Source organism: Hyperolius riggenbachi, chromosome 1, assembly GCF_040937935.1.
Source record: "Hyperolius riggenbachi isolate aHypRig1 chromosome 1, aHypRig1.pri, whole genome shotgun sequence".
In the NCBI taxonomy this organism is placed as follows: Eukaryota; Metazoa; Chordata; class Amphibia; order Anura; family Hyperoliidae; genus Hyperolius; species Hyperolius riggenbachi.
In genome coordinates this window covers 290,463,863-290,535,951 of record NC_090646.1, presented here as the reverse complement: position 1 = coordinate 290,535,951, position 72,089 = coordinate 290,463,863, and the positions used below count along the sequence as shown (strand labels likewise).

The window sequence follows — 72,089 nt, the reverse complement described above, 5'->3', positions numbered from 1 at the left end:
GGGGATGGGCTAGTTCAAAATCTGTTGGTTCTGTCAGATTTCTACTACTTGCTGTAAGTGACAGCAACATAGGAGAAAAGCAATTTATGGCTCATTTTACTCTGTAAGAAATGTACTTCTTATCTGTATATGCTTACATACAGTATATTTTAAATTTTAAGATCTTTGCGACATCGGTCCTTCAGGTTTAGAAATGAGAAGTACCATTTTATTGAATGCTTTATATATTCATTATAGTGGGTTGTTATATTTCTAGCCCATATTTTTTTTTCCTGAGGATTGCAATACCAAAATATACCCATGACTTTTATTTTCAGACTTGACCAAAGTGGTGCCTATCCATATTTCCCTGGTGCTTCCATGGCAGCATACTATGGGTTCTGGCCTCGCCCCTGAACCCTATTGGACACCATAACTATAAATTTGTTGAGTGTATCACCCACCAGTATTCTTTTTCCTTTGTCCTCCCCTTTGGACACTATTTCTATTTTCTTTCCTTCTCTTTATTTCTTTTTTTTTCAGCCCCCTTTCTACCCCAGGGTTTATCCCTTTCCCTGAGAAGTCTCTGCATAGGTACTAAATGTACCTCACATAGAGAGCCCGGTCTTCTGGTCCCGGAGATATACATATGTGCTAAATGCATCTGAATGAGCAATGCCTGCATCAGTATCCTGTGCTAAATGCATACAGGTGAGCAATGGCTGTATTACTTTCATGTGCTAAATGCATAGAAATGAACATCGGCTGCAGTACATTCATGTGCTAGATGCATAGACATGAACACTGGCTGCATTACCTTCATGTGCTAGAGGCATACAGGTGAGCAATGGCTGTATTACATTCAAGTGCTAAATGCATACTAATGACCTTGGCTGCATTACCTTCATGTGCTACATGCATACTAATGAACTTTGGCTGCATTACCTTCATGTGCTACATGCATACTAATGAACTTTGGCTGCATTACCTTCATGTGCTACATGCATACTAATGAACTTTGGCTGCATTACCTTCATGTGCTACATGCATACTAATGAACTTTGGCTGCATTACCTTCATGTGCTACAGGCATACTAATGAACTTTGGCTGCATTACCTTCATGTGCTACATGCATACTAATGAATTTTGGCTGCATTACCTTAACCTTCCTGGCGGTAAGCCCGAGCTGAGCTCGGGCTATGCCGCGCAGGAGGATATCTCTGCCCCTGGTGGGGCGATTTGCCCTATTTAAAGTGCTGTGCGCGCAGCTAGCACTTTGCTAGCCGCGCGCACAGCTAAATCGCCGCCGATCTGCGGAGATCGCCCGCAAGCAGCGGCGGAAGAGGGCCCCCCTGCCAGAGCCTTGCGCTGCTCGGACCAATGAGTTCCAGCCAGCGCTATGGACTGGATCGGAGGCGCCTGACGTCAGGACGTTGGCTGACGTCCATGACGTCATTCCGATCATCGCCATGGCGACAGGAGAAGCCAAACAGGGGAACGCATTGTATACGCGTTCCCCTGTTTGCTATTGATGCCGGCGATGATCACACTAGAGGGACACATGCGCCCTCTAGTGGTATTTCATGTAGCTACCACTCTGGTAGCTTTCCATGAAACAAAAAAAAACAAAAAAAAAATGGATTTCTGCCTATTTGGCAGAAAAAATTAACCGCCAGGAGGGTTAATGTGCTACATGCATACTAATGAACTTTGGCTGCATTACCTAATGTGCTACATGCATACTAATGAACTTTGGCTGCATTACCTTAATGTGCTACATGCATACTAATGAACTTTGGCTGCATTACCTTAATGTGCTACATGCATACTAATGAACTTTGGCTGCTTCATGTGCTACATCCATACTAATTAATTTTAGGTGCGTTACTTTCACATGCAAAATGCTTACAAATGAACTATGGTTGCATTACTTTCATGTGCAAGATGCATACAAATGAACTATAGCTGCATTACTTGAACTATGGCTGCATTAGTTCCTGTGCTAAATGCATACAGATGTGCAATGGCTGCATGAGTTACCTCTGTCTGTCTGTCCTTTTCTTCCCTGCTTTCTATCTGGTTCTATCTCCTTCCATCCTTTCTCCCTCGCAGGCTGCTTCCAGCATCTCCTGGCTGGAGTAATCTCTTGGTTTTGTAAATGCCGGTTCTCTGCTTTCTGCAGTGGCAGGACAGGATGTATTGGTGAGCAGTGTTCACGAGGGTGCGGGTGTGTGTATAGCACGCACGCGAGTGTGCACTTCCTTATATAGGCCAGTAGCTTTTTCCTGTCTGCCCATACTTGGGTGATGTTGCAACCATCTTGGTTGTGGGCAGCTTGCTTCTGAGCATGCTCACAGCCTCATGGATTTTTTTTTTAAGGAGTGTATTGCTTAGAGAAATGTTGCTATTGCTGGGACACTGCTAATACTCCTGTGAGAAGTCATTTTCTCCCAAGGGATTAATTTACTCTTCTTAAAGGTATCTTACAATAATATCCTAAAACCTATCTTTTTTTTTATATAACTTACTCTTACTATTTAACTCTTGCAGCCTATTCCTGCTGGAAATATGGCACACAGCTCTAAAGACCAGACAAAAGCCCATAGAAAGGGGACTCTAGGGCGAACTTTAAAAAAAAAAAAAAGGAGGGTCATTGGGTGTTACAAATACGAAATTGTATTCCATTACAGCCCCTCTTGACCTAATAACACTGAAGATTGACGTTCTCAAGAAAGTTCATGACATCGTCAGCATTCGCACTCTTCATGAAGATATTCTGATCACAGGAGTAATTGTCTAAATAAAGAGAATTCTAGAAGATCTCCATCCTCAAGATCGAATTGTCATTCTAGATCCTGGTTGACTTGCCACACTCCGCCTCCACTCTTCTCCAACCACTCAGCAGGAAAATCGGCTTACTGGAGGTGTGGAAGAATGGCGATGCCGGATAAGAATATTTGTGAATTGTTCAACTGAAAATTCTGAAGACAAATCTGAAGATTCCTTCAGAATATCACATCTTTATGAAGCAAGCAGTAAGACGGGAAATACGTTCTCAAGCACCAGTTGCAGTTCCGTCAACTTCACAGAGTGATAGATCTTTCTAAGTTGATTCTAAACAAGAGGTTGGTTCTGAAACAGAAGGTAATGGTATTTTCCACTAAAGAACCTTTTACAGTGAAAAGAACCAGAAGATCCTTACATAGAAGTAGGTAAATATTATCCAAATCTTACCGAGGTTGGACTTGCCTTTCCTTTATTGAAAGAAATCAGAAGAGTGATTCCTGAAGAAAGAAGCAAAGTCGATAATAAACAGGAGGAAAATCTGGAGATATTCCTCAAGATAGAAGACTCAAAGATTTGTACAGAGAAATCCGTTCCAGCAAAGATTCAGGAATTTCTGTTCCTATAACCCAGATAAGAATTAAAAAAAAAAAAATGGCAAATTTCTCAGTCAGCCCTCTCTCTAAGGCAGTCAAGATTGGTCCAGCTAATTGACAAGCCCAAAGTAGGTTCTTTTGGGTCCCCATCCATCCACGCTTCTGGGGGCAGGGTTTCAGGACATCTCAAGGGTTATCGGTGGAGATTTAAATCACTCTGCAAGATATTTTTATGCCTACCTGTATACCATCATCCAGAGAGAAAAGTCTGTCGTCTTCAATATGCCAAACAATTAATAGTGCAAGATGCGGTACTGGAGGTACCTCGCTCACAGAGAGGCAAAGGGATGTACTCTCCTCTGTTCGTCAAGAAAACAGGAGTTTGGCAACCTGTCATAGATCTGGAATCATTTTAAACAAGTACACACTGCTTCCAAAATATAAGATTGAATCTCTTCAATCCATTATCCTGACAGACCAATAAAACCATTTTCTAGTTCCAGTAAACTTAAAAGATGGCATTTCCGTAATCCCATAGATCCTCAGTACCAACAGTTTCTTTGGTTGCAATTCATTGGATTCATCTTGCAGCAAGGGAATGTCTTCAAGTCTTGGGAATGTTAGCAGCTACAAAAATGGTGAAGTGGCCACACTGGCACATGATGCATTTTCAACTCCCTTTCTTACATTAGTGTGGCAGAGTGTTTCTACAACAGAAAATGGTGATTTTCCACATCAATGAAGAATTTCCTTTTTTAGTGTTGCAATCAGGATTATTTACTCGATGGATTCTCCGATTCTGTCTCAATTGACTTTTGTTTCTGGGATGCTGGTCTATTGGGATGGGGAGCATGGTGCCAAGACCAGTTGGTTCAGTCCAGATGGCCATGTCACCCCTTAACAATGATTCAAATCCTTTGGAATTAAGATCTGCTTGTTTAGCCCTTCAAGCTTTTGCACATCTTCTAGTAGGGAAAACCGAGTGCAACAAGACAGTCAATTCTACCACAATTTTTCTCCCAGAACCTTTGTCAAGCAGCAGTGGGAATAGATGCTCTATCACAGTCTTGGTCTCCTCTGCTTCTGTATGCTTTTCCTCCAGTACCAATAATCTTTCAGTTCCTGAAGAAACTGGAGGAGAAATCAACAGTTCTTTCGATAATTCTATATCGGTTGCACAGACCATGGTTCCCACTTCTTATCCAATTATTTGAGACGGAGCCACTGATTCTCTCGGTCTCTACGAAACTGTTGTCTCAACCAGCACCTCACAAATTTTGTCTGGTGGCCTTTATATTTAAAGGGAGAAGTTAACTAAGTTGGGATGTTCCAAGACAGCAAAGAAAGTATGAACAAATGTGGTATGCCAGAAAGTCTGAAAAAGGTTTCAAGACTTTTTTTCTAGAGACAATTTTGATCCATTCTCCCCATCAGTAAATAATAATTTTCAGGTGGAATTTGACCTTGGTTTTAGCTACAATACCTCGAAGATCCAGGTGACGCCACTGTTCTCATTTTCTGGAGACAAGTCGGCCTTAAATCCTTTGCAGCAATTCTTTAAGGCAGCTTTTAAAATGAAACCTCCTAGAAAAAATGTATATCCCAAATGGGATTTAATGTTGCTGTTGGCTTTCCTTCATTTTCCTCCTTTTCATCCTCTGGAAGACTGTCTGTGCTGAACTTGACATATAAAGTAGCGTTTCTCATGTCAATAATATCTGCTAGAAGAGTGTCAGAATGGCATGCTCTAGATTGCAAATATCTAAGCTTTCATCATGATCATATTACCCTAACACCAGTGATGAACTTTTTACCCAAAGTGGTATCAGTGTTCTACCTAGATAATGATTGTCTTTATCAAAGAAAAAAGGTAAAACCAATCTGTGTCTAATACATCCTCTGGACGGGTCATGCTCTTTAAAAAGATTTCTGCAGATCACAGAATCTTTCAGTCAAACCATCTCCTGTTAGTTCCTTCTGGTTACAGAAAAGGTTAAGAAGCACCTTACAGGATGTTAGCTGCTTGGATTTTGAAATTCATCTGCTGTGTGTGTGTATAAGGCTAAGGCCTGCCTGGTCAGACATTAGCTCACTTAACCAGAAGTATAACTTCATTGTGGGCATTTCTTGCCGGTGTGTCTGCGGCCACAATCTTTAAAGCTACAGGATGGTCCTCGACATATACTTTTGTTGAACATTAGAGTTGACCCTTCAGTCCTTAGCTCTTCAAATGTGGGAAAATCAATAATTTCTTATCCCACTAATGTTAAAAAATAGTGTTACTTTACCCTCCCTGTTTGTTCTTGCTAGTTAAATCCCATAGTATGCTGCCATGGAAGCACCAGGGAAACAGGAAAATTAATACTTACCTATCGGAAATTTTCCTTTCCTGGTGCATTTCCATGGCAGCATACGAACCCACCCTCAAAACGGGGAGGACTATAGTTACTAGAATACTGGTGGGTGATACACTCAACAAATTTATAGTTATGGTGTCCAATAGGGTTCAGGGGCGGGGCCAGACCCATAGTATGCTGCCATGGAAATGCACCAGGAAAGGAAAATTTCCCATAGGTAAGTATTAATTTACCTGTATAGTAGAGTCTCAGTTATCCGGCACCAGCGTGGATCGGCTGATGCTGGATAAGTGTGCTTTCTGGCCTACCTAATACAATACAATACTCCACTCTATAGATATATCATGAACTCCTTATTAAATGTTAAAATACAGTAACTGAAAGCATATTAAAGAACAAGCGACACCCATGCTAACCTAGAAATAAAAACACATATATAAGTAGATAAGTAATACTTCTACTTACATAACAGATGTATTGTGTTATCCACATAATGAGTCCTGCAAATTTTATCAAGGAGAATCAGAAAATCCTATTCTAGGCAGTGGCCGTTTTGCCAAGCTAATGCTGACATTATATCCTCCATGACTCTTGTTTTCCCCCCTCCCTTCTCTTGCTCATTGTGTATTCATTAGCTGCCCTCCTCCCAGAGTCTTCAGACACTCCCACTGAGGTGTATACTAGGAACTGCACTGTCTATTTTTTCTTTTCTCCTCAAATCGCTGAGCCACCTCAGCCTTGCTTGTAATCACAAGTGAGCAGAGGTGTTTCAGATAAGAAGCTAGGCAGGGAAATAAATGGAATAGGAGGAATATATTATAGATAAAAAGAACACCCAGCATTCAACTGTTTGGCACTGACTACTAAAGGGCCAGTGCTCCTAAAGTATGTGATAACTGCAAACCATAACAGCAGAAAAAGTTTTGCAAGTTTTGAATGCAGGATTAGCATCTTTATCATTTAAAGGGAACCAGAGATGAATGTTTCACACAAATAAACATATCAGTCGATAGCTTGTAAAGAATAAATGCTCTACCTGATAATTTCGCCGCTCTGGTGTGCCCTTTTTAGTGTTTTTTATCCATTATTGCTCCAGGAAAAATCAAATATGGCCGCCGGCTCATATCCCTTCTGCTTCCGGGTTATGAGTTGTTCTGGATGTGCTGTCTAGGCTAAATGCAGCCTTTCATTTTAGTATGATGTGCAGCTGCCTGTAGGAAGTGTCTCTCATAGGAATGAAACTGCAGTCATCATCAGTATCTATGCCAGGGATGTCAAACCGGCCCTTCGAGGGCCGAGGTCCTCACACATCTTTGATACAGCTCAAATTAATTGATGGGTTTGAATCAGGAAAGGTGTGATCCATCAGGTAGGACACATTTCTCCATTTCTCAGTCCATCCTAAACACTGGCATGGATCTTGCCCTCCAGGCCTGGAGTTCGACACCTGTGATCTATGCAGACAGAGTGCACACAGAGCACACAAATCATATTGCCACACTTGTCTGTTTCAGAGCTTCTCTCTCAGCAGCAGCAGCAGCCCCTCCTATGTCATCACAGCTCTCAGTATGCAAAACAGGAAAGCTGAGCCAGGAGGTGGCAGGCTTGGGCTTGAAAAGACTCCACAGAAGAGTGACTCAGCTATAATGATTCCAGGTCAAACCTAGACTGAGCCAGTAGGTGGATTCTTATCACAGCTGCTAATAGACTAATTAAGCAGATAACAATGAAACTAAAAGCAGGGTAGGTGTTTACTGTCATGTTCCCACTGATAAATGTAATAAAATACATGACGGTGCTTCATCTCTGGTTCTCTTTAACCACTTGAGGACCCACGCTTTACCCCCCCTTAAGGACCAGCGCTATATTCTGTGATCTGTGCTGGGTGGGCTCTGCAGCCCCCAGCACAGATCAGGTAGCAGGCAGAGCGACCAGATCGCCCCCCTTTTTTCCCCCCTATGGGGATGATGTGCAGGGGGGGTCTGATCGCTCCTGCCTGAGGTTTGCGGGGGGGGGGGTGGGCACCTCAAAGCCCCCCTCCGCGGCGACATTCACCCCCTCCCTCTCCTACCTCCCTTCCCCGGAGATCAGAGGCTGCACAGGAACGGATCTGTCCTGTGCAGCCTCTAACAGGCTCCTGCCTGTCATGTGACAGCGATCCCCGGCCGCTGATTGGCCGGGGATCGCTGATCTGGTACAACGCTGCTACTGTTAGCAGCGTTGTACGAATGTAAACAAAGCGGATTATTTCCGCTTGTGTTTACATTTAGCCTGCGAGCCGCGATCGGCGGCCCACAGGCTATTCACGGAACCCCCCGCCGTGAATTGACAGGAAGCAGCCGCTCGCGCGAGCGGCTGCTTCCTGATTAATTAGCATGCAGCCGGCGACGCAGAACTGCGTCGCTGGTCCTGCAGCTGCCACTTTGCCGACGCGCGTTATGAGTGCGCGGTCGGCAAGTGGTTAATACACTCAGACCAGTTGCTGTTGAAATCGGATTTTTATGGTGACAATACCGCTTTAACCTTGGGAGAGCCATGGAACCCAGTATTTAAACACAGCGAGCTTTCAGACAGTCTAAGAACTGTGGGTACTTCTGGCAATTTGTTCTGGTTGGTTGGGTTCTGGATAACTGGGACTCTTCTGTACATGTTTATATAAGGAACCCCAGTTACAAAGGGCTCCCCAGTAATGAGCATCTATTTGGCTGTATACCAGTTTAGCTGCTGTCACCTGTCCCCTCACTTATTTATCCTCCTGCTGTCCTAGTTTCACCATGCGGATACACACTGACATCACTGCTAATTTGCTGAGACATCAGCAGCAGCAGACACACTCCTGAGATCAGATCACATTACACAGCTCCAGACAATCATGCAGAGATCTGGTTTCACTTCCTGATGGTTCCCTCATCCCTTCTGTTCCTTTATCCTTTTGAAGTGGTTCACAAGCAAAAGGCAGAGTTTGTTTCTTTTTTTTTTTTTTTTCTTCTTCTTTCAATAAGAAGGTTCTTTCCTGTGATGTAATTGGAAGTATTTCACTTGCTATGTGAGATTGCATAATAAAACAACAATCAAAACTTACTTGGTGCTTTTCAGCCCTGTACACGTTTTTGCAATTTTACAAAATTTGTGGGTACTTGTGTATTAGCCCATCAGCCTGGCAGCACAGTGGTGTAGTGGTTAGCTCTCTCCCCATGCAGTGCTGGGTCTCCACTTTGAATCCTATCTACACAGTTTGTACGTTCTCCCTGTGTCTGGATGGGTTTCCTCTGGGCACTCCGGTATCCTCCCACATCCCCAAAACATACAGATAAATTATTTATCTTTAGGGTTGCCAGGTCGGCTGATGGAGAAAACCGGACAGGGGGTGGAGTTAGGGGTGGAGTTAGGGGCGGAGTCAGAAGCGCACTTTTATGTAGAGTGGGGCTAAGCAATGGACTTTTAAAAAATTTTTTTTATAGTATTTATATCGCACTGACATCTTCTGCAGCACATTACAGAGTACATAGCCATGTCACTAACTGTCCTCACCAGTAGTACTGGTCCAGTGCACATAAGAGACAGATTTTCACCAGTAACTGCACATAAGAGACAGCTTTTCACCAGTAAATGCACATTATAAGAGACACCTTTTCGCCAGTAAATGCACATAATAAGAGACAGCTTTTCACCAGTAAATGCACAAGAGACAGCTTTTCACCAGTAAATGCACATAATAAGACACAGCTTTTCACCAGTAAATGCACATAATAAGAGACAGCTTTTCACCAGTAAATGCACAAAAGAGACAGCTTTTCACCACTAAATGCACATAATGACAAACAGCCAGTGTTCCCAGTATATGTAGCCAGGGATATATGTGCCCAGTATATGTAGCCAGGGGGTATATATGTCCCAGTATATGTAGGCAGGGGTGTAAATGTCCCAGTATACGTAGGCAGGGATATATATGTCCCAGTATATGTAGCCAGGGGGTATATGTGCCCAGAATAGGTAGCCAGGGGGTATATGTGCCCAGAATAGGTAGCCAGGGGCTATATGTGCCCAGAATAGGTAGCCAGGGGCTATATGTGCCCAAAATAGGTAGCCAGGGGCTATATGTGCCTGGAATAGGTAGCCAGGGGCTATATGTGCCCAGAATAGGTAGCCAGGGGCTATATGTGCCCAGAATAGGTAGCCAGGGGCTATATGTGCCCGGAATAGGTAGCCAGGGGCTATATGTGCCCGGAATAGGTAGCCAGGGGGTATATGTGCCCGGAATAGGTAGCCAGGGGGTATATGTGCCCAGAATAGGTAGCCAGGGGGTATATGTGCCCAGAATAGGTAGCCAGGGGGTATATGTGCCCGGAATAGGTAGCCAGGGGCTATATGTGCCCGGAATAGGTAGCCAGGGGCTATATGTGCCCGGAATAGGTAGCCAGGGGGTATATGTGCCCAGAATAGGTAGCCAGGGGGTATATGTGCCCGGAATAGGTAGCCAGGGGCTATATGTGCCCGGAATAGGTAGCCAGGGGGTATATGTGCCCAGAATAGGTAGCCAGGGGCTATATGTGCCCAGAATAGGTAGCCAGGTGCCCCCCCCCGCAGGAGGAGAACAGTGCAGAGAGAGAGCTGGGAGCAGCGGTGGAGAAGGGGGGCAATCTCCCCCCCCTTGCCTTCCCTCACCTTAGGGTGCTGTCTCTCTCCCCTGCTGTCTCCTCCAATATGATGTGCAGCAGGCTGGCGGGCGGAACTTACCTCTGTCGCAGGCGCCGGAAGTTCGGGTCCCGCAGCCGCTGAGCCTGAGATTCCACTCAAAAAAGATCCGGATCAAAGATCCGAATCATTCATGAGCCGGACAACACTATTCAGACTGATAGTGTTGTCCGGCTCATGAATGAGATTCTCAGCGGCAGCGGCTGCGGGACCCGAACTTCCGGCGCTGGAGCGACACAGAGGTAAGTTCCGCCTGCAGTCACTCGCCAGCCTGGACATCATATTGGAGGAGACAGCGGGGGAGAGAGAGCACCCTAAGGTGAGGGATGGGGGGGGAGATTGCCCCCCTTCTCCACCGCTGCTCCCAGCTCTCTCTCTCCTGCGCTGTTCTCCTCCTGCGCTGCGGGGGGGGTTCTAAAACCGGACAACTTAATTGTCCGGTTTAGCATGTTTTTTTACACCGGACACAGGGGCCAAAAACCGGACTGTCAGGTGTAAAACCGGACACCTGGCAACCCTATTTATCTTCCTCCTCCTAAATTGGCCTTAGGCCACATACACACATCCGACTATTGTCTTTGGAAAATGAAAGATCACAGACCAATCTTACCACCCTTCATGTAGTATGAGAGCCATACTCTACACAGTCTATTCTATGGAGCTGAACTCCACATCAGAGAAAAATCTTTGCAAGATGCTGCACACACAGATGCTGTACAGACACAAAAGATCAATATCTGCAAAAGATCTGTTCCTGCCAAAAATCCATTCCTGCAAATTGCAATGATAGTCTATGAGATCTGCAGATCATCATACACACATGATTTAACTGACATTCATCTGCAGATCAGATCCACCAGGATGGATTTTCAGATCTGCAGATGATTGTCTGATCTGCAGATGAATGTCAGTTAAACAAGGTGTGTATGATGATCTGCAGATCTCATAGACTATGAATGCAATTTGCAGGAACGGATCTTTGGCAGGAACAGATCTTTTGCAGATACTGATCTTTTGTGTCTGTACAGCATCTTTGTGTGCAGCATCTAGCAAAGATTTTTTTCTGATGGGGAGTGCAGCTCCATAGAATAGACTGTGTAGGTATGGCTCTCATACTACATGGAAGGGGGTAAAATTGGTCTGTGATCTTTCATTTTCCAAAGACTATAGTCTGATGTGTGTATGAGCCTTTAGAGTGTGATGCATACACTGCATGATATAGACAGGACTATGGTAATTATTAGATTGTGAGCCCCTCTGAGGGACAGTTAAGTGACAAGACAATATACTCTGTACAGCGCTGTGGAAGATGTCAGCGCTATACAAATACTAAATAATAATAACAGCTGATTTGATACAGCAGTGAGAGAATTTCTTCAGAAGAGCACTAACTTCTCATATCTGCCTAAAGATGCCCTCTAATAATACAATCTTAATTGCACAATTTTAACAAATCTATGTAGTAGAAGGGTAAACTTAGTGAATATATAGTTCTTTGCATCGCTATTTTATTTCCATACTAATGGTAAAATTGTACAATCAACATTGTATCACTATTGGGCACCTAAACCCTATATCCCTCTGCTCTCCTCTGCCTAAAGGTGGCCACACACGATACAATAAAATGATCCGATTTGACGTTAATTCGATAAAAACGATCGGATCTCCTGAAAAAATCGAAAGCTTTTTTTCATTCGACTGAAAAATCCGATCGGATTTCCAGTTTTCTTCGATTTTAATCGATCTGGAATGCCAGATATTTTTCTTCAATCTTTCTAAAGATTGTATGGTGTGTGTTGGATTGTCAATTTATTAATATACATATCCTAGCAATTTTGTCAGAGTTTCCAATCATTTTTATCATAATTGGGGAAAAATTTAACATAGGTGTGTGGTACATTGGTCATATTTTTGAAATGTTACAATCAGTCAGAAAAATGTATTGCAATTCTTAAACTGCACAGATATTTAAAAAATTGTATGGTGTGTGGCCACCTTAAGGCCTCTTTTCCACGGACTGTTGATCGGCAGTGAAATGCCTCTCAAACTCTCACAACTGCTCACTGCTGCTTGATAGCTGCTTGCTGAGCACACAGCTCAACAGTCCGTGCAAAAAGTGATCTAATTTATTTTCTTAACTTCTTTTACCTGTAACTTTCCAAAATGTGTCAAGCAAGGGTCTAGTATGCAGTGCAGGAGAGAATGAATGTGTATGCACGTCAATACTGTTCACAGCATATTTTGTATTAACGTGTATATCCGTCAGTACCACCAGGGTTTAACCACTTGCCGACCAGGGCTTCCTGCAATGATCGGTGCTGCTTGGGCTCTCCAGCCCGCAGCACCGATCAGGAGTGAGCCAGGGCGATCAGACTACCCCCCTTTTTTTCCCACTAGGGGGATGTCCTGCTGGGGGGGTCTGATCGCCGCCGGCTCTGTTCGTTCGGCGGGGGGGCTCCTCAAATCCCCCCTCCGCAGCCATTTTCCGCCTCCGTCCCCCTCCGGCGTTTCCCTTCCTCCTATGGGCAGCGCAGGACGGAGATCCGTCCTGCGCCGCCTACAACAGATGCCGGCGAATGAGAATGCAGCGATCCCCGGACAATCAGAGGCCGGGGATCGCCGATCTGCCTTACGGCGCTGCTGCGCAGCAGCGCCGTATGATGTAAACAGCGGGGATTTCTTCCCCGCCTGTTTACATATTGCCGGCGAGCCGCGAGCGGCGGCTCTCCGGCTGTTCACGGAGACACCCTCCGTGAACTGACATGGAAAGGCCGCTCGATCGAGCGGCCGTTTCCATGGTAACCCGCAGACGACCAGTTTACGCCAATCGGCGTTAGCTGGTCGTCAAGAGGTTAAAGGGACTCCGAGCAGTGCAGAAACTATGGAAAGATGCATAACATTTTAAAGCTCTCTTTCTCCTCTTTCCAATGATATATAAACCGCCGCCCTACGCCTTTTAGTTTTCGCTATTTTCGCGATTGAAAGTGTCGCGGCCGCAATTTCAATCGCGAAAACTAAAAGGCGTAGGGCGACGATTTAGGGGTCGCTAGAAAGAGGAGAAAGAGAGCTTTAAAATGATATCCATCTTTCTATAGTTACATTGTATTACACAGGGCAACTTTTTCCTAAAGTCAGCAGCTCCATTCTGCTGAATGGAGCTGCTGACACTGGGGAAAGTGTCGTCCTCTGTAATACAAGTAACTATAGAAAGATGGGTATCATTTTAAAGCTCTCTTTCTCCTCTTTCTGGCGACACCTAAATCGTTGCCCTATGCCTTTTAGTTTTCTCTATAATTGAAGTTGCAGCCGCGGCAATTTCAATCGCGAAAATAGCAAAAACGGTTTATATATCATTGGAAAGAGGAGAAAGAGAGCTTTAAAATGATATGCATCTTACCATAGTTCCTGCACTGCTCGGAGTCCCTTTAAGTAGTTAATGAACAATTCAAGCTGAAACATGAAGAACCAAATGTGTAAGTTAGCTGTACATGAAAAATGCATGTGAAAATTAATTTTAGTGGAAACGGGGCCTTGGAAGCTAATTTACCAATGCTGAATATGCAAATCGTGCCTAAAAGCTAAACACAACTCCATATTCATATTCAGCAGTGATGCCTTGTGGGAGACCTCATATGCTCACTCCAACCTAAATAATTGCAAATACCTTCTGTTTTAGGAAGGCACATTTCTGTTTTGCATAGCGTTTTAGTAAGAGGGTTTTTTGGTCCTTTTTTAGCCCCTTACACACCATGAGCTTGCTGGGTAATCTGTAACTTCTGTACTGAGTGAGTCACCGACATATGATTAGAGTATTTCAACAGCCATCAGCAAATGTTCCTTCTGTATTCCTAGCTTCAGGTCTCTGTGAGGCTGGGAGCACACTTGGGTTGACTGCATAAATGCATTTAAAACATCTGGAAATGCTCACTAACATGTTAATCAATGGGCTTGCTGACATTGAAAAGCACACCTGAAGTGAGAGGGATATGATGGCTGAAATATGCATTTTCTTTTTTAGAGTAGGAACACATTAGGAAGAATTGCATAAGTTTTCCCCATAGCACATAGTAGAAAACGCATATGTGATTCAGCCTAGTGTGTTCTTACCCAATGCAAATTGCCTAGCTGTCCAGCTTATTCTCTGCCTCTTAAAGTGAACCCGAGGGGAGTTATATGGAGGCTGCCATATTTATTTCCTTTGAACAATACCAGTTGTCTGGCAGCCCTGCTGATCTATTTGGCAGCAGTAATGTCTGAATAACACCAGAAACAAGCATGCAGCCAATCTTGTTAGATCTGACATTGTCAGAAACACCTGATCTGCTGCATGCTTGTTCAGGGTCTATGGCTAAAAGTATAAAGGCCTGGTGCACACCAGGAGTTTTTCTGAGCGTTTTGAGTTTTTAAATCTGCTGCTAATGTTATCCTATGTGTCTGTGCACACTGGAGCAATAAGGTTTTGTAAAAAAAAACCCATAGCATTACATTGGGAAGAGCTTTTAGAGGTTTCAAAAGCTCTTCCCAATGTAATGCTATGGGTTTTTTTTTTACAAAACCGTATTGCTCCAGTGTGCACAGACACATAGGATAACATTAGCAGCAGATTTAAAAACTCAAAACGCTCAGAAAAACTCCTCTGGTGTGCACCAGGCCTAACAGAGGATCAGAAGATAGCCAGGCAACTGGTATTGTTTAAAAGGAAATAAATATGGCAGCCTCCATATCCCATTTGCTCCTTTAAAGTGAGTCTGAAATGAACTTAAAAAAAAAAAAAGTAAATCAGATACTCACCTAAGGAGAGGGGAGGCTCTGGGTCTTATAGAGCCTTCCCGTTCCTCTCCAGGTCCCCGCATTCCAGTGCTGGCTCCCCGTGGGCAGGCTGACCAATGGGTTGGAAACTGCTCTCTTCCGCTGTGGGAGGCTTTGGAAATCTTCGGGAGCCTGAGTGCTGCACATGCGCAAGCATGCTCTCTAACATGCGCAGTACGGAGCAGCCCGTCTTCAGGAGCAATCAGGCTCCAGAAAACATCCACAGCCTCCCGCAGCAGGAGTTTTAAACGGAGGTGCCTGCGGAGTAACGGGAAAGGCTCTATAGGACCCAGAGCCATCCCTCTCCTTAGGCGAGTATGTGATTATTTTTTTTGTAGTTTTGCTTCAGACTTAAGGCCACATACACACATCAGACTATAGTCTTTTGAAAATGAAAGATCACAGACCAATTTTACCCCCTTCTATGTAGTATGAGAGCCATACCTACACAGTCTATTCTATTGAGCTGCACTCCCCGTCAGACAGAAATCTTTGCAAGATGCTGCACACACAGATGCTGTAGACATTCAAAAGATCATTATCTGCAAAAGATCTGTTCCTGCATAAGATCTGTTCCTGCAAAATGCATTCATAGTCTATGATATCTGCAGATCATCATACACACCTTGTTTAACAGACATTCATCTGCAGATCAGATCCACCAGGATGGATTTTCAGATCTGCAGATGATTGTCTGATCTGCAGATGAATGTCAGTTAAACAAGGTGTGTATGATGATCTGCAGATCTCATAGACTATGAATGCAATTTGCAGGAACGGATCTTTGGCAGGAACAGATCTTTTGCAGATACTGATCTTTTGTGTCTGTACAGCATCTGTGTGTGCAGCATCTTGCAAAGATTTTTTTCTGATGGGGAGTGCAGCTCCATAGAATAGACTGTGTAGAGTATGGCTCTCATACTACATGGAATGGGGTAAAATTGATCTGTGATCTTTCATTTTCAAAAGACTATGGTCTGATGTGTGCATGTGGCCTTACTTCAAGTGTGGTACCTACCTTTAATTTTGATTGGCCAATTTTACACCTTCGGGATACTACATGGAGGGTTACACTGAGGGTCAAGAGATTTTGAATATTGCAAACAGATTGTGTAGGTAAACTATTATACTACATGGGGGTTGTAAAATTGATCAATGATTGGCCAATCAAAATTGAATAATCCGAACATTTGTATAGCACTTTTCTCCTGTCGGACTCAAAGCGATCAAGAGCTGCAGCCACTAAGGACGTGCTCAAGATGCCACCCTGCAGTGTTAGGGAGTCTTGCCTTGAACTCCTTACTGAATAGGTACAGACCCTAGCCAGGATTCGAACCCTGGTCTCCCATGTCAAAGGTGGTGCCCTTAACCAATACACTATTGAAGGCTTTATATTTTTAGACAGATCCTGAAAAAGCTTGCAGTTCAGATGCTATTTGAAGTCTGACTAAATTAGCTATATGCTTGTTTCAGACACTGCTGCGGCCAGAAAGATCAGGATGGCTAAGCAATTGGTACTTTTAAAGAAAAACTATGGCAGCCTCCATATGCCTTTCACTTCCGGTGCTTTTTGGCCTCCTGAGCTTTCTGAGGCCTGGTGCACACCAAACGTTTTTGGTAGTGTTTTCAAACCGCTGCCGCCAGTGAAAATGCTTGGCTACTGTATCTCAATGGGATGGTGCACACCAGCGGTTTGAGGTTTTTAGCAAACCGCAAACGTGGCTCCTGCAGCAAAACGCTAGATCAGAGCAGTTTTCCAGGCATTTTGTTACAGAAGCTGTTCAGTAACAGCTGTACTGTAACAATATATGAAATCTGCTACACAAAAACGCTCCAAAAACGCTAGGCATGTTTAGAAAACCTCTCTGAACATGCCTAGAATCGCTCTGAAATCAGCTCCAAAAATCTCTAGCGTTTTGCAGATCTGCTACAGGTTTTTGGTATGCAATGGGCCTGAGACTTGCGTTAAAACCGCAGTAAAATTGTGCGATTTTATCACGATCTTACCGCGATTTTAATGTAAGTCAATGGGAGTGTTAAATCACTTGAGGACCACGGTGTTAAACACCCCTAGTGACCAGGCCATTTTTAGTTATTTAAACCCTCAGTGCTGTACTATCTGGACCAATCCAAAGAATCCAGAGTCACCTAATCTACAAAGTCAGGTAACTCCGCTGTCTGATCATCTAAGAGGCTGGACTCCCACTTGCGCTTGCAAAACAACTTAACAGGCTGAGAGTGATTTTGCAACTTATAAAGGATTCTGGCGCATTTAGAGGAAAGTGATTTTGGACCATCAATTTTCTCTATCAGATAGCTCTGAAACTGCAGCAGGAATCGGCAAATTCCAATCGCTCTGTGGGCTTTGCTCCATTCACTTCAATTCCAAGGGGCGGCTAAAAGTGCTTACATTTTAATCACATCGCAGTTAGACCACGTCCACAGTGGTGCGGTGTAACAGCCATCTTGTAATGTGGCTCACGGCACTGCAATGCTCCACCTATGCAATGTTCACAGTACTTCGAGTGCATTGCAGTATAACAGGTTGCTGCATCATAATGCATTGCTTATAGTGCGGTACCACTAAATGCGCATGTTAACAGTAACAATGAAGCATACTTTTCATTGACTGTATGCTTCACTGTACCAAAAGCAATGTGAGCATAATGTGTGACGTTGCTGTCCTGGTCCCCTGCATTCCAGCTTTCACAGGAAACGACGGCCACTGAAGAAGATGGCCTTAGCGGTTTATTTTTCTGCTTACTGAATAAACCTCATAAAATAAGTGTGGATACGCAGTTTTGATTCAGTTTGTTTTTATTTTATTTCAAACAATCCTCCAGGCAATAAATTAACATTTTAAATAATTGGAAAAGGAACATATACACATCATACAGCTGCCTTGATACAGAATAAAATAAAACCACTTAAAAAGGGAGGACAGGAAATTTACACTATGGACTATGGAGAGATGCTATTGCATTGAATGGATGTCACACCTCCAGTGGCAGAGACTTCTCCCCAGACTTCCACACACACATCCCATTGTCCTGCAGACACTCCAGCGCATAAATACTTACTACCTCACTGTGTGCTGCAGAATACTGCTTACGGGAAAAAGATTTAAAAGGAAACTATTTTCACATTCTTTTAATCTAAAACAAAATACACCCATCATTGCAGTCTGACAATTTGGAAACTACAAATTTTAACTTATACTTGTGATTTTCAAAGCTCTTGCTATAATGCAATGCTATGAGTTTGTTCTCACTTGAGCAATGTGATTTGATAAATCACCCATAGCATTGCATAAGGAACAGCTTTTCAAATCACTAGCGCTAAAAAAGCTCTTGCAGCGTTAACCAGGCCCAAGTGAAACCAGGGACCAGGAAAACGATTTTTCATCTGCCTTGTAGTGCAAATTTGCATGTGGGAAAATGCACGCTGTTCTGACTAATGTGAACTCTGCGTAAGTGCTGCAACATTGTGCTACTACCCGACTAATTTCTATTTACAAATGTAAGGTCTACTAATCAAATGAGAGCATAGGGCAGTAGTGGTTAGCACTCGTCTGGCAGCGCTGGACCCCTGGTCCGAATCCCAGCAAGGGCAACATCTGCAAGGAGTTTGGATGTTCTCCGCGTGTCTAGGCGTTTCACCCCCGGGCACTCTGGTTTCCTAAACCATCCCCCAAAGCCTACACAGAAAGGTAATTGGCTTTCCCCATATATGGCCCTAGACTACTATGGACATAGGCCTGCAGTAGGGATTAGATTATGAACTCCTCTAAAGAAATGACCTGACTATATACTCTTAAATGCACTGTGGAAGATTTTGGTGCTATATATGAAATAATAATACACAGTGAGAACAAAGCCTAATCAATCACTTTCATAATTTGTCACCATCAACCCATGAACGGCAAGTATAACCAACAACATGTTTTCACAATCTTTGAAAAGGTTAATAGAGTAAGGTCTCAAAAAAACACAGCTAACAAAACAAAATGGTAATGCAAAGTTGTCCTAAAAAGCGATCACACGATTATACAGTTAATGTTTATACCGTTAAGCAGTCACAGGATATGAGCCCTGAATGTAAAGGCACTTAGTAGTTCATGACTTTGGCAGCCGAATTTGCAAAAGTATGGTCAATCTTTAGAACTTGCCAACAAGTCAGTGAAACCAGTAATCACAGGCCTGGGACCCACTCCAAATCTCGACCACTGAGGCCTGGGACCAACTCAAAATAAATTTGCTCTGTGTTGCGTGCCCCCTTCCCCAACAAAATGCTATAAGCACTTTTATGATAGCGATTTCTGTACACAACACACAGCAATTTCTGTAACAACTACAGGGATTGCAAATTTGGACTATGCTTTCTCTGAATAAAATTGCGCTGAAAAATGCTACAGGCACCGCCACTGCGATTTTGGCAAATAGCTCCTATGGAATCACCATCATAGGCTTGCATTGGCCGGTGATTCCTCAAAAGTTGAAACCACTCTGGTTGACCCCAGGCCTAAGAACCAACAATGTGGCTTAGAAAGTGGAACCAGTGGTCCCAAAGTCATCCTTTACAATAAAAAAAGTCACAATTGGCAAAATTACTTCAGAAGGCAATATTTCAAGAATATGACCTTCATCAGTCAACTTCTAAATGATGTAGGTTTTACTGTATAAGCTTAATTTGAGATTTCTCAGTTTTGGGAAAGGTGTATCTTAATAACAAAAAAGTGCAAAGGGCAAATAACTTTTAGCAGCCAGAACTTCTAACATTAAAATCTTCCTGGAACTAGAAAAGGGCAACAGAAGATCTGTAGATACTATCAGTAAAGGCAGAGCCACAAGCGAGATCCATCTTGCTGGATCTTTCTTTCAAAGGAAAAATATTATAAATATACATATTTTGTGTTGGAAAATTATATTTTGAAACCTAGACTGCATGTTAAAGGGAAGCTCATATTAAATAGTAACCCCCCCCCCCCCCCCCCCACTTATTGTTTTATATGCTCTATCATGGCTTATATGAAAAATGACTACACAAGAATTTCTCATGGGAACGTGCCAGGCATTGTTTTCTGTCCGTGCTTTCAGCAGGAAACCAAACCGCTTTCTCTAATATATGAGGGCCACATGCCAGTTCCTGTGTTATTAACTATACTTATTAGAACCAGGATGGTCTGGCTTAGCTACTAAAGTAGATTTACCTGCGATGTGCTCATACCTATGAATTACATAACAAACACAACTGTCCTTTACTGGGCCTTAAAGCTACATACACACGTCCAACAAGCGCACAACCTGACAAACTGCACGACCTGTATATCCACACGTCCGGACAGATAAACGTCCAACTGATTTACATACTGCACACGCAAGCAGAACGACTGACTACACATTGAAAACAAGTACAAGTGGTTTACAAGTCGTTCAAACGTCTTGTACACAAGCATCAACTGCACAATATCAGATCAACAGTTTTGTGAATAGATCCGACACTTGGATTGTTCGAAAACGCCTGCCATCAGTTGCCAGTTAAGTCGTTTGCACGCATACACATGCATGATTATCAGTCAACAGTCTACACAGACTAAAGTCAGACAACAATCAGACAGTTCGGTTGAGCGTGTGTACGGGCCTCAAATCTAAGTGTAGATTAAACAAAGCAAACAGTTGTAGAAAAGCAAGTCTCTAGCACTTTTATAGACTTGTGCTGGGGATACACAGGTCGATTTTGCCGCTCCATTCTGCGCCCAATCGTTTTCAGCGTTCACAGAAATGATCAGGTGTGAGATCGGACATGTTGGAAATGATCTATCGAGCCATCTAAATGGCTCAGAATCGACCCGTGTATTCCCAGCATAAAGCCTCATACACACGCTTGACTAAAGTCGGCAGAGGCAGTTGACAATGACCACCTAAGCCGATAATCAAGCGTGTGTACAGAGGCTCACGACCAAGTGTTCCGCCCGGCAGATCAATTACTGATACCATTGTACATGCCCCCCGCTGTGTGATGTCACGCACATGCAGTTCCATCATCCCCCCGCATAGCAACACAGCGCATAAGCAGCTACACAGCTGATCATTTGTGCAGCCCAGCCCTGTGATGATGTCCTAGGGCAGTGATGGCTAACCTTGGCACTCCAGCTGTGACAAAACTACAAATCCCATCATGCTTCTGCCTCCCCAAGTTATGCTTAGAGCTGTCAGAGTATTGCAATGCCTCATGGGACTCGTAGTTCCACCACAGCTGGAGTGCCAAGGTTAGCCATCACTGTCCTAGGGGATTGGATCCCGATCGGCAACTTTAGTAACATGTGTACGCACCTTTACATCCCTAGATGTGAGGCAGAGGGATAAGTGGTCATTTACTTTGTGTATCCTCCCCCACCCCCAATATAGAGAGCCATTCTCCACAGATCTACCACAAGTGTATACACATTGCCATTTGATCAGTGCATAACCTTACAGTATAATTAAGTATAGAATTTTTCCTGATGGAGTTCAATCACTAATCTGTAGACAGACTGGCTCAAAGAGCGACAGTGCAAGAAATTAAAGAAAGGTGTCATTTGAAAACACAAAGTGCTGCTTAAACTATTGCCGCACTTCTAGTAAAAAGGTTTTACAATGATAATCTTGTGAAATTCTATCTTATCACGACTTTTAGCTCTTTTTGAAAATACTAGCATGTGACTCACTTATTCACAGAGAAGTGACTCACAGTAATTTGTGTTTGCTGAAGTGCTGATAAGACCTACATGAGAATTAAACCAACACAAACACAATTTGCAATATTCAAGAAAGAAACAGGTTATTGGCAGATTTTGCCAACTAGAATCAGGACATTTTTCTTGTACACCAGCTACAAAGTAACATCTCATAAATTACATGTTGGTCAGTGCCATGTCAGTATTATAAATAGAGCTAAAATCAATATCGCAAGAATACTGCATTACTGGTCAATGTCCCATATTAAGACAATGTAAGCAAACTATTTTTTTCTTTTTCACTTGAAGAGGAAGAGTTTCAGTTTATTGACAAAAAATCCTTCAAATGCACCTTTTCATGTGAAAAACTGTAAATTATGAACAAGCATTACTACATTGTTTTATGTAAAGATCATTAGAAAGAATCAGTTGTGCACACGGTGTAATTGAACAGAAAAATTATAGTGCAAGCTACAAGAACAAACACACAAATACTGAAACAGGTAAATACATATGCTAACTTTGTAAATCCTCAGCCCATCACATTTTTCTACAAGTAGAAGTCACAGTTTGGACGAGTAGTGACTGTGTTGCAAGAGTTTCCCTAAGCAAGTGGAACTGCACACAGAACAAAGGAGCTGGAAATGCTGCAGTGAACTTGCACACAATCATACTATTATGTGGGGGTGAAATGGTTGGAATCATGTAGCAATCCAAAAAGGAACATTTGGCTGAAAGATTCAACTGCAGAGTCTTAAAATCTGAAAACTGCTTATAACAGGTTAATAACACATTCAGTGCCATATTCCGACCTCCCAAAATACCCAAATGAAGGCTAGACTATGGTAAGAACATTTAAATAACCCCTCTTGTATTGTAGGTACGAAATACTAGAAAGATGCATACAAAACTCTGACCTTGCTGTATGCTACAAGTTCAGCAATGACGGTTAATGACAACGCCCAGTGTAAGAATCTTCCGCTGTTGTGCTCTTGCTTACAATGTATAACAACCTTGTTGTTCTGGAAATGTTGCTTTTCACCTTATTGCATTTTGATACATCGGAGGACAGAATACAAAATAATTTAAAATACAATATCAGATTGAAATTGGAACATATAAATAAAAATAGGCACTTTGGGAAAATAAAAAAATTCCCAAGTTTTATTTGCTTTTAGACAAAAAGCTGCCCTGAAGCCACTTTGTTAAACAAAAAAATAATAAAAATTAAAAGTTATAAATACAAGTTAAGCATCCATGTTTATATATAAATATTTATAATAAAAATCAAAATAAAACATTGAAATAAAAAGCAAGCACTACACCTCAAATGGCTTTGGAGATGGAAAACTGCTAGATCATTATTGCTTGTGGGGTTCTCAATCAAAATTTACATTTTCCTCAGATACTGTTCAGCTTTTTCTAGAAAAGGTCTTTTGGGCTTAAGGTGCCCCAATTCAGTCAGTTGATTATAATCCATTCACCTCTAGCAGCTGGGTGAAGTTGTGATGGGGCTGTGAAGATAGGGGAGGCTGTTTGCAGCTGCTACTGACACAGGAAAGCTGAAGACAAAAGGAGAGGTTGGTGTGGAGGAAGCCTTACTACGCTCTAAGAGTGTGGCAGACGGACTCGCTGCCTCTGTTGCACAGCTAGTGGTCAAGACCTGAGATTCAAATTGTAGCAGCTGTCCCATGAAACTGAAGTTAGGAGAAATGATACTCCTACGTTGCTTGACAAACTCAAAGGCCTCTTCCAGCTTTACCCTCTTCTTCATCATCAAGTAGGCCAAACATATTGTGGCAGACCGAGAAATGCCAGCTTGACAATGCACCAGAACACGTCCATGATTATCCTTCACCGAATCTTTAATGAAAAAAAAATATATATATATGTATTTAGAGATTAGATATGAAAGTTGTTCATATATATTCATATTAAAAAAAGTAACTGGTCTATATCTGACCAAAATTTACAGTACAAATTATAATCAATATGTACAGTCTTGTATTGTATGCTATGGATACTCAAATACAAGAATGTGTATTTTAAACTATGTTCTCCTTCCCTGGCTTTCTTCCAGGCCTGCTTCTTCCTACTTCCCAAAAACACACTGTTCAGTTAACTAAAGATGGTCAATGAGATGCCAATAATGCCAACTTGTAATCAAAAATAAATTCTTAAAGGTGATTGGCCCAAATATGCATTATATTGGATACAAGGGGATATGTATCCCATGCAATGTAGTCATTTGGTTCCCAGCCAAGTCCAAGCCAAGTGCTTGTGTGATCTACTATTCTGCCGCTTACCGATTTTTGCCTGGATTTTTACTATTCTCTGCTTGCTGCCTGCACTGATTTTTCCTGGACTTTGATTGCCTTACTGAGTGGGGACATCCTCTGTACTGTCTCTGGTTGAGCCTTTACTGAACAAAGGCTATTGTGTGACCACTGATAATTTTTACACCTCCCCTGAACTTTGAGTTCCTCATAAAAAAATAAGACTGTTGCCTACGGCAGTTAGGCCTAACAGATGGGAAATGCCGTCAGCGTTTGCCAAACAGAAGCTGAAAACTAGGGACTTTATGGCTTGGCAAAAGTGGAAAATGCTGGCTCTCTGCTGGCGTGACAAAAAGGATGTCTGTCTTCTCAGCACAGTTCATGAAACCACAACTGTCACCGCCAGAACAAGAGGAGGTAAAGACATTCAAAAGCCTCAGGTCGTGGTGGACTACAATTGCACGATGGGTGGTATGGACAGACTACTTTTTACCCCTCAGTACAAAAACAACTAAAAAAAGTACTTTCAAAAATTATTTCGCCATCTCCTGGAGCAAAGCTTGTGGAATGCCTATATCCTCCACAAGCAGCGAATTGACAGGTCAGTAACATGCTGGAAGATGTGTGAGTGCATCTGCCTCAAATACCAGACCTCGACAGATGTACAGATCATTTAGGTATTATAAGTAGTGATACATTTATTGCTGAATAAGTGCTGAAATGTGAAAATTGCTCTGAATTTTGAGGGGGAAAAAAAAAAAAAAAAGTGTTGTAGGGATGCAAGTAAACTGGTTGAAATGTCATGCAGGTCTAAATGCAGTTCAGTTTTTTCTGCATGCTTTCAGACCCTAAATCCGTGAAACAATCATGCCGCCAGAAAGCTTTAAACAGCCCCTACACTTACTTAGCTCCCTGGGATCCTGCACTTCTCCGGGAGGCGCTGTAACCCTATAGGGAGATCGCCGGCTGTCGTCATGACTGGTGGCGATCTCACCAGGGGATGCAGAGCCAGAGGACAGGAAAAAGAATGGCTGTCAGCGTCTGGAGCCCCAGGGAGGCGAGTTGAAACGTCCGCTGGGCACTATACTCTGCAGTAACGGTGGTCAACATGAGTCTAGCTTGGGGTTACCGCTCTGAGCTGTAGATTTTCAACCACGAGCCTGACTCGGGGTTACAGCCAGGGAGGTTAAAGGAGTTCTGAGGCGAGGAAAACAATGTAAGTTTACTCCCCTGAGACCTCTTCCAGCTCCTAGCAGCTTTTTCAGTCCCTTGCCACAGACCAGCTCCTCCTCAGTCTCCCGCTGGCTGTCCGTAACGATCGGCGACCGGCAGTCATCTCACCTGCATCTGAGCGGGCACTCATTACCGTGCTTCAAGTCATCTGCACCTGCGCAGTAGTTTTGCAATCATTACAGGCAGCCAGCGGGACATCGAGGAGGGGAGGTGCTGCGGCAAAGGACTGAAACTGCTGCTAGGGGGGGGGACACACATATTCACATATTCTGCAGCACTGTACAGAGTATATTGTCACTTGTCACTTACCTGTCCCTCACAGGGGCTCACAATCTAATCTCTGCCATAGTCATATGTACACATAGTTTTGTGTATGTATCATAGTCTAAGGCCCATCTAGGGAGAAACCAATTAACGTATATATTTTTTTTATGTGGGAGGAAAACTGAGTGCTTGGAGGAAACCCACACAGACGTGGAGTACATACAAACTCCATGCAGATGGCGCCCTGGCTGGGATTCAAACCGGGAGCCCAGCACTAAAAGGCGAGAGTGCTTATCACTATGCCACTATGCTGCCCACGACGGATAACAGAGGACCAGAAGACTAGTACTGCATGCCCAAAGATGGTGCAACTTGGCTAATGGGAGCAGCTTCGCAAGGCAGGAAGTAGTGGGCATGGTTTATGACTGAGGTCTCATTCCATAAGAGAAAAATGAATATCAAAGCAATGAAAAATTAACATTTTGGGGTTGATTCACCATCACTATAGCTCCCCTTACTGCACGCTTAGTGTGCCTTATCAGAGTTAGCATGCCTTGTCAGAGTAGCATAGCGAGCGCTATGAACTTATGCCTGCTAATTGGCAATGACGAGGGCTCCACTCGTCCTGCCCTGAGCCCCTGCGAATCCAATCACTTTAAAGGATTAATTATCCCCGCAATTTGATTGGCCCAATAGGCTGCCTGTCACTTGACAGGAAACTTGATCGACAGTCTATTGTGCCAATAAAAGTGCAGGCATATTGTCCTTTAAAGTGATTGGACCTGCAGGGGCTAAGGGTAGGATGAGTGGAGCTCTCGTCATTGCTAATTAGCAGGAATAAGTTCATAGTGCTTGCTATGCAACGCTGATAAGGCACGCTAACTCTGATAAGGCACGCTAACTCTGATAAGGCACACTAAGCATGCAGTAAGGGGAGCTATAGTAATAGTGAATCAACCTCTTTGTGTGTTTTCACAAGTTTTCTTTACTTCACAGGATTTGGACAAAAGATTCACTTTAAAAAGGTAGCCATACATGGGTAGCATAATCCAGCTTTCCCAGCTCAAACTGAATCTGCCACTTTTCACTGTAACCTATCTGAACAATTAAAGGTGTGTACACAGATCCAATCTTGACTGGCCAATCATACCACTTCCATGGCAAGGAAATGAACAGCGCTACTTAAAAACAGACAAGTGCCTACCTGCACAGCTTCCGTTTGGGTTCAAGGTGCGTTTGCAGTTTCTGGGGGGGCACAGCGCACCTCTGATTCGAGACCAATTGGAGGCGGCCTGGTGATGCGCTGATCCACCTTTTGCGCATACCACTTCTATGTAGTATGAATACATTAAACAGATTGTGTAGGTAAGCTCTCATATTACAAGGAAGTGGTGAAATTGGCCAATTACAATCGGGTGTGTATTCACCTTAACGTCCAATCAATTTCAGACTTTAGCAGCTGGAAGCACGAATGAGAAGGAAAATGGATTTGTCAACTGGGGGTGAGTCAGTCAACAGCCACATTTTGAATACATTAAATAGTATAAAGCTATTATTATTAACACTTTTGATCAAGGAGAACTGATTGATTGTACAGTTGAGGTGAAATTAGTCAACTACAGCCAACTACAATACTAAGATGCAGGTTACATGTTTAATACAGATGTCTAAATAAGGGTTGACAGATTTTTCTTTTTCACCTACAAACCTCACTAAGACAAGAGTCTATGCATGCAAATACAATAGCAGCAGTTTGGCTACTGTTGGGCTAAACTTACCAATATATTCTATTGCTTCCATGAACCAGGAGCTAATGTCAGCTTTATGGTTGTCTTCCACAGGTATACATTTATACTGAAAATGGCCCTCAAAATGGTTGGGACAATCAGAAGACACATTCAGTAAGGCTGTGATGCCTAAGGTATCCAACATATCTCTTCGGGCAGCGTGATAAGCACTACCAAGGAAAAGGAAAGGAAGGATGTCCACTGGACCACCCTGTTACAAAAAGAAAAAACACAAAAACTATTATTTATCAACACATAGTAAGGAAACACCATAGATGCACAAAATAAAAATCCTGCCTAATCTGTTATTTAAGTTACAGAGACTTAAAATGCTGGTCTCCCACCATTAAACATGGCATTTAGCCAATAAGATTACTTTTATTCCTGTGGATTTCCTCTTCAGCAGGAGCTAAATGTTGCTTACAAGTGACATTAATAGACACCTTAAAAGGAACACTATCAAACCAAATGTTCTAAAATGACAATGTACAAATAATGTCTAAGTAGCTGTGTAAACATTTTCCTACTTGTCATGTTAAATATCAGAGGCAAAAGCTTTAATTCATTGTGTGTAGATTTTAGCTATGTTTGGAATGTCTCATTTGCAAAGGTAGGAATCTTTGCAGTCTGACATGCTAAGAACAGTGTAATATTTAAGCAGAGTTATATGAAAAGCCAGTCAGATTTCACACACAATTACAAATGTTTATGTTGCACATAAGATACATTTCCTCTGCTCTCTGCAGAGAGCTCAGTCAGAGACAGGCATAGCTTTCTCTCACACACACAGGATTAACAGAAGAAGTGTGAGGGAATTCCCCCTCCCAGCTCACTCTGCCCTTAGATTTGCCATCAGAAAAGTGTGAAAGGAATTAGAGAACAGTAAACAAAGAGATAAGCATTCAAATGTATACACCACTACTTAGCAGCACTTCCCAAACTGTTCTCAATTGAAAAAAAACACAAAAAAAAAAACCAAACATGTTAATCGATAGTATTCCTTTAAGTAGACATTAATGCAAACATTACCATCACATAAATGTGACATCTTCTATCCCAGCAACAGTATATCTGCCAGCAGCTGTATTCAAAGAATAGCCTCTACTGTATAAATCAGTGGTGTTGGATCCTCAATTTATGCTGACCGATGTAGAATGCTAGAAACTACTACTGCACTATGCAACTTGCTTGTCAACAGCCTGAATAGTAACCATGAAGTTTTTCAGAGAAAATACTTAATTTTCCATTCAGATTTCTGCTAAAAAAAAAAAGTGCAGAAGCTGGAGGATGATATAATGCCAGTCAGTTTCTGCAAAACATCGAGTGTGATGTCACCAGTGATCTGTATAGCAAGGAATAAATGAAAAGTGGTACTACCTGTACTTAGAGACAGCAAAAATTGTGAACAGGCAGGGTCAAAACAACTCCTTAACAGGTTAATTGATGGGGAAATTATTGAATCATAAGCCATATAGTTTGTTATTCCAAAGGGTGCCCAGTGAGCAGGTAGAAAATGGGGCTGTAGAAAACTTGCAGCATGTTGCTCTAGGTCCCCGAACCATCCCCTTTTAAGTTCAGGTGCTGTGATTTACTTGTAAGTGTACAGCAACGACCAGACAAGGCACACAACTGAAAAAGTGGCCTGTGTTTTATCATATAAAGCAAAATGTCATGATGTGCAAATGAAATTAACACGTAGTGAAAATCCATGAACTCCATGAGGTTTTGTATTTGCAACATTTTTTTTTCTCTGTATTTTCTTAGAAAATCCATGAACATCAACTTTCAGAAACAAATCATTTCAAGACAAAAATGAAAGTACAACATGAGGTCCATCATTACCTGATCATGCAGTGGTGTTGTGCATGAGCTGTAGCTGGTTTCAGTAGGCTCTATGCTTGCAGGCAATATAATGCTGTTTATAGACTTTGTTTTTGCACAGAATTCGGGGTACTCTGAATGAAATCTTTCATATCCTCCTGCAAAGAAAAAAAAAAAAAAAAGTAAAAAAAAAATGCAGACTTTTACAGCTACATGCACAAATGGATGATGCATTCAGGTGATATTTTGGAGACAATATTAACAGCACTGAAGTCTATAATGTGTTACTGTGGTAAAAGCTTTACATAGACTAGGGAAGCATTATAATTTCAGTCTCTTTTCTCTGTGACAACTATGATGAGTACAGAAAGTGTGAAAAACCTTGATTGAGTCAATCACAGACATTTTTTTTTTTTTGCAAGTACAAACAAAATGTAAGGCCTACATAGTGTACTTATTTAGTATGTACTCATACTTCTCACTTCCTGCTGTATGTGGCATTTGTAACCTGGCATGAAGCAAGTCAAATGCATCCCAATGGTAAAAATTGAGTACCTCATTCCTCTCTGATGTGAGGATTTACTTTTGAAACGAGCATCTACCAATAGGATTTGCCGCAAATTGGCGGTTTCACAAAGCATCAGTATTGCCTTAGCAGTGAAAATGTTTGGCATCACACAGCTAAGCAGACATTTACAGATTTTGACAATGTTCCTGCATATACAGTAGGTCTATTGTAATGGTCTGTTCAAAATATTTACTCCCCAGAAAAATTTAAACCGGCCTAAAAATATAAAAATAATGGAAAATCCATAATATCTCTCTCTTTCTCTCTCTCCTTCGATAACCACCACTTTTTAATCCAGACCTAGAAAGCATACACACACTATTTACATTTCTCCCAATTTAAATAAAAACCTAACTGTCCCTGTGTCATCCACTTTCCCTGTCTGTCCATCTGAAGCTTTTTTTGTACTGCGCATGTGCGCAGTACAGACAGCCATTGTGACGGGAGGTCGGGCCAGGGAACAGGACGGCCATGTACGTGCGCGCGGCGGGTGCGTGCGTGCGCACTGACTGGCAGCGGTAATTTCTCTACCTAGAGCCAGTTTTTAAACGGGCTTAGTTAGACTAGTTTAAATAATAACAGACAAGAATGAATGTTGATCTAATTGTGTCACAAATGCATAACCTTGACCCTTCTTACATCCCTAGAAGTTACTTGTGAAAAATGCTTCTAATAATTAAAGGCAGCCAACACTATTACTACTACTGTAATCAGCTCACACAATGCAAATAAATAGCTAGCCTTGCATATTTTGTGGTTTCAATTTTTGCTATATTTAATTTAAAAGATAAAAAAAATTAGTGCATTGCACAAGGTATCACTTTGCCTTAGACTTGTGAAAAACAAAATGGAACACACTGCAGGATTCAGATGTGAAAGCTGTTGGGGACCAGCCACACCAGCAGCAATGGCAGACAATAGATAACAGTCAGCACCGCTACAGGCTGCAGAGTTACATGATGCAGTGCAGCCATAAATAGAGGCAATGCATTCATCAATATTTTGGTCCTTCAGAAGTGGTACATTACTGTCTAAATCAATTTCTGAAAATTCTCATTCGTTTTTTATTTAGGATGTAACACTTCAAAATGTGGACAAGTCCAAGGGATATTAAATACCTATGCAAAAGTATTATACATATTCCTTCAAACTGTTTTTAAATGGTTAAAAAAAGAATTTTAAATGGTTTAAATTAATAAAGTGTACCCTATGCCACTGAGTGGCCAAAATTAGAGAAGCCCTCTAATAACCAGTTGGTCCACATTTAGCTCTGATCACAGCTAATATTTTTCTTAAAGGGAACCTAACTGAGAAGGATATGGATTTTTCCTTTTAAATAAATAACACTAGTTGCCTGACTCTCCTGCTGATCCTGTGTCCCTAATACTTTTAGCTACAGCCCCTCAACAAGCATACAGATCAGGTGCTCTGACTGCAGTCAGACTGGATTAGCTGCATGCTTGTTCCAGGTGTGTGATTCAGCCACTACTGCAGCCAAAGAGATCAGCAGGACTGACAAGCAACTGGTATTGTTTAAAAGGAGACATCCATATCCCTCTCAGTTAAGGTTCCCTTTAACATGGACTCAGCAAGATGCTGATACCGTTGCAGAGGAATGTTGGCCCATGCGGACATAAAGTTGGCTCAGATTGGATGGTGGCATTTCCAAGCTTTGAAGTGAGCTTTTCACTTCTTCCCACAAATGCTTAAAAGGATTGATGTCAGGGGACGGAGCTGAACACGGAAGCAGGTTAAAATGATTGATGTTCCTCAAACCAATGTGAGACCGATTGAACACTGACCTCCCCCCTCACTTAAATTCTCTTCCTGAGGCCTAAATCTAACACCCCAGAACATTAATGCCATTGTTTACCCACCCAGTAAATTGAAAAATGATTTTCATGTTTAGTGCAGGTGTTCCAGGGAAACAGTCATTTCCAGCTAAAAAGCAGCTCTCATTCTCTCACTGCTCCCCGTGCTGCTGAAAGATTTGCACTCTGCAGACAGCACTGCAGCTTAGCAGATTAATATTATAATACAAACTGTACAGCAGAGAGAGGGGATGGGAAAGGCCAGGTGATCTGTGCTCACAAAGAAAGACTGGCTGCTGCCCCATCACAGTTCTTCTGATTGCATCATGGGTGGGCGGTGATAAGACTGGGAAAGGGGGAGGAATGTAGTCAGTTTTTTTTCCATTAAAAGTAACTGTCGGGCATAAAATCAAAAATTATTTTTATCTGGTAAAAGAGTAATAAGGATGCTTACCAGGCAATCCAAAAGCTAAAAATGACTATTACTTTTCTTATTGATAAATTATTCTCCAATTTCCCTGGCTCTTATTTGGTACACACAAAATTTGGTACACAAAAAGGAAATTGCAGGGCATGCTGGGTTGTCCACTTTTGCGCTTCACTACTTCCCCTTCAGACTTCACTGATGCAGCCTGATTGGTTGAAGCCTCTTTCCCTCCCGTTTTTCCCTCCCACACCTCTCCGATTTGCCAATATTTCTCATGCTGAGACAATGCACTTTCTATAGTGAAGGGCGGGCAATGCATACACAATCAGGCAGAGGAGAGTAAAGGAGGAAATTACATCAGGATTGGATTCAAAACAAAATGGGAAACGCAAAGAAGGATTTTCTCTTTTTTTTACTGTAGAAAAATCACGAAAATCAAAATGTGGACAGTGCAATACATATCTTATGTAAGTAAAGCAAGTATTTATCTACTTAAGGTGGCCATACACTGGTCAATTTGCCATCAGATTCGACCAACAGATAGATCCCTCTCTGATCAAATCTGATCAGAGAGGGATCGTATGGCCACCTTTACTGCAAACAGATTGTGAATCGATTTCAGCCTTAAACCGATCACATTCTGTGGAGCTGCCACCACTTAAGATTTCCATTAGAGTGTACCCGAGGAGACATGTGACATGAGATAAACATGTATGTACAGTGCAAAACATTCATAACTAGGCTTTTTTGTTGTTTTGTTTGGGGGTTTTTTTGCTGCAAAGTGTTTAAAGGATACCCGAACTGACATGTGACATGATGAGATAGACATGTGTATGTACAGTGCCTAGCACACAAATAACTATGCTTTTTTTTTTCTCTGCCTGAAAGAGTTAAGTATCAGGTACGAAAGTGGCTGACTCAGACAGGAAGTGACTACAGTGTGACCCTTACTAATAAGAAATTCCAACTATAAAACCCTTTCCTAGCAGAAAATGGCTTCTGAGAGCAAGAAAGAGGTAAAAAGGGGAATATCTTATCAGTGAGGGTCACACTGTAATCACTGAGTCAGCCATTTACACACCTGATATTTAACTCTTTTTAGGCAGAGAAAGAAAAAAAAGGAACACAGCATAGTTATTTGAGTGCTAGGCACTGTACATACCCATGTCTATCGCATCATGTCACATGTCAGTTCGGGTATCCTTTAAGTGTACCAGAGACCACAGTTACCTTTTTATACACACCTGGGGCTTCCTCCAGCCCCATGGGCACGAACCACTCCCCATGCCACCATCCTCCGCTGCCTGCAGCTCCGGTATCGGGTTCCATAGCTTCCACTAGTCGCTGCCAGTCTGCGCAAGAGGAGGGGCGCACTTTACGGATCTCTCCAGCGGCTGCTTCAGAGATACGTAAAAAGCGCACTTCACTTGCGCCAGACTGGCCGCGACTAGAGGAAGTTACGGGACCCGGGACCGGAACTGCAGGCAGCGGAGGACAGCGGCATGGGAGTTATCCGTGCGCACGGGGCTGGAGGTAGCCCCAGGTAGGTATAAAAAAAAGGTAAGTATCTGTGGCCTCTGGTTTCCTTCAATTTTCAGGCTTGCAAGTGGCAGCTTCTGTCTGCTTGGTATCTTGTCGGGAATATAGTAAACCTCACTGATAAACAAATTACAGCCATAAATATGTTCCTGGCAGAATACAACTTCTGAGGGCAGGGGGCAGATAGAAAAAAGGTCAAGGGCTCATGTATTTTACCTCTGGGACACTTCCCACACAATAAGTCTTCTGCAATACCACACCCTAATCCCTCCCCTGATGGACTCTCTATCCTGATGCCTAACTCTCCCCATTAAAGGAAACCTGAGATCATAAACATAGGTGTATTTATACTTACCTAGGGCTTCCTCCAGCCCCATGAGGTGCGCGGGCTCCCTCGCAATCCTCTCCATTGTCCCTCTATAGCCATCAGTAATCTGGCCTGCCGCACTCTTCTGGGCATGTGCGGCTCAGTAGAATCAGAATCAATTTATTTCGCCAAGTAAGTTTGCACTCACAAGGAATTTGTTTTGACAGTTGCTTAACAAGCTCAAACAAAAAACAACAAAAAAAAAAAAAAAAAGGACAGACAGTATTGTAAGGTTATCCGGGTTGGGTTGCACAAGGCAATATTGGAAAACAAAAATACATAAAACAAACATAAAAAGACAGAGCAAGCTGCCAAGGCTGCCATCTCCAGGCGCCTCCTCCTCCTCTAAGCAAAGGTTGTTAGTGCATGCCCCTCTACTGTGCTTCTGCAGCTGGGAGCAAGAGCATGACAGGGCCGCACATACGCAGAAGCGCACGGCTGGCTACAACTGGCAAGATTATCAACAGGGATAATACGACAATGGAAGTGGTCAGAGAGGACGGCAAGAAAGCCCCAGTTATTAATACATCTACATTTATGATCACAGGTACACTTTAACCTAAAGTCCTTCATGATGCCCATTAATAATCTCCTACCCACTTAGCACATACACACCCTATCCCATTCCTCAATACTAACCCCCCACCGCCCCCACCCCCAAACTGAAATACTATCCAATTTTTACCTTCCCTCATTTTAAAGGGCACCTATACCCAGAACTTCCTCTCTGCTGTAAAATATGAGCAACAGCATAACCATTAAAGAAAAACATTTGTTACAATTTACAGAACTCCTACAATAAATTTGCATTGTCTACTTTTTGGTGTCACAGGAGCACAGAAAGAGTTAACCTATGTTTACATATTAGCACATAACATGGCACACCCACGGTACAGAGCTGACTTGTGATTATATGCTGAGAATGGAGAATTAGACAGGCTGTCCTCTATAAACACACACGGGGATGTCTCTGTTTTCCTGTCTCCTGTGCAAGAGTTTAGGTCCACTCTAAATGGCAGGTGCCTCTTGTGTGCTGGTGCTCTGCACCTGCATGGTTAAACACTAGCCACACAGCATTAACTGGGTACCATGGTTTGGTAGTTAACAGCCAAACACCAGTGCACAAATGATACAGCTGGCAACATCAATCTGCAACAGCCACTTAATGCAACTCCTAGGAGGGGAACAAGGGGAGGTTAATCTGAAAGCCCTTTAAAAAAAAAAAAATTGAATGCGTTTAATGCTGGGGATACACGGTACGTTTTGTACCGTGTATAGAGCCGCTCGTTAGTTTCCGGCGCGTCCCCGCGGGCGCCCAGATCGATTCCCGCTCGTTCCCGTGGGCGGCCTCTTATCTTCCGCTCGTTTCTTCTATTGTCCTGCCTGCATCGAGCGCGGAATCGATCCGGCGGGGTATCAGACACGTCGGAAATTATCAATCGAGCCATCAGCAGCTCGATTGATAATAAAAAAAAATCGTGCCGTGTATCCCCAGCATAAGTATTACTAACCTATTTGTGTAGGGCAGGGGTCTCAAACTCGCGGCCCGCGGGCCATTTGCGGCCCTCGATACAATATTTTGTGGCCCTCGCTGGCAAAAGCTTCTTTATAGTTCGCTTCAGTGCTCCCAAGTAATCCGCTGCATCCCCGCCGCTAAACGAGGGCTGCAGAGCCCCAAATGGCCCGGGGGGCAATCCGCCGGCATTTCCTGGAAGGGGCAGAGCTTTCAGCTTCACCTCTGCCCCTCCTGACGTCAATCACCGAACGGATCGCCGCCTCTCCCCGCCCCTCTCTGTGAAGGAAGAGTGAGAGGGGCGGGCAGAGGTGGCGATGCGCCGCGATTGTGAAATTCCTTATGCGGCCCAGCCTCATCCTGACTTTGCCTCCTGCGGCCCCCCAGGTAAATTGAGTTTAAGACCCCTGGTGTAGGGTCTCACACCCCATAGAATTAGAAATAAAATGCATTTCACAGGCAAGTTTCTTGCATTCTTACATCTTTGTGCCATTTGCTAGCTGTCCCTGTAGCTCCATCTACTTAGATTACAATACATCTCTTAAGAGGTTTGGGTTTTATAGTGTATAAAATTGTTTTTATAATGCAGTGCAGCCTTCTAGATCCTGAAGAAATCCTTATAACTGATTCAGGATAGGTTCATATTCCCCATCATTTAAACCACAAGTTTATATACCAACTGTATTAAAATTAATAGCACAGGAAACTTCCTTCTGCCCAGGGATGTATGATGCCTGTCTGACAACTAGACACACACACACTACAGTGTCTGCCTATTAAGTAGGTTTATTATTTTTATCTTTTAGGCCAGAAGAGCAATCATATAGTGCTGACTAGGGATGTAAGCAAATGCATGCACCTTGAAAATGGACCAAATCCACTGCGGGGGATTGGATTGGTTGATTTTCAAGCTGCACCAATGGGCATAGAAAGTTTGCATAATCTCTCATAAGTTCAAAATTATTTGCATCTCACAGAACATCCTTGGTGCCGACATCTTTTGCAGCACTATACAGAATATATAGTCCTGTCATAATTGTCCTTCAGGGCTTGAACCCACTAGAGCGATTTTTTTTGAGCGTTTAGGGAGCGTGATAAATTGTTAGCGATTTCCCTAAATGCTCTGCCAATGTAAATGGATGGTGAAAATTCCACAGAAGCGATTGCGATTAGCAAAATCGCAAATGCAGGACATGCAGCATTTTGTTAGCGTTTGCGCATCAATGTAAAATATATAATGGCTGGAGTAAAGGTGCGTACACACATGCGACTATAGTCGTTTGAAATGATCGTTCCAAACGACGATCGGTTAAAAAAAAAAGCAACCAACGATCATTAAGTCTAACGACGGACGAGCTAGCTTGGCGGATTTTTACCAACGACGATCGTTTGCAAAAGTAGTACATCGTTGGAAACGGTCGTTCGTACTAGGCTTGACATGCGCATTTCGCTATTTCTCCATGAAACTTCTCATTTTATGCGCAAGCGCAATAGTTGCTTTACGTGATGTAACGTTCGTTCTAACGATCAGATCGTTACACACATTTTAAAACTTTACTTAGGTCGTTCTTTCATCAATTAAAAGTTCGTTCGTCGTTCTCAACGAACGATCATTGTCGCATGTGTGTACGTAGCATAATCGCTCATCAAAACCTGCACGGAGCGATTTTGCTAGAGTTTTAAAATTACTGTACACTAAAAATTAAAATTAATTGAAAGGACCAGACTTTAAAACACTAATCGCTACACAACCGCTGGCAAATTGATTACACTTTTTAAAATCGCTCCCGAAAACGCTCCTGAAACCACTCATAGAAAACACTAGAGATTGTGATTAGCGATAGCGTTTTGTAGTGGGTTCCAGGCCTCAGAGAAGCTCACATTGTAATTCCTACCACAGACTTATGTGCATTATAGCCTAACGCCCGTTCTAAGGGAACTCAATTAACTAATCTGTCGGTTTTTGGGATGTGGGAGGAAACCAGAGTGATGGGAGGAATGCCACACAAACAGCGAGTTCAAACTCCATGCAAATGTACTTGCCCAGATTTGAACCAGGGACCCAGCGCTGCATGGCGAAAGTGCTATTCACTATGCCAACAGAAAACCAGCACACTCAGACTCACAATACGGCAATTTCGAAAATGCTAGAATTTAAAAAAAAAAACAAAAAAACACAGGTATATATGAAAAACCACTAGACAGCAAATTACAAAATGCAAACAGTTAACCTGAAGGAACAATACACTAGTGGGCTTATTTAGCATTCTTGTGGGTGTTAGTGGAGTACTCCCTATTGTGAATAAGAGAACTTCAAGTACCCCTTGAAAACATAGTATATAATTGTAAGTAATGCTGCATACACACTTGAGATAAAAGTCTTTGGAAAAGGCAAGATCACAGACCAATTATACCCCATTCCATGTAGTATGAGAGCCACACCTACACAGTCTATTCTATGGAGCTGCACTCCCCATCAGATAAAATCTTTGCAAGATGCTGAACACACATTCAAAAGATCATTATCTGCAAAAGATCTCTTCCTGCAATAGATCCATTCCTGAAAAATGCATTTATAGTCTATGAGATCTGCAGATCCTCATACACACCTTGTTTAACAGACTTCATCTGCATATCTGGCAATCATCTGCAGATCTGAAAATCCATCCTGGTGGATCTGATCTGCAGATGATTGCCTGTTAAACAAGGTGTGTATGATGATCTGCAGATCTCATAGACTATGAATGCATTTTGCAAGAATGGATCTATTGCAGGAAGAGATCTTTTGCAGATAATGATCTTTTGAATGTGTACGGGCATCTTTGTGTGCAGCATCTTGCAAAGATTTCTGTCTGATGGGGAGTGCAGCTCCATAGAATAGACCAGCGTTTTTCAACCACTAGTGTGCCGCAGAACGTTGCCTGGTGTGCCGTCCTCTTCTCCCCCTCCCGCCCGTCCCCGCGGCCGCCGCTGTTATTACCTTAGCAGCGGCCGCTCTCCCCTCTCCAGCGCATGTATATTCTAGCAGCGTATCTCCGGCTGCTCTGTATGTGATGCGGAAGGAGGCAGGGCTCGGTTACCATAGTAACGGCGATACATATCGCCGTTACAGGAAGCCGCTGCCCTCCTTCCTTCTGCATCACACAGAGCAGCCGGAGATACGCTGCTTGAATATACACGCGCCGGAGAGGGGAGAGCGGCAGCTGTTCAGGTAATAACAGCGGCCGCCGCGGTCATGGGCGGGAGGGCGCTATACTGGGGCACTATTCTGGGGTACTATACTGGCTATCCTGGGGCACTAAACTGGCTATACTGGGGCACTATTCTGGGGTACTATACTGGCTATCCTGGGGCACTATTCTGGGGTACTATACTGGCTATCCTGGGGCACTAAACTGGCTATACTGGGGCACTAAACTGGCTATACTGGGGCACTATTCTAGCTATACTGGGGCACTATTCTAGCTATACTGGGGCACTATTCTAGCTATACTGGGGCACTATTCTAGCTATACTGGGGCACTATTCTAGCTATACTGGGGCACTATACTGGCTATACTGGGGCACTATACTGGCTATACTGGGGCACTATACTGGCTATACTGGGGCACTATACTAGCTATACTGGGGCACTATACTAGCTATACTGGGGCACAATACTGGCTATACTGGGGCACAATACTGGCTATACAGGGGCACTATACTGGCTATGCTGAGGCACTATACTGGGGCACTATACTAGCTATACTGGGGCACTATACTGGGGCACTATACTGACTATACTGGGGCACTATACTAGCTATACTGGGGCACTATTCTGGCTATACTGGGGCACTATACTGGCTATACTGAGGCAACTAAACTCCCTACACTGGGGCAGCTATGCAGCCGCACCCCAGCCCCCCCCCCCCCCCCCCCCCATAGCCTGCTGCGCACGGCACTGTCCACTAGGTCGCGCAAACAACCGGGGGCCGCATCTCTCCCTCTCCCCCATCCCCCTCCACCCCCTCCTCCTCTCCCCCCCCCCCCCCCCCCGCGCGCCGTTCCCCGGAGAAAAATTTGGTCAGACAGTGTTCCCCGGGCCGGAAAAGGTTGGGAACCACTGGAATAGACTGTGTAGAGTATGGCTCTCATACTACATGGAATGGGGTATAATTGGTCTGTGATCTTGCCTTTTCCAAAGACTTTTATCTCAAGTGTGTATGCAGCATAACACTCGATATTCATGTATGAATGCTTTTTCAATGGGCTGTTTCTGTTTAATATGTTTTTTTCTTGTGAAAAAAAGGGGGGGGGGGGGGGGGGGAAAGAGACAGCAGGTTATTTGTGGACACTGCACATTACTACAATGACAAACATTGCAGGGCTATGAAGAATGTGAGTGTTAATTACATCTGAACACTCCTGGTGCTGGAAAAGATGCAAATCGATTGGAAACATAACCCAAGTCTTACTTTCCTGGTAAACCGTAAAACATCAAGAGATGATATATTTTAGTGTATACTCATTTTTAATCTTAGGCGGTAGGGTAAAATATTTTATTTCATTCATTTTTGAATCAATTGTTCAACAACGGTATAAAATAAAAGTCAGATGTTGGTACATGTAATTAATTTTTTCCCACAGCAGGTTAAAAAGTAGATTGTTACAATGTATATTAAGTAAGTTATGCAGTACAAGTTTGACAGGCGGCAGGTGAAAACAAATGAAAAGGGGAACAGTATATCATCATTCTAAAATAGCAAACTTCCAGGCTATTATCACATGGGCAAAGAACATGGGTTAAGGCTGCTTTCAGAGTGGGACGTTACAGGCTCAAGTTAGAGCAGCCTGTAACGCAGCCCAACTCACAGGAATGAAAAATCAATGGGCTGTTCACAGTGCCCACGTTGCGTTACAGTGTAGCGTTGGACGTTATTGGAAAGTGCAGCATGCTGTGCGTTCTAAGCGGCTTTAGCCGCGTTAAGACTGTTTGCACATGCTCAGTAATTTTTTTTATATATTTATATTTTTGTGCAGGAGAGGAGGAGGGGAGAGTCCGCTATTGTCGGCAGCCACATGGCTAATTAATATTCACTGCACTGCAGTGTTTTCTTCCTGGAGCAGCCGCTTATTGGCTGGCGGGATCACGTGATGCGGAGTGTTCCGATCACGTGGTCTCCGCAGTCTATACTGCACACCAAGAGCTGCATAACGCGGCTCACTCTGGCATTCTCCAACACCACCAGGCGTTGCGTTAGGGGCACGTTATGCGACCTTAACGTCCCCTAAAACGCAACATCTTGGTGTGAAAGAGGCCTAAGGGATAAACGCTTTCTGTGTGGAAAGGCATCATAGATAGAATTCCTAAAAGTCAAGGTTTGGGGGATTTTGTAATGGTGCATCACCTCTGGTAATGTATGAAGGCCACCATTTGCTTCCAGCAGTCTATTAGAGGGCATTCCTACATCAGGTGAAATATGGAAATCCTAACTACTGTAAAAAAAAAAGTATTAGTTTTTCGGTAGAGGTCCCAAGACTGGTGTATCTTAAAGGGAACCTAAACAGAGGCATATGGATGTTTCCTTTTGAACAATACCAGTTTCCTGGCAGTCCTGCTGATCTCTTTGGCTGCAGTAGTGGCTGGATCACAGACCTGAAACAAGCATGCAGCTAATCCAGTCTGACTTCAGTCAGAGCACCTGATCTGCATGCTTGTTGAGGGGATGTGGCTAAAAGTATTAGAGACACAGGATCAGCAGGAGAGTCAGGCAACTGGTATTTTAAGAGGAAAAATCCATATCCTTCTCAGTTTAGGTTCCTTTTAAAGTGTACCTAACCCGTAGTTATAAAGAGCTTCACTTACATGGGGCTTCTGAGAGGCGCCCCCCCCCCCCCCCCAGCCGCTCTGTGCCTGCGTCGGTCCTCAATGATCCTCCGTTCCCCCGCTTCCGCTTTGTTTTTTTTCTGTCGGCTGATCAGTCTCTGTCCGCTGGCTCCTCCTCCTACATGTTCACGTCACCGAGAGCGTCCTGCACAGGCACAGTAAGAGAAAACCTTGTACTGCGCATGACGCCCGACATGAAGTTGGGAAGAGATTTTTCCCTTTTAAGGCTAATTGGCCCAGACCTTGTAAGGTTTTTTGCTTTCCCCTGGATAAGCTGGGATATGTGCAGGTTCAGGTTGGTGGTTTTTTTTTGTGGTTGGACGGATGTCTTTATTTAATCAAACTAACGCGTATGAGGATGTGCACGACCAGGGCCACGCAGACGCAGTCGGCAGGAACAAAACTAAGCGGCGGTGGTTGAATGGAGGATCGTTGAGGACCAATGCAGGCATAGGACGGCTGCAGGGGGCTGGTAGAAGCCCCAGGTAAGTGAAACTTTATTTACTACAGTTTAGGTTCACTTAAAGATACAAAAAGCATAATGCACAAAGTAATCTCTCGGTGGAAATGTTAGCCCTTTTCTAAGGGATTTGTAAAGCTCTTGCTAATGTAATGCTATGAGGGATTTTTTGAAAATAACATCCCTCAAGTGAAATCACAACCATAGCATTACATTAGCAACAGCTTTTCAAAATACAAGTGCTTATAAATGGATTAGAAAACTGTTGCTAGTGGGTTCCAGGCCTAAAGGTAAGTAGATAAATTCATAGTCTACAGATGCACAGAAGCATTATGTTTTTCATGTTTTTGTGTAACCAGACACACAGAGTGCAACTAGTTCAAACTGCACTGATGGGATGGATCTCCAAGTCATTGTTAGCAAAGATCCTTCCAAGACCGATCGCTGAAAAGGTTAGTAATTCATATTGGTTGCTAGTGTATGTCTGACCAAGCTGCAGCAATATTATCAAGAGCAGAATGTCTGGGCATTTGTGAATGGAAGCATGAGGAAAATCAGTGTGGGTGGCAAGATTAACACCTCAGCTACAACTGGAAACAAGTTCAGGAAGGAAGCTAAGCAGCTGACCTGCTTTAATTTCCCAAGAGCGTCTCAGAATTTTCTGAATGGACCAAGGGATAGACTTTTCATGTCCATTAATTATCAGAACACCGGCATAGAGGAATCTCGCTGACTATGTGATCTATATTAATGCAAGTATTTATATTTTCATATACAGATTTGCTGTTCTTTCAAATTAATATACCACACACACAGGCAGTTTCTATAGCAGCATTCAACATACAGTGGTGTGGAAAACTATTTGCCCCCTTCCTGATTTCTTATTCTTTTGCATGTTTGTCACACTTAAATGTTTCTGCTCATCAAAACCCGTTAACTATTAGTCAAAGATAACATAATTGAACACAAAATGCAGTTTTAAATGATGGTTTTTATTATTTAGTGAGGAAAAAAAAACTCCAAATCTACATGGCCCTGTGTGAAAAAGTGATTGCCCCCCTTGTTAAAAAATAACTTAACTGTGGTTTATCACACCTGAGTTCAATTTCTGTAGTCACCCCCAGGCCTGATTACTGCCACACCTGTTTCAATCAAGAAATCACTTAAATAGGAGCTATCTGACACAAAGTAGACCAAAAGCACCTCAAAAGCGAGACACCATGCCAAGATCCAAAGAAATTCAGGAACAAATTAAAACAAAAGTACTGTAATTGAGATCTATCAGTCTGGTAAAGATTATAAAACCGTTTCTAAAGCTTTGGGACTCCAGCGAACCACAGTGAGAGCCATTATCCACAAATGGCAAAAACATGGAACAGTGATGAACCTTCCCAGGAGTGGCCGGCCGACCAAAATTACTCCAAGAGCACAGAGAAAACTCATCCGAGAGGCCACAAAAGACCCCAGGACAACATCTAAAGAACTGCAAGCCTCACTTGCCTCAATTGAGGTCAGTGTTCACGACTCCACCATAAGAAAGACTGGGCAAAAACGGCTTGCATGGCAGATATCCAAGGCGCAAACCACTTTTAAGCAAAAAGAACATTAAGGCTCCTCTCAATTTTGCTAAAAAAAAAACATCTCAATGATTGCCAAGACGTTTGGCAAAATACCTTGTGGACCGACGAGACAAAAGTTGAACTTTTTGGAAGGTACGTGTCCCGTTACATCTGGCGTAGAACACAGCATTTCAGCAAAAGAACATCATACCAACAGTAAAATATGGTGGTGATAGTGTGATGGTATGGGGTTGTTTTGCTGCTTCAGGACCTGGAAGGCTTGCTGTGATAGATGGAACCATGAATTCTGCTGTCTACCAAAAAATCCTGAAGGAGAATGTCCGGCCATCTGTTCGTCAACTCAAGCTGAAGCGATCTTGGGTGCTGCAGCAGGACAATGACCCAAAACACACCAGCAAATCCACCTCTGAATGGCTGAAGAAAAACAAAATAAAGACTTTGGAGTGGCCTAGTCAAAGTCCTGACCTGAATCCTATTGAGATGGTGTGGCATGACCTTAAAAAGGCGGTTCATGCTAGAAAACCCTCAAATAAAGCTGAATTACAACAATTCTGCAAAGATGAGGGGGCCAAAATTCCTCCAGAGTGCTGTAAAAGACTCGTTGCAAGTTATCGCAAACGCTTGATTGCAGTTATTGCTGCTAAGGGTGGCCCAAACAGTTATTAGGTTCAGGGGGCAATTTCTTTTTCACACAGGGCCATGTAGGTTTTGAATTTTTTTTCTCATTAAATAATAAAAACCATCATTTAAAACTGCATTTTGTGTTCAGTTATGTTATCTTTGACTAATAGTTAACGGTTTTTGATGAGCAGAAACATTTAAGTGTGACAAACATGCAAAAAAATATGAAATCAGGAAGGGGGCAAATAGTTTTTCACACCACTGTATTTGATTTGACACAATGAGAAAGGTATACATAAGCAAGAAAAATGGCTCTACCCTTAGTTATTCCATCAATATGCTTATATTTTGGCAATGGAATGTGCTAAGCCTTGTTTCTTTACATTACATAAGGGATGGGGACCTGTGTGTGAAAAGTAATACAGACATCTGTAAATATAAGCAGTAGAATGGCAAGGCAGAGCAAAGTAGGTTTGCTGGATGAGGTCTTAAATATGGTCACTTTAAAAAGGTATCCCTGCATGATGGCTACTATCCTGCAAAATGTTCTAGTAGCTTATATCAGAAGCAAGAGATGACCAGGTCTAGAAACTAATGTACAACTTAAACTGCTAAGTGATAGAATTGTGAAAGTGCTGGTCAGAGATTGCAAGTTGATTTCGGCTTTAAAGCGGTATGAAACTCAGCATTTGTTCTTTGCTGTAAAATATTATTTACAGCGAAAAAAAAACAAAAAAAACTTAATACCAGAAAAAAATTGGTAGCAGAAAATCATTCAAACAGTTAAACACAACCACAAGAGGTGGTTACATTATCTTGTTTACATTTCCTTATCAGCCACAATTAGTAAACACGATTCTTTGTGCAATTCAATTACGATTCTATTTATGATCCGATTAAATCCAACATGTCCGATCAGGATACGATTCAATTCGCCATTTTTTTCAATGGCAAATCGAATTGAATCGAATCATATCCTGATCGGACATGTCGGATTTATTCGGATCGTAAATAGAATCGTAATCGAATCGTATCGTGTAGATTGGGCTTAACAGTGCTGAACCTCTGCTGCACACATACCAGAAGCAGACAGGGGTGGGAAATAATCACTAGATAGATTTTAATATAGAAAATACAGGAACTATGCAATAAAATGCAATGGCGGTTTCAGAGCAGATGATCGTTGGGAACTCGTAATTTGTAAACAGACTATTACTTGTGCACAAAAGCAAAAATAATTGTATGGGTAATAAGAAGTAGGAAAACATTTTTATATTTCGGAGTTTGATCACACTTACATCATTCATCCACGTTTCACCAGGTTTAATTTTCAGATAACGTTCGGATTTGGACATAAATTATACACTACGTTTTTTGGTTGTCTTCAATGTGCTTTTAAAGTGTTTTAAACTACTTATAACAGTTAATACTGTAACATTAACAATAATATGTAATAAAAAAGCAGTATTGTATATTTTGTACATAAAGACAACTTTGTATCTCTGAAACATAACTCAATCATTTTGTAAGTAGGAGACTGCTTGTATAATCTATACAACATAAATCCAATAAAAATAAAAAAAAAATTAGCCAGGTGAGAAGGTACAGGGGTACTGCTTCCGCCTACCAAGCATGAGTGAGTTTGACTCCCGGCTTCACCCACTGGCTTAACCTATGGCTGGACTCCAGCTCCAGCCGTGGGCTTGACCTACGTTCTATATTGCCATGGCTGGAGCTGTGATGCTGACCATAACCTACATTGGAGAATGAAGCGGTATAGCCCCCATCCCGTAGCCGAATACAAGAACAAGCTTCAAGAACAAGCTTAATCTTATAATAATTTAAAAAAAGCTACCTCAAGCAAAGTGCTTCTTGCATGTGAAATTTTCCTTTCAAAAACTTAACTTCAACAGTGCTTCCCTGTAAACAAACATGTTACACAATGTAACAATCACAACACCCAGCATTACAACTTTGCTTTAAAAGATTGCTTACAGCTTACAAACTATTATGCCAGATTTTTTTTTTAAGCAGAAATTCACTGAATGGGTTAAACATGACATTTTAGTGTTGGATTCAACTAGGAATCCGCATCAGTTCTTATCTTTTAGCTACAAATGTATCTTTATTTGGAATACAAATAGACCTTTGAAAAGCCTGCCGGGGAAGCCCTCTTTGTTCTCTCAGAGCAGTGTTTGTTTGTTACATTGTAGATAGATACATTTGTAACTAAACAAGCAAGCACTGAGGAGGATTTCTAGCTAAATGCAGCACTAAAATGTCATGTTTAATCCATTCAGTGAATTTCTGCTAAAAAAAAATCTGGCATAATAGTTTATAAGCTGTAAGCAATCTTTTAAAGCAAAGAGGGGCCGACCCTCAGTCAGCTGAAAACAAAACTAACCTTTGGGGGGCCTGGGGTGTTAATTGGCGAGGGTACAAGGGGGCTTGGGGAAGCCCCAGGTAAGTGACTTTTTTTTTTAATCTCGGTTATAGATCCCTTTGAAACTGATACATTGAGGCGACTTTTCCACTTGTGGCAGCATTGTTACCATGCGAGGAAGCATCTGTGTCCATGGACGCTATGGAGATTCACACGCCCGATGCAAAGAAATGCTGCCAACCTTCAGTTTTTCTCCCTGCACGCAGATTCAGAAGCAGCCCATTGATTTCAATGAGCTGTAATATCGCATCTACAACAGACAGGGATAACACTAATGGGAGTTTAGGCTTGTTTAACTTTCTACTATATACAGCTGACAGTTATTTGTACACAACATCCTCAGAGGATTAACAACAGTTCTGCAAGGAATGTATATGTAGTACTGTAACGATTAAATTATAAACATAAAGCCCAAAAGCAGTGCTGTTTTTAGGCAAAGGCATTCCAAGCCATTGGTCCTGACCTTCAACCCTGGCTCAACACCCACACTCAACTTCCAAAAACAGACATGTGCCTCAGAATGTAATGGAGGAAATCCCATCTCAACTGTGACTTCTTGGAGTACAAGGCCAACATGCAGCTATTTTACTCTGCACTCTCAAACAAAAATACTTTGCTGCTCTGTTTGGATCCGAAGCCTTCAACCTACAGTGCTTCTTCGCCACCTACGTCTCCCTCCCTAACCCCCTCCCCCATCCCTCTTAGTCACTGATCTGTCCGCCCACTTTACTGGCAAAATAGCCACCATGTGATGCAAAATCTCCTGCCTCCACTATCTCCTCCCCCACCCCACCTACCACTCACTGCCTTCTCTTCTGCCACAGAGCACAAAGTCAACTGGCTCCTAGCTACTTCCCCTGCCCCCTAGATCCCATTTCATCCAACTTCCTACATCCACCCTTTTCCAACCTGGTCCCAGTCATCCCTCTCTGTTTAACCTCTCCATTGGTGCCTTCCCCACTTGCTTCAAACAGGCCACTGTACTTCCCCCATCCAGCTACCGAACGACCGATCTCCCTCCTCCATTTTTGCTTCTAAACTCCTGGAGCATCTAGTCTAGTTTGACCTGTTACAATAAGGTTTTCAGCCAGCACACTCCACCGAGACTGCCGACACCAAGGTCATCGATGACCTCATGCTTGCCAAGGATGAAGGAAAATACACCATCCTCGTCGACCTCTCATCAGCATTTGACAGCCAATCATCCTCTGCTACTCCAATTCCTGCAATTTTCAGGTATCCAAGACCTCACACTAATCTGGTTCTCCTCCTACCTCTCAAATTGTTCCTTTAAAACAACATTTAATGATTCCTCCTCAACCTCCACACCTTTCTCATTTGGGGTCCCCCAAGACTGTTCTTGGCCCCTTGCTGTTCTCACTTTAAACCGCCTCCATCCCCAAATGTGTCTCCTCTTTGGGCTTCAACTACCATTTATATGCAGACAATACCCAGATCTATCTCCACGGACCTCTCCACCACCACCATGGAGAAGCTATTCTGCCTTTCAACCATTTCATCCTGCATGCCAGCCAGGTTCCTAGATTTATTTGTAATTTTCCCGCCCCGTGCAGTCTCACCCCCTACGGACATCGACATCACTGTCAGCCCTCCGTCGACACCGCATTGCCCTTCTGCAACCCATCATGAACACAGCAGCAAGACTAATCTACTCCTCCCACCATTCTGCCTCTATGACTCCCCTATGAAAATCCTTTCACTGGCTCCTGAAATGCTTCAGAATCAGCTTCAAGATCCTATGTCTGGCCTACAAAATTGTATACACGTCCTGCCCAACTTGGTCAGCAGATACACACCTGGCTGCCCACTTGGCTCCTCCAACAACCTCCTCCTAACCAGCCCATGCATGACTACAAGGCTTCATTAGTGCTGCCTCCATACTGTGGAACTCTCTCCCACTGCCCATCTATCTTGCCCTCTCCTTCAACACCTTCAAAACTCACCTCAAAGCTCAAACCTCACCGCTGCCCTAACTCTCTCTGCTGAAAAGCTCTAAAACAGTCCCCCTCCCTTTGTGCCACCACCCTCTCCCTCCCTGTCTTTATATCTGTGGCAGAGACCTCCCTCCTTGTGCATCATACTTGATTGTGCACTCTACCCACAGAATGTGAACATGTACTATTGAGACTACAGCTCCAGTGTATGATCTGGCATTGTGTATCTTATTGCTTGTTACCTGTACTGTGTTGCCAGTCACTCGTTATTGCCTGTACCCTTATTGTCCAGTGCTGTATAATATCTTGCCACTATATAAAGCCAATAAATAAAAAATAATAATTAAACAGCAACACTATGTAGGATCACTGTAAATCTGACTGGTTTCAGCATCAGAAACACTTCCTATATCTATATATTGCATGTAGCTCTGCCCTCCCAATGATGTTTAACCTAGACTTATCTATGCCAAATTTCTCTCCCCTCCCCCTGAGCATTCTGGGAGACCAGGTATATTTTGCACTGGCTTTGGAACTCTGTAAAACATTCCACAGAGATCACTTGACTCGTCACCTGTGAAAATTTCAGACAGTAATTCAGGGAGAGGAGATATTTTACAATGGGCAAACACTGACTAAATAATGTATAAATGAATATTGTAAAAAAAAAAAATTAAGATACTAGCCTCACATTTTCCCTCTCGGGCCCCTCATTCCAGTGCTGTCACCCTTCTTACAGCTATTTAACCACCTGGTGAAATGCACCTCCGAAAGCCATCAGAAGACTTCGGAAGTGCTTGTTTCCCCGAGCACTGCCAAAGACTGGTGGCTCCATTCAGAGCATGCACATATGCACACATGCAGTACAGAGCTGCCCATCTTCGGCAACACAAGTGCTCCCTAAGCATGAAGACTGTGTAACTTTACAGGGGGACAGAGCTGGAATAAGGGGACATGGAAGGCTCAATAGAATCATGTGACATCTAGCAGGTGGCTGCTGCCTACTCAGAAGTACATGCAGAGGATGAGCACCACCCCACGGCCCATGTTGAACATTTGCGCCTGCCTGTGAACACCCAGGCAATCCATGGGAGCAGATGACAGGCGGTGGATGCAATGCTGTCAACAGCTTGTCTAAAAGAGGCCTAAAAACACAGGTGGGCACCAGCTTTTTTTTTCCGCACTTCCAGTATGAAAGATGCAACTTACTACTGTATTCATCGGCACCTGCACAGCACTTGGCCCCAAACTGTCTCCTGAGTGATAAAGTTACAATCCCTGTATGCAGCAGTCCTCATATGTGTGCACAAGGCTTTATATCTTTTCATAAGAGATAAGTCAATAATGCAATATAGATGAATTTTTTTGGAACACGGAATTGTAACATTTTCTGAAGGTTTGAAAGCACGGATATTCTTTCAGTTTGTGCACACCACGCAAACAAAGAACAGTGTGGCTGCTGTGCCTCTGCATCATCACGCTCTGCCATCACACACACACACTAAGTGCCGCAGATTCCTGTTAATAGGTTGTCTTTTAGGCGAAGTTCACAGTGGGGCGTTGCGGTGCAATGTAACGGAGGCATTTTAGCACAAAATCGCACTGCAATTGTAAGTCTATGCGACATTCAGAGTGCATCTGGTGCGATGCGATCCAACTGCGCACATTAAAAGTGGCAGCCAGTGATGCATTCTTTTCATTGACTGTATGAGATGCAACACTTAGGGCCTGAGCCCACTGACGCAGCTGTGTCCGCTTTTCAGTTACACATCAATGTTAGAGATTCAGAAAAGTGGACAGAAGCGGACACAACTGCGTTAGTGGGCTCTGGCCCTAACATAACGTGCAATGCGACTCTTTCCCTCTGTTGCATTAGTGCTTTTACACGGAATGCAATGCAGCTCCCACTGGGCAAGGACAATCTACAGCTTAGGGTAGCATGTGGAGAAACAAAAGCAAAGGAAAAGCAAAGGAAGTGGAAGTCTGCATTTCTAAAGGTAAGTTTAACCTAAATCATACTTCACTCATAAATCAGCCATAAACAGACTGCGGTTGTATACATCTTTTTACAGGTAAATGATTTTAAGTTTTCATTTAAATCTACAAGCAGCAATGAGTTTCTAAAAACTGACAGCTAATTCAAATTGCCCTTCTTTTAAGCTATGTCAACAGTAGTCTGTTCAGAGTCCTAATGCCCTGAGACTGTGAAATACTCGTTTCATTCATATATAAAACCAAAGTTATCAAGCTGAAGTAATGTGTGCAATATACAAAGCAATGAGATCCCTTTAACAAAACTGAAATTTCCCTTTAAAAATTACAATAAAAGTACCACAGCTGCAAACCTTATCAGTAATCTGGTCTTTATTATGTGATTATCTATAGGCAATCATACACTCTAATGTGTGCACTCACTATTTACTAGAACAAAAAAAAAGCCATTTTTATTCAAGAAGGCACTAAAAATGGCAAAGTCCAGTTCCTCAAGCACTCAAATCTGGAGCTGCCGATCAGGTCATTGATTATTCTGTTTGCATTTCCAATACTGGTTGAAATAGCCTAGATAGGCTTTATAAAACCACATTTGTCTAGCTATGTATTTAGCTAACCTGTGGTACCGTCTCTGAATATAGCACAGCATTTTTGCAGTGTCTTTGTTGGAACGCCATATCCAGACAGACAGACACAGGAGAAAAAGGACTGGGGCCCATGAAATAAATACATTTCAATAGGCAGCATACAGTGCTGTATTAATACTAAACTATTCATTGCCATGACAAATGTGACCATTTTCATGTTTTAACTTTGTAATAAGGGAATTAAATAGGGACAATTGGTAAGATGATAATGCTCGTTCACAGACAAAGGCTTAAACATGAGAAACATTTTGTGTTGCATATTCATCAAAAATAATGCAAAAGGAAAAGCCTCGGTTAGGGTAAAATTCATAAAATGAACAGTTTTGTAAGGGGAAAAAGGCCAGTGAGAAAAACAATGCCCTCTTTACGATGAATAAAATCATGAATGGGTACGCCTGTTTATCATCAAGAAAGCATGAATGGGCAAACTGATTTCCAAAGAGCAGTGAATTAATATAGACAATCCCATTTGCCTAGTATAAATAGCAAGCATTGCTCTTGCATTACTTAGTACTGCAAGACAGAAAATGCATTTAAAAAAAAAAAAAAAGGGGGAGTATGATCACAATGAAAGGAAATTATTTGAAAATTGTTAAAAATGTCTCTCTTGATACAAGGGAAAAAAAACGATTACTAAGTGTTCAGCAAATAGACATCTCTTATCATACAGGCAAACACTACGATAGAGCCAAATTGTACACAATGCTTTCTATACTCTACTGATGATAACTTAAAAATACACCACAAACATATTCCCAACCTTGGTCGCTCACTAGGGTCAAGGCTTCAGGCCAAAAACCCACTAGGAGCGATTTCTAATCGCTAGTGATTTGAAAAACCTCTTGCTAATGCAATGCTATGGGGGATTTTTATAAAAACACATCCCTCAAGTGGGATCACATCCACAGCATTATATTAGCAAGAGTTTTCAAATCGCAAAGCGTTCATAAAATCGCTCCTAGTGCGTTTCTGGCCTCAGGGATGGAAGCTTTTATAAAAAAAAAAAAAAAAAAAAAAAAAAAAAGGTTATTTACTCTAAAACTGCTGTTTACTACACCCTGCTTTACAACTGATCAGCACCTTTCTAGAATTCCCAATAGGCTTTAAAAATTGTGCATTATAACTGTATGCAAGACTGATGCAGCAGATGGATTTAGCACAAATTTACACTTGACCTTCATTTAGGTGTATGTTGATAATTTAATCAGAGACATATCTGGCATAAAAGATTACAAGCATCACGACAAATGCACACAAGTAAATGGGCAGCAAATATTAAAATAATCCCTATAGTTGCATTCAATAAAATCAAGACATAAGGAAAATTGTGGAATATGCCAGTTCTGAAATCAGGAATGTACAAGAAGATCAATAAGATACTACTGATCCTGGCTTGCATGCAAATAAAGAGAATTGTATGCAACTTTTGGAAGGAAGTGCATGCATCTGATTGACAATAGCAAGCTCATACAATTTGCATGCAAGCCAAAATTATAAATATCTCATTGACCAGCTCTGCTATCAACTAATAAGCCCGCAGCTTGAGTAACTAACCAGCTGCTGCACATCTCTCAAATCTAGGCTAAAAGTCCTGGACCAGTACCTGCAAATGTTGGTTTCTGTCAATACAGAATTTGCACATTTAACAAGTTATTTGTGCATCTCCTATAAGAGACATAAACTAGCATGGGTAAGGAACATGATTTTTGATGAGCTGCTGTGGGTTACTCCCATCTACACAAATACAAAATTTCACTGAAACCGGTGTAGTCATTAGTGAGCTTTATTTCTTATTTGAGATTGCCATTTGTGGCCTACAACAAACTAAGCAATTTCCTGTACCACAATACAGGAAACAAAATGCCTTCAAAATTAAGTCATATTTACAGTAAAAAAAAACCACCATTGGTAGCTAGTGTAAGGGGAGCGCATGCAGGTTAACCCACTCTTCATACAGTGCAGTATGAAGGTCCAGAAGATCCCTTCTTTGTACAGAAATGTATACAAGTATGTAGACAATTTTGGGGCCTGAAGGGGACTACAATGCACACAAGAAGTCCCAAACCAATGACCACTGCACATTTACATACATCTGACAACAGTGCTCATATGGCTTCTGCAAGCTGACACCTTTGTGCTTGGTGTGTCATTTATAAAGTGTGGCACTGTCATGGTTAAAAATCCCCCACAAACATGGCTACCAGTACAATACATTGTAATTCAGACCTCAGATAGGATCCAGTCCCTCGCCTCAACTCGTTTTCCTCTGACAGATATACGAAGCAACTGAAATGATGCATATATTTTGGGTTGAAAAGAACACCTTTCTCCCAGCATGCAACTAATACACCCCTATACACCCCCAATGTGAACACAGGCTTTCAGCTTATTAATGAAACCATATGACAATGCTGCAATGATATGGCGCATACATCCAAGGGACACACGGATGGGTCAGCCACAGACACCTGCAGTATAATACCTTTCAGCAGACAAATGTCAGAGCTATCCGTGTCCTTGCGCAAGGCTTGCACCACCAGGGACACCGTGCTGTCCTCCCGAAGGCACTCCGCTCGGGGGCTCCTCTCATCGTATACAATGACTGCAGAGTAGAGACCCGAGCGCAGCCGAGTCAGCACCTCCTCCTCGTCCTTACTACCGGCTGGCAGCATCTGCTCCAGGCTCACCGAGCCCTTAGCCCTCCGCCGCACGATAGTGTTGCAGCGAACGTTCACCGAGCCTTGGATGAAGCCCGCGCTGTGCGCCAGGAAGGGTCTACAGTCCAGGAGCAGGCAAGTGCCGCCTCCGACCCCCACACCAGCGCTGCCTGTGCCGGAATGGTGCTTTTGGATGCTATTGTGTACGCTTTCCCTCTTCAGAAGTCTTTTCAGTACACTGCAGTCCATCTCCCTCAGCTCATCCATAATCAACATAATACCGAGCGGCCGCACAGCTGCAGCTACACACCGCCGTGTACTACAATGCCAGACGGAGCTATTCTATCCGCTCACTACACGGCGTTCTGCTTACTGACGTCTTGTCTGCACCCACATCAGATGAGTGAGACGGCTGTGCTGCACGCTGACTTTCACTCCGCCCCATACTAGTGACGGCTATTATAAATACAGCATCCCTGCATCCTCACATACCTGCCTTTCCTGTATGTGTGGGCTTGGGCTGTGTAAACTGCACAATCCTGCGAGGGTCATCCTAAGTGGTCCTTATTCACTTCACACATTTTTTATCCTAACATTTCTCCTAGGTGATATTTTCACACATTATTAATAAAGTTATTTTAAAGGAGTACTGTAATGAAAAAAAGAGAGTGTAACTTACCCCCTTTGTCCCTACGTCCTGTGCTCGTGCAGGGATAAAATGATCCCCCCACGGCCCGCTTCCAGTATTTGCGACTTTAATGTCGCAAGCCACTGCGCCTGGCCACGCGTCCTTGCTCCCGCTGACGTCGCCGGGAGCTTCCAGTGTGCCGGTGCCTTGCAACATTAAAGTCACAAATACCGGAAGCAAGCCACGACAGGGGACCATGTAATCGTTTTGTCCCACCGGGGACAGGACATCTTCATTACAGTACTCCTTTAAGGTCCGTACACACGCCGGACTGGAGGCAACGACGGGTCCATCGTCACCTTCCGCTGGGTGGGCGTTCCAACGACAGTCCGGCGTGTGTACGCACTGTCAGCGGACTGATACCGCCGGGCGGATCGCTCAAAAGCAGCCGTATCAGTCCGCCAACAGTGCGTACACACGCCGGACTGTCGTTGGAACACCCACCCAGCGGGAGGTGACGACGGACCCGTCGTTGCCTCCAGTGCGGCGTGTGTACGGACCTTTAAGCTAACAAATGCAAATGTGCCAGTCCTCACAGGTAATGGGTGTGTTTTCAGAACAAAAGAAAGAGAACAATGGAGCTGACGGCATGTTAAAAAACTCAGCATGGGTGCTAGTGGGTGTGAGGTCCAGGGAATTTACGCAGATTTGCGCAAGCCTGGTAAATCTAGTGTTAACTAGAAGATGAAAAATGATCTCCTAGGAGAAAACACAGGAGACAAAGTCAATTGATTATTTATCCACATAGTCACTTCCTCCTTCAGGGTATCTTTTAACAAGGTTTTCAATCCCTTTGTTGTAGCCATAAGGTGGAAACACGGAAACAGCAAATTTTAGCACCCGCGAGTGGCGTAAGTTTGTCCGCTGCCCATATAAATAGCGGGTAAGGAGGGGGGGGGGGGGGGGTTGCGGGGAATTTGGGTGCTCGCAGCGGGGCTGCCCGTAATGAAAAATACAGCTACAAATAGTATTTTGAATTTGCAGGCAGCCCCCCATAGCCGCTATATACAGTATATGGCAGCGCACTCGAAAATTTGCAAGTTTTTTTGGTACATTGGTGGGGGATGGGGGGGGGGTGGTCTGGTAGTTAGGGACCCTATCAGATTTCTCAAATTTCTCAAACTAAAAAGATATTTTTATTTTTCAGTAAAAACAATCAATTTTTTTTTCATAATATTGGATCATTTTATTGCATCATGTGCTACCTTCACACTTCTCACCTGTTGACCCCCGGCCTGATGTCTCTCTCTGTGTGCGCCGTTGCGTTCCAAAAGGAAACCAGCTGGTGGTGGCAGAGGGAGAGAAATTGAGGGAGACTCACTCACTGTAGCCGTGCGTGCCCCCAGATGATTGAGGGGGCAAGACATTTATTCCCCCACCCCCGTAGACTCGGCCCTGTCTGAAGGGGAAAAAGGGGCCCCAAGGGGTACTTACATTGGTGGGGGGAAGCCTCTGGATCCTAAAGAGGCTTCCCCCATCCTCCTCAGCAGTGGGGATCAAAGTGGGAATCTAGAGCTTGCTCCCCTGAAGATCTGCTTCTCGGAACTAGTGTTTGGGGCTGCAGATGAAGATGGGGAAAGGCTCATTAGGACCAAGAGGATTCCCTCTCCTAAGGTACGTATCTGTTTGTTTTTTATAAATTAAAGTCACAGGTGTAAATTATTTAGAATGAAGACCTTGCCTGGTTAGTTAACAGCAAATGGCTATTCATTTCTGGATATTTCTGGATGACCCTTGTACATTATATTGTACAGGAAATACAATACAACTGATAAGGAGCTTCTCATCTGAGAGAGCAAAAGCCGAGAATGAACTGTTATGGCTGTCCGCCATGAGGGAAGTGTTTAACCTCCCTGGCGGTGCATTTCTGTCTGGAATTATGAGTCAAAAGCGGTACATTTTGTCCAAGAATTTTAGGCCTCCAATTCTTAAAGAGAGTCTGAAGCGAGAATAAATCTCGCTTCAGACCTCATAAATAGCAGGGGCATGTGTGCCCCTGCTAAAACGCCGCTATAGCGCGGCTTAACGGGGTCCCTTCACCCCCAAATCCCCCTCGATACACCGGGGGAGCGCTTCCTGGTTGGGGCAGGGCTAACCGCCGCAGCCCTGCCCCACGCGCGTCTGTCAGCGCGTATCTCCTCCTCTCCCCCGCCCCTCTCAGTCTTCCTTCACTGAGAGGGGCGGGGGAGAGGCGGCGATGGGCCGCTGACAGACGCGACTGGAGGCAGGGCTGCAGCCGTTAGCCCTGCCTCCAGGAAGAGACAGCCAGCGACTTTTTTACGACACACTTTTGCGGGGGGTGGGTTGGGGGTGAAGGGACCCCCGTTTAGCCGCGGGATAGCGGCGTTTTAGCAGGGGCACACGTGCCCCTGCTATTTATGAGCTCTGAAGCGAGATTTATTCTCGCTTCAGAGTCTCTTTAAGTCATAACTCACCAAAATATTTCAGAATAAAAGCCTGGTAGACATTCTGCATATAAATAAAAGACTGGAACACAAATTTGATGATTTAATTAAAATTATGATTAGACTAAATTTATGAGTAAACCTCTGCTGCAAAGGATAAGTTCATCCGAGTCACCAGCCTCAGAAATCGCAGGTTAACAGCAGCTCAGATTAGAGACCAGGTCAATGCCACACAGAGTTCTAGCAACAGACACATCTCTAGAACAACTGTTAAGAGGAGACTATGAATCAGGCCTTCATGGTAGAATATCTGCTAGGAAACCACTGCTAAGGACAGTCAACAAGCAGAAGAGACTTGTTTGGTCTAAAGAACACAAGGAATGGACATTAGACCAGTGGAAATCTGTGCTTTGGTCTGATGAGTCCAAATTTGAGATTTTTGGTTCCAACTACTGTGTCTTTGTGTGACGCAGAAAAGGTGAACGGATAGTCTCTACATGCCTGGTTCCCATCGTGAAGCATGAAGGAGGAGGTGTGATGGTGTGGGGGTGCTTTGCTGGTGACACTGTTGGGGATTTATTCAAAATTGAAGGCATACTGAACTAGCATGGCTACCACAGCATCTTGCAGTGGCATGCTATTCCATCCGGTTTGCGTTTAGTTGGACCATCTTTTATTTTTCAACAGGACAATGACCCCAAACACACCTCCAGGTTGTGTAAGGGCTATTTGACCAGGAAGGAGTCACCAGACCTGAACCCAATCGAGATGGTTTGGGGTGAGCTGGACCGCAGAGTGAAGGCAAAACGGCCAACAAGTGCTAAGCATCTCTGGGAACTCCTTCAAGACTGTTGGAAGAACATTTCAGATGACTACCTCTTGAAGCTCATCAAGAGAATGCCAAGAACGTGCAAGGCAGTAATCAAAGCAAAAGGTGGCTACTTTGAAGAACCTAGAATATGACATATTCTCAGTTGTTTCACACTTTTTGGTTATGTACTATACTTCCACATGTGTTAATTCATAGTTTGGATGCCTTCAGTGTAAATCTACAATGTTCATAGCCATGAAAATAAAGAAAACTCTTTGAATGAGAAGGTGTGTCCAAACTTTTGGTCTGTACTGTATATATATATTACATATACATATATGTACATATACAGTATATGTGTATATATATTAGCATTTCTAATTTCTCATTTATCTCTAATCACAAGTTATAATTCGATCTCTCCCGTGTCACTTGACTGCTATGGCAGAGATGGCAGATAAGCTCATTTGAAAGCACAGGATGACAATATTGTCAATTACTGTTAACGACGTCTGGTGGGATTTTGACTACTCCCTGTCTGCCTTATTTGTACGGTTTCACCATTTTTAAAGTTTACTCATAAATTTAATTAAATCAACAAATTTGTGTTCCAGTCTTTTATTTATATGCAGAATGTCTACCAGGCTTTTATGCTGACAAATTTTGGTGAGTTATGACTTAAGAGTAACTGTTAGCCAAAAAAATCTAATTTAAATCTCTATTGTAATGTGTTAAATAGTTTGCAAGGGAGCCAAAAAGGCAATGCTGAAGTTAAAAAGCAATCTTACTTTTTTGTTGTCTGAATAGCAATCATCCTTTTCCCCAAGCTCCTAAGGAGGATGCAAGGCCGCATAACAGATACTGCAGAGCATGCTGGGAGGGTTTTTTTCTCTGTACCGCCCTCCCTGTTCCTCCCCTTCATTTCCCTATCCCTCCCTAATTCTTTACTGCAGCCTATTTGGCTGCTTCCTCTCTCTCCCTCCCGCAACCCCCCCCCCCCCCAGGACCAGGTGCCGATATCTGCCAGACCCCCTCACCCCCCCCCCCCCCCCAGGACCAGCTGCCGATGTCCGCCCGACCCCTTCCCCCCCCCCCAGGACCAGGTGCCGATGTCTGCCCTCCCCACACCCCCCAGGTTCAGGTGCCGATGTCTGCCCGACCCCCAGGACCAGGTGCCAATGTCTGCCCTACCCACCGAACCAGGTGTCAATGTCTGCCCGACCCCCTCTCCCCCCCAGGACCAGGTGCCGATGTCTGCCCGACCCCCTCTCCCCCCCAGGACCAGGTGCCGATGTCTGCCCGACCACCTCTCCCCCCCAGGACCAGGTGCCGATGTCTGCCCGACCCCCTCTCCCCCCAGGACCAGGTGCCGATATCTTCTCACCCCAAAAAGCCGGCACCGAGAGAGAGAGCGGGAGCAGAGTACATGTACACACTTCCAGCGTTGCCACCGCAGTTTGCCCTGTGCATATCTCTCTCTCCTGCTCGTGATTCTCTCACATGTGACTCGCCGGCTGATCTGCGGTGGCAGTGCTGGAAGTGTGTAGATGTACTCTGCTTCTGCTCTCTCTCGGTGTCAGCTTTTTGGGGTGAGAAGATATCGGTACCTGGTCCTGGGGGGGAGAGGGGGTCGGGCAGACATCGGCACCTGGTCCTGGGGGGGAGGGGGGGTCAGGCAGACATCGGCCCCTGGTCCTGGGGAGGGAGGGCAGTCATCGGCCTCTAGGGTGGGGTGGGGGGGTCGGACAGACATCGGCACCTGGTTCTGGGGGGGGGGGCAGGATTCCGCACCTCTGTGTGAGTGTGTGTGTGTGGGAGAAGACATCTGCACCTGTGTCTGCGGGGGTGGGGGCGGACGGGTGGACATCCGCACCTGACAAAGCAACATGCCAGCAGACCCCCCCCCCCCCCGAGTGACAGAGCTGGCAACATGCCCCCCCCCCCCCCCCCCCCGGTTAGACCAGAGACTGATGGGAGTGTCTGAGGGCTGGGAGTTGGGAGGGCTACTGAATTATAAATCAGGAAGCAGGGTAAGGGAGGATATTACATCACTCCAGACAAAACACTCAAAGATGGAACATGCCAGGAACTGTCAGGAGCATAAATCTCTGCAAATACTAAATAAAAATTCTGTGAAATCGGAACGTGGACAGTGAAATGCATATGTAATGTAAGTACAGCCAATATTTAGCTACTGAGATATATGTTTTTTTTCTCTGAGACTCTATACCTAACAGCTCCTCTTTAAGAATTGGGGGCCTAAAATTCTTGGACAAAATGTACCGCTTTTGACTCATAATTCCAGACAGAAATGCACCGCCAGGGAGGTTAAACACTTCCCTCATGGAGGACAGCCATAACAGTTCATTCTCGGCTTTTGCTCTCTCAGATGAGAAGCTCCTTATCAGCTGTATTGTATTTCCTGTACACAATATAATATACAAGGGTCATCCAGAAATATCCAGAAATGAATAGCCATTTGCTATTATCTACCAGGCAAGGTCCCCATTCTGAGTAATTTAGAGTACACCTGTGACTTTAATTTATAAAAACCAGATACTTACCTTAGGAAGGGGAATCCTTTGGATCCCAATGAGCCTTCCCCCATCCTCATCTGCAGCCCCAATCAAACACTACTTCCAAGAAGCAGATTTTCAGGGGAGCCAGCTCTAGATCCCCACTCCTGAGGAGGATGGGGGAAGCCTCTTTACTGTACTGTCTTGGTCTGTACTGTATATATATATACAGTATACTGTATAGGTCCTGTATTTGTTCTGTGGGCTGCTTTCTCCTTACAGGTAGAGTTGGGCCGAACGGTTCGCCTGCGAACGGTTCCATGCGAACTTCAGTGGTTCGCGTTCGCGTCCCGCAGGCGAACCTTTGCGGAAGTTCAGTTCGCCCCATAATGCACATGGAGGGTCAACTTTGACCCTCTACATCACAGTCAGCAGGCCCAGTGTAGCCAATTAGGCTACACTAGCCCCTGGAGCCCCACCCCCCCTTATATAAGGCAGGCAGCGGCGGCCATTACGGTCACTCGTGTGCTGCCAGCGTTAGTGAGAGTAGGGCGAGCTGCTGCAGACTGTCTCTCAGGGAAAGATTAGTTAGGCTTAACTTGTTCCTGTCTGGCTGCATACCTGTTCTGTGAACCCACCACTGCATACCTGTGCTGTGAACCCACCACTGCATACCTGTGCTGTGAACCCACCACTGCATACCTGTGCTGTGAACCCACCACTGCATACCTGTTCTGTGAACCCACCACTGCATACCTGTTCTGTGAACCCGCCACTGCATACCTGTTGTGTTCAGTGAACCCGCCACTGCATACCTGTTCTGTTCAGTGGACCCGCCACTGTATACCTGTTTAGTGACCCCGCCACTGCATACCTGTTGTGTTCAGTGAACCTGCCACTGCATACCTGTTCTGTGAACCCGCCACTGTATACCTGTTCTGTTCAGTGAACCCGCCACTGCATACCTGTTCTGTTCAGTGGACCCGCCACTGTATACCTGTTCAGTGAACCCACCACTGCATACCTGTGCTGTGAACCCACCACTGCATACCTGTTCTGTGAACCCACCACTGCATACCTGTGCTGTGAACCCACCACTGCATACCTGTGCTGTGAACCCACCACTGCATACCTGTTCTGTGAACCCACCACTGCATACCTGTTCTGTGAACCCGCCACTGTATACCTGTTCTTAATTACACTACCTGATTGATGTATACACATGCAAGATGTTTTAAAGCACTTTAGGCCTGTCATTTAGCATTCAATGTGATTTCTGCCCTTAAAACGCTGCTTTGCGTCAAATCCAGATTTTTCCCGGGGACTTTTGGCATGTATCCCACTCCGCCATGCCCCCCTCCAGGTGTTAGACCCCTTGAAACATCTTTTCCATCACTTTTGTGGCCAGCATAATTATTTTTTTTTTCAAAGTTCGCATCCCCATTGAAGTCTATTGCGGTTCGCGAACTTTAACGCGAACCGAACCTTCCGCGGAAGTTCGCGAACCTAAAATCGGAGGTTCGGCCCAACTCTACTTACAGGTCTCTAGGTGGCACTGTTTGCATCAAAATATATACAAACAGAGCTCTTCAGGTCCACTTTAAAATGTTGTCCCGCCCCCGCGGGACACGCAGACACAGTGCTGATGGTTAGCAAAGTGCTCTGCAGTGTGCCCCAGGCCTTAAGCTGGCCATACACTGGCCTGATTTGCCGCCGTTTCGACAGCAGATTCGATCACTGGGATCGAATCTGCTGCCAATTGTTCACGCTACACGCCGAATTTCGATCCATTCCGTCCGATCCCGTCGATCGCGCTGTGCGGAAAATAATCGTAGATCGCCCGCGGGTAAAGAGCGCATCGCTAGCGGCGTTCAAGTGCCCGACGACCGACGCAATAGACCCACATACATTACCTGCTCCGTCGGCGCGACTCCCGGGTCTCCGCTCTTCTTCTCTGTCTCCGCTCTGGTCTGGTCTCCGGCATGCTTCCCTTCTTCCTGTCCCGGCAGGAAGTTTAAACAGTAGAGGGCGCTCTACTGTTTAAACTTCCCCCAGACAGGAAGAAGGGAAGCATGCCGGAGACCAGAGCAGACCAGAGCGGAGAAGAAGAGCTGAGACCCGGGAGTCGTGCCAGAGGAGCAGGTAATGTATGCGGGATGGGGGGAAGCGGCGGCAGCACCACCACCACCACAGATTGTGAACGGTTTCAGGCTGAAATCGGTTCACAATCTGTTTGCAGTAAAGGTAGCCATACGATCCCTCTCTGATCAGATTCGATCAGATAGGGATCTGTCTGTTGGTCGAATCTGATGGCAAATCGACAAGTGTATGGCTACCTTTAGAGCTCTTTTCCACGGATGGCTGAACTGCACGCTTGGCAGGCAGCCTCCTGCTTTCCATGGCTTTCCAACTATGAGTGCCTTTCGGCTGCAATTCTTAGTAGGTATATGTCAGTGTCTGTGCCAAGTGATCGCAAACTCATCAACCGTTCTCCTCTCCCTTGTCCTGTTTGTCCACTGTCATTGATACAATTCTTATTCTCCATTTTAAAAATGGGGATGGCCCCATAATAGCTTCCAGGTCAGCACTCTGTTAAAGCAGACTTGAACTCAGAACTTCCTCTCTGCTCTAAAAGATACACATCAGCATAATAACCTTTAGGCTTCTTGCACACCAAGACGTTGCATTAGGTGGCACGTTAAGGTCGCATAACGTGCACCTAACACAACGTATGGTGCTGCAAGAGCCGACGGTAGAGTGAGCCGCGTTAGGCGGCTCGAGTCCTATAATGTCTCCCAGAGTGGCGCTGATTGGCCAGCGGGACCACGTGATGCGGAGCGACACACTCCGCATCACGTGGTCCCGCCGGCCAATCAGCGCCTGCCAGTGCAGTGAATATTAAGTAGCCATGTGCGCGGCTACTGTAGCTGGCTCTCCCCGCCTCCTCTCCGCCCCCCACTGCGCATGTGCAAACAGTCTAACGCGGCTATAGCCGCTCCAACGCCGTAGCATGCTGCACTTTGCACAGAACGTGCAGCGTTACATGTAACGCAACGTGGGCTGTGTGAACAGCCCACTTGTGTTACATTGCTGTGCGTTGGGGGAGCGTTACAGGCGCACTAACGTGCGCCTGTAACGTCTTGGTGTGTAAGCAGCCTTAGGCTACGTTCACAGTGTGACATTATTGTCCTGCGTTAATAAAGCCTTATAACACAGTTTACTGCACTATGCAGCTTTCACAGTGCCACGTTAACATTGTGTTGTAAATGTTGTGTTGTGGTAACGCACTGCTGCAATGTGTTACCTCTAAATGCAGACATTAACAGATACAGGGAAGCATACTTTTCATTGCCTGTATGCTTTACTGTATCTACTGTATGCAATAGCAAGGTGGCGTAAATGTGCATTGCAACTTTTTTGGTGTTGTAATTTTTAATTGCGACTTTAACATCGCATCACAACTCACCCTCCCACTGTGAACCTAGCCTAAAGAAAAACGTTTGTTACAGCTGATACAAATCCTGCAATAAATCTGCAGTTTGTCTACTTCCTGCTTTCATGAAAGCAGACATACTGTTAACATCCTGTATTTACCAATCAGTTCTCTACCATGGCGGGCAGCATACATTTAGGAAGCATTTCTATACGTTTTCCTTCTGTCCTGTGCAAGAGTTTAGGCCCACTCGACTTGTAATATCACCCATTTGAGCCACAGGGAAACATGGATATTACCTTGTACATCAGTTGTCCTTTCAGTTATTAACTGACAGCCACAAGGGCCCTAATGCCTAGTACACACCATACCATTTTCTGTTAGATTTTTCTGTTAGATTTTCTGTAAGCTTTTCTGTAATTAGATTATTTTCTGTAAAGTACTGGTAGAGACTGGTCATTATCAGGGATGCTCATCCGGATTCCGGATATCCCGGTAACCCGGATATCCGAACTTTTTTCAGCTTTCCGGCCGGATTCGGATTCCAGATACCTGGGCCAAAATCCGGATAGCTCTATGTGGATATTTGGTCGCATACCCGGATATCCGGCGGATATCCTGATCCGAATACTGTAACTAAGGAGATGACGTCCTGGAGACAATCAGATGGCTCCCAGCATAAGCCCTAGCAACCAATCACAGAGGGGAACTCTGGCCAGCTCCCCCTGTATATAAAGAGGTGGCCATGTTGAGGCAACTCGTCCTTGCTTTGTGACTGCACACTGAGAGAGACACTCCAGTGCTGTTTGGCTAAAGCAAGTGCATTCTATTGTGTTAAACCCAGCGTTTTTGGATATTAACACCTGTACTATAACACTGTTTTATTGTTGTTTAGCTAGTAGTTTGTTGTATTGTGATTTTGTGTGTGTGTCTGTGACAGTCTCTGCTGCAGCCTGCAGCAGCTCTGCTAGTTAGATGTCTGTGTCTGTGTGTGTGCTGTTTGTGCACACAGGTCAGGCCTGTGCTATTGCCTTAGCTACACAGTATAGTTTAGGGCAGGGGTGCCCAATAGGTCGATCGCGATGTACCGGTAGATCGCGACCGCCTATTTGGAAGATCGGGGCCGTTGCGGCCGCGTTATGTTAAATTTTGCGGCCGGCAGCTATCAGACTCTGCTGCCGGCCGCTAGCCAATCAGAAGAGGCAGAGAGGAGAGGGGCGGTGCAGCGGGAATGGAGGACACTGCAACGTCATAGCTGGGGGCGGTGCTGGGCACAATGCGTCAACGCACGCTGCCCGCCGCCCCCTTCGCTCGCCGGAGTCTTCTTCTATGCCGCGCATCTGCACGCTAGCCAGCGCGGCCGAAGGAGGGGAGATCTGGAGGAGCCCCAGACACCGCCGCTGGAACTGGAGGGAGGTGAGTGGCACCTTTACCTAACTACACTATACCTGGCTAACTATACTAAAGGCACCCACACCTAACTACACTATACCTGGCTAACTATACTGAAGCCACCTACACCTAACTACACTATACCTGGCTAACTATACTGAAGCCACCTACACCTAACTACTCTATACCTGGCTAACTATACTGAAGGCACCCACACCTAACTACACTATACCTGGCTAACTATACTAAAGGCACCCACACCTAACTACACTATGCCTGGCTAACTATACTGAAGCCACCTACACCTAACTACACTATACCTGGCTAACTATACTGAAGCCACCTACACCTAACTACTCTATACCTGGCTAACTATACTGAAGGCACCCACACCTAACTACACTATACCTGGCTAACTATACTAAAGGCACCCACACCTAACTACACTATGCCTGGCTAACTATACTGAAGGTACCCACACCTAACTACACTATACCTGGCTAACTATCCTGAAGCCACCTACACCTAACTACTCCATACCTGGCTAACTGTACTGAAAGCACCTACACCTAACTACAATATACCTGGCTAACTATACTGAAGGCACCCACACCTAACTACACTATACCTGGCTAACTATACTGAAAGCACCTACACCTAACTACAATATACCTGGCTAACTATACTGAAGCCACCTACACCTAACTACACTATACCTGGCTAACTATACTGAAGCCACCTACACCTAACTACTCTATACCTGGCTAACTATACTGAAGGCACCCACACCTAACTACACTATACCTGGCTAACTATACTAAAGGCACCCACACCTAACTACACTATGCCTGGCTAACTATACTGAAGGCACCCACACCTAACTACACTATACCTGGCTAACTATCCTGAAGGCACCCACACCTAACTACACTATACCTGGCTAACTATCCTGAAGCCACCTACACCTAACTACAATATACCTGGCTAACTATACTGAAGCCACCTACACCTAACTACACTATACCTGGCTAACTATACTGAAGGCACCCACACCTAACTACACTATACCTGGCTAACTATCCTGAAGGCACCCACACCTAACTACACTATACCTGACTAACTATACTGAAGGCACCGACACCTAACTACACTATACTGAAGGCACCCACACCTATCTACACTATACCTGGCTAACTATACTGAAGGCTCCTACACCTAACCTAACTACACTATACCTGACTTACTATACTGAAGGCACCCACACCTAACTACACTATACCTGGCTAACTATCCTGAAGGCACCCACACCTAACTACACTATACCTGGCTAACTATACTGAAGGCACCCACACCTAACTACACTATACCTGGCTAACTATCCTGAAGGCACCCACACCTAACTACACTATACCTGACTAACTATACTGAAGGCACCGACACCTAACTACACTATACTGAAGGCACCCACACCTATCTACACTATACCTGGCTAACTATACTGAAGGCTCCTACACCTAACCTAACTACACTATACCTGACTTACTATACTGAAGGCCCCTACACCTAACTACACTATACCTGGCTAACTATACTGAAGGCACCTACACCTAACTACACTATACCTGGCTAACTATACTGAAGGCTCCTACACCTAACCTAGAAGTTTTGAATCAGGTTGATACCATTCAAAACTCCTTGCTTTTACTCATGGCTAACACGGTACAACACTTTACTGCTACACCTAACCTAACTACACTATACCTGACTTACTATACTGAAGGCCCCTACACCTAACTACACTATACCTGGCTAACTATGCTGAAGGCACCTACGCCTAACTACACTATTCCTGGCTACCTATACTGAAGGCCCCTATACCTAGCTATCTATACTTCAGGCACCTATACCTATCTACCTATACTGAAGGCACGTATACCTAGCTACCTAAATGTTGGTAGATCTCCTGGACTCGGCAAATTTTAAAGTAGCTCGCAAGCCGAAAAAGTGTGGGCACCCCTGGTTTAGGGCAAAGGGATTACTGTATTATTGTGTAGTTATTTAATACTGCAGTGCTAGTTGTTAGACTAGTACTGTCTGTGTTAGCTTACTAGTACAGATTAGATTACTGCATTTCTGCTGTGCTGCTGACTCTGAGTGTCAGTGTGTTTGACAGACCGTTAGTCTGTGTGCACTGTGTTCTACTCTGCTGTCTGTCACTCCGTGCAGATTCATTCAAGTCCAACACCAATTACCCCGATTTCAATAAAGTGCAAGTACCCCATGTCCATCTGGTGACATCATCATCATCCTCACACAAACTTGCACTATGTCTGCTGGCACTGGCAGCTGCGGGAAGGGCATCAAGGCCAAGAAGAGAGAAAACATTGCTGGCACCATCACCTCCAGCAGTTCTGCCGCACCAGTGTCCATTCCACCGCTAGCCACTGGCCGTGGACGCACTGGGCGCCCAGCTGATAGGGGGAGTCACGCTGCAGATGCGCAGCAACGTGTAGCGGCCATTTTTCAGCAGGGTTGGCGCCGCAAATTGGTGGAGAAAGACGCCGAGCCTGTGATGCAGCTGATGGTGGATGAGCAGGCCACCAACAGCTCTACAACAGACACCTCCACCCCTACCACCACTCCTATTCGCAGGAGCCGCAGCAGCCACCCAGCAGTGCATGGGGACTCGTTGGTCATCATATCGACCCCAGCGGGCAGCCTACCTTCAGTCAGCACGCTCTGTAGTCCAGAGTCAGACACCGCGAGCGCAATCAGGGCTGTTACCATCACTGGCTTTAACAAGGAAATTCTGGCCACACTGGGGTTTGCGGAGGAGTCAAAGATGGTGACGGTGATTGTTGGCGAGATTCCTTGCCTGAGGTGTCAGCAGAAGAGGAGTTGGGGTCATCAACATCCCAGCAATTGTTTGAGGAGGGGTAGTATGATGCTGGTGATAATTATGATGATGATGACGAGCTGAAGGACTATGACTACCAACCACAGGAGGGGGATGTTGGCTCTGTGTCTGAAGAGGAGGAGGCATGCGTGGTTCTGGCATGGAGGATCAGCATCACTCTCCGGCAAACCCGCCGCCGCCAAACGCCCCCGCCTCAACAGCAGTGTGAAGGCCCGCCACTGCCAAGCGCTGCTGGAGATGGTCAGCCTGGGGAAGCACAGGCTGATGGCAGACCACGTCCTGGAAAAACTCCAAGAGCAGGAGAGGAGTTGGCTGACCCCCAGAGGCCTCAGAGTCAGAGAGGTGGTGTCCAACAATGGGGCCAACCTTGTTGCTGCCATCCACCGGGGAGACCTCACCCACATACCCTGTCTGGCCCACGTCCTGAACCTGGTGGTGCAGAAATTTCTTTTTTTTTCTTAACAAAAGATTTATTGTGCAAATAGTGGTACAAATATATGAAACACGAAAAATACCGTAATTTTTACAATCATAAAACATGTGACAGCTGTTGAGTTGACATATGCATTAATACACTGAATGATACAAAGGAGTTCTATATATTCACATCAGAGTGTAAATACCGTCACAAGGTTTAATATTATGCACATCTCATTTCACGAAATCTATGATAATGATATAACGAGAATTTCTTTAAAAAGGAGAAGGAAACATTGCATCAGGAAGCTATGATATTGTGGGAATGAAAATAAATTTTATATACTGTGTTCAATACGTGAGGCCTATTGGGGGGTAAGTATGTATTATCTATCAGAGTTGGGGGGGAAGCACTCCAAGTTTGGGTTGTGAAGAGCCAAACACAGAGTCTTCTGGATACATCATTTTAGGTGCAGAAATTTCTGAGCAGCTACCAGGGGATGGACCTACTTTTGAAAGAGGCTCGGAAAATGGTGGGTTATTTCCGCCGCTCGGGCGGTGCCTCAGCGGCCCTGGAAGCCGTGCAGAAGGAGCCGAACCTGCCACAACACCATCTGATCATAGAGGTTCCAACATGGTGGAATTCCACCCTGGCCATGTTGGAACGTCTGGTTGCCAATACACTGGTAAAAAGAGTGGCACTCTAGGCTGGAGGAATGGGTGCCCAAGCCTCAATGGATCCTCGCATCCAGGAATCCTATCCAGAAGTCAAGACGATGATGGAGGCTGGCACATCCAGATAAAAGCTCTTTATTATGAAAACATTAAAAGCAGTGGTAATACAGCGACAGCCCGCTGTTTCAGGTGTCAGCCCTTTCTCAAGCTGTTTCAACCACAAATCCTGAGTCAAACATGCATGTATATATACTGCCCGCCCTCAGCAACATCCAATGGATTCAAATCCCCAACAGCCAATCAGTTACCTGTATTGTTCTGCGGACCTGAGTGGAAACATGTCTCTAACATGCAAATGCAGCCGCTATGGCATTCACCGGAGGCTCTGTATCGGCATAACGCCCAACAGACACACCATCCGGCTTCCTATTCGCCGATGTAGGTACACGTGACACACTATCACGTGGCGTCACCACGCCGGCGCTACGTAGGGTGCGCTCATGCGTCATGCGTATTGAATACTACGCTGAAAACAATACACGTAACTGGATGCCACCCACTGGGCGGGACTATCCACACGTAACTTGTAAACACAAGACTGCCCTATCAGCGGCAGTCTTAGCAGGCGAACCCAAATGCAGCGTCCCCATGGCAACTACCACATATAAATATAAACAACCTCACCATGCTCCTCAGCGGCGAATCAGATGTCAGTAAGTTTGTAACCCCACAGTCCGCAGATACAGGAAACCAAAAGCTCTGAAAAAAAAGAGCAAAATAAACATCAGAACATACGGCATCAAATTGACTAAACATTAAATACAGAAACCCAACTCATATTCACGATTGAGACCTCCATTCCCCAAAACCCCCAACCTTCTTATCCACCCCGCCTCCCTACGCAACAGTTCATTGGTCCTACTGTGTTTCCCCCTCCATGAGCCTGGTACCCCATCAATAATTTGTATTTTCAGTTGTGATACACTGTGACCCATCTGTGTAAAGTGAGACGAAACTGCTTGCTTCATATCACCATTACGGATGGCACTTTTATGGGAACAGATCCTGTCCCTGACCTTTTGTGTAGTCATGCCCACGTAGCCTAAGCCACATGGGCATTTCAAATAGTAAACTACAAAGCTGGATTCACAAGTATATAAATCCCTAATCCTATATTTGGTGCCTTTAGTAGGATGAAAAAATTCAGGGCCCTTATTAATATGTCCACATAAGTGACAACCCATACAGGGATAAGTACCCACTCTCCTGTTGGACTGCTGTTCCACAGGGGAGTGATAAAAAACCTTATCCCTGATAGTAGGTGGTCGTTTGAAAGATTGGAGAGGGGGATACCTAAATTCTGGAATATTGGGGAAGGCGCCACTTAAAAGATGCCAATGGCGTCTAATGATTTTACCAACCTGGGCACTACAGGTATTATATGTTGACACAAATGGGAGGCGGAATTGATCATTACATTTTTTCTTTTTTAGTCTGGTACTGGGTGTTAAAACTTGCTGAGGATATCCCCTCTGCTGGAATTTATAGGACATATCCCTATGTCGTTCCTTACGGCTCTCTGGGCAAGTTACTATTTTGTCTAATCTGGTATATTGACCTTTGGGGATTGCATCTTTGACATGGGGAGGGTGAAAACTATTGTAATGCAATAAAGAGTTGCAATCTGTGTTTTTCACATAAAGATCAGAAATCAGCACATTGTCCTTTTTAGTGATCATAGTATCCAAAAAGGTTACCTGATCATTGCTCACATGGCTGGTAAGTCTAATTTCCCTGCAGCATTGGGACAAGTCAATGAGGAACTGGTCCAGGGCCGAACGTGGCCCCGCCCATACGCAGAAAATATCATCGATAAATCTATACCAACATTTTGCATATCGCTGATAAAGACGATTCGAGTAGACAAAATCCTCCTTGAAGAGTCCCATGTACAAATTAGCATACGACGGGGCCACATTCGACCCCATCGCCGTGCCCCGCAGCTGCAGGAAAAAGTCGCCCTGAAATGTAAAGTAATTAAGACGTAAGACAACATTCAATAATTCAAGCACAAACAATCGCTGATCATGAGAGAGATCAGACCTTGTCATGAGGAACCAATCGATAGCCTCCACACCCCCATCATGTGGGATGGAGGTGTAGAGGCTCTCAACATCGAAAGTGACCAGGAGGAGATCATCTCCTCCCACGTCAAGGCCCCCAATCTTTTGTAGAAACATGCCCGTGTCCTTGATATAAGAATCAAGTGTCATAACTAGGGGCTGCAATAACTTATCAATAAATTGTGCAATTGGAACAAATACTGAACCCGTGCCGGCCACAATGGGTCTCCCCGGTGGACGGCACGGGTTCTTATGTATCTTAGGTAGAGTGTAAAATTTAGGCGTCATAGGATTTTCCTGTACAAGAAATTTCATAAGATTGTCATCAATCACCCCTCGAGTTTTAGCTTTCTCAATTATGCCTTTAATTTTCTGTTGAATAGAAGCTATCGGATCCTGTGCAATTTTACAATACACCTCAACCTGATCTAATTGGCTTCTGATCTCATCCTCATAGTACTTAGTGTCCAACACCACAACGGCTCCGCCCTTATCGGCGGGTCGTATTGTGAGTTCAGTTCTTTTTTTAAGATTCTCAAGTGCAAGATATTCATCCCTAGTGAGATTAAACTGTACTCTTTTAGTCTGTTGCTCCTTCTCCAATGCCCCAATATCTTCCATCACCAATTTACAAAAATTCTCAATAATAGTATTCCCAGATGGCATAAAGGTACTCTTGTTTCTCAGTCCCAGATTTTTTATGGATAGAGAAGTTTCATTCCCTGGACCCTGTCTATCACCCAAACCAGGCATAGTCCCGAAAAAATGTTTAAGTTTAATGGTTCTAAAGAACCGAAACAGTTCTTGGTCAATCTCAAAAAAATCAGGTAGATTAGTGGGGCAAAAGTTCAATCCAAAATTAAGGACTCTTTCCTCTGTCGGTGTCAATGTATGTCCAGAAATATTGACCACTAATTGAGGTGGTTCTATTGATTTCTCTTCTGCAATT

At 44.1% G+C, this 72,089-nt stretch overlaps 1 protein-coding gene across 1 annotated transcript; it reads right to left on the bottom strand.

The window, feature by feature from the left end:
* Nucleotides 1-20,217: 20,217 nt before the first annotated feature.
* DUSP4 (dual specificity phosphatase 4) lies at nucleotides 20,218-54,140 on the bottom strand. The gene is made up of 4 exons (XM_068233706.1): nucleotides 53,589-54,140; nucleotides 29,339-29,475; nucleotides 27,488-27,707; nucleotides 20,218-23,799 (listed from the first exon to the last, which is right to left on the bottom strand). The coding sequence occupies exons 1-4, from the start codon at nucleotides 54,037-54,039 to the stop codon at nucleotides 23,423-23,425; spliced, it is 1,185 nt and encodes a 394-aa protein (XP_068089807.1). The 5' UTR covers nucleotides 54,040-54,140; the 3' UTR covers nucleotides 20,218-23,422.
* Nucleotides 54,141-72,089: the final 17,949 nt, after the last annotated feature.

Bases quoted from the DNA above. Each gene is read 5' to 3' on its own strand.
- DUSP4 (XM_068233706.1), bottom strand. From the start codon at position 54,039: ATGTTGATTATGGATGAGCTGAGGGAGATGGACTGCAGTGTACTGAAA. The intron at 27,708-29,338 runs GTAATGATGGAC...TTTTTGTAACAG, and splicing joins CAACACCACTGCATGATCAG to GGTGGTCCAGTGGACATCCT. The intron at 23,800-27,487 runs GTAAGTTTAGCC...TTTTCATTAAAG, and splicing joins GGAAGCAATAGAATATATTG to ATTCGGTGAAGGATAATCAT.